Source organism: Lolium perenne, chromosome 2, assembly GCF_019359855.2.
Source record: "Lolium perenne isolate Kyuss_39 chromosome 2, Kyuss_2.0, whole genome shotgun sequence".
Classification (NCBI taxonomy): Eukaryota; Viridiplantae; Streptophyta; class Magnoliopsida; order Poales; family Poaceae; genus Lolium; species Lolium perenne.
The window spans coordinates 204931597-205002356 of NC_067245.2; the positions used below are offsets into that span (position 1 = coordinate 204931597).

A 70760-nucleotide genomic window follows, 5' to 3' on the forward strand; every position below is an offset into this window, starting at 1 on the left:
TTCATAGGAGGCGTGGCAGCTTTCTTGCCACCCTTCTTGAATTTTCCCTTAGACTTGCCCTGTTTCTTGAAACTGGTGGTCTTGTTGACCATCAACACTTGGTGCTCTTTCTTGATCTCAATCTCTGCAGCTTTTAGCATGCCAAAGAGTTCAGGTAACTCCTTGTTCATGTTCTGCATATTGTAGTTCATCACAAAGTTCTTGTAACTTGGTGGCAGTGATTGAAGGACACGATTAATCCCAGTCTATTAGGAATCACTATTCCCAAGTCACTGAGTTTCTTCGCATGCCCGGTCATGGCGAGCATGTGCTCACTAACGGAGCTGCCTTCTTCCATCATACAGCTGAAGAAATGTTTCGATGCTTCATAGCATTCCACGGCCGCATGAGTCTCGAATATAGCTTTCAGCTCATTCATCAACTCATGAGGATCATGGTGCTCAAAACGTTTTTGAAGATCGGATTCCAGGCTGCACAGGATGGCACACTGAACTTGAGAGTACCAAGTTTTCCGAGTCGCGTAAACAGCTTTTACTTCATCGGTTTCATCTTCTGCAGGAGGGTCACCTAGCGGTGCATCAAGCACAAATTGCAGATTTCCGCCAGAGAGGAAGATCCTCACATGACGGAACCAGTCGGTGAAGTTGCTACCGTTGCTCTTAAGTTTCTCTTTCTCTAGGAACTGATTAAAATTGATTGGGGACGCCATCTCTACAACATATATTTGCAATAGTTTAGACTAAGTTTATGACAAATTGAGTTCAAATTTTAATTCAACATAATTAAAAATCTAGGTGAACTCCCACTCAAAACAATATCCCTCGCATTGTCTTAGTGATCACACGAACCAAATCTACCGCACCGATGTCCGATCATCACGAGACAAGGTGTGATTTCAATGGCGAACACTCAAAGTGTTCATCATATCAACCATATGATTCATGCTCTACCTTTCGGTATCACGTGTTCCGAGACCATGTCTGTACATGCTAGGCTCGTCAAGGCCACCTTAGTATCCGCATGTGCAAAACTGTCTTGCACCCGTTGTATGCACTTGTTGATTCTATCACACCCGATCATCACGAGATGTTTCGAAACGACAAGTCTTGGCAACGGTGCTACTAAGGATGAACACTTTATTATCTTGAGATTTTAGTGAGGGATCATCTTATAATGCTACCGTCGCGATCTAAGCAAAATAAGATGCATAAAAAGGATTAATATCACATGCAGTTCATATGTGATATGATATGGCCCTTTTGTCTTTGCGCCTTTGATTTTCATCTCCAAAGCACGGACATGATCTCCATCATCTTCGGGCATGATCTCCATCATCGTTGGCATAGCGTCAAGGTCAATAACGCCGTCTTCATGATTGTCCTCCATGTAGCAACTATTACAACTACTTTGAAATACTACTCAACATGAAATTTAAAGACAACCATAAGGCTCCTACCGGTTGCCACAATACAATAATGATCATCTCATACATATTCATCATCACATTATGGCCATATCACATCACCAAACCCTGCAAAAACAAGTTAGACGTCTCTAATTTGGTTTGCATATTTTACGTGGTTTAGGGTTTTCGAGAGAGATCTAATCTACCTACGAACATGAACCACAACGTTGATACTAATGTTTTCAATAGAAGAGTAAATTGAATCTTTACTATAGTAGGAGAGACAGACACCCGCAAAGCCTCTTATGCAATACAAGTTGCATGTCGAACGAGGAACAAGTCTCATGAACGCGGTCATGTAAAGTTAGTCCGAGCCGCTTCATCCCACTATGCCATAAAGATGCAAAGTACTCAAACTAAAGATAACAAGAGCATCAACGCCCACAAACCATTGTGTTCTACTCGTGCAACCATCTATGCATAGACACGGCTCTGATACCACTGTAGGATAATGTTGCATAGAAAACAAAAAATTTCCTACGGCGAACACGCAATCCAAGCCAAGATGCAATCTAGAAGACGGTAGCAACGAGGGGGTATCGAGTCTCACCCTTGAAGAGATTCCAAAGCCTACAAGATGAGGCTCTTGTTGCTGTGGTAGACGATCACTTGCCGCTTGCAAAAGCGCGTAGAAGATCTTGATCACGATCGGTTCCGGCGCCACGAACGGGCAGCACCTCCGTACTCGGTCACACGTTCGGTTGTTGATGAAGACGACGTCCACCTCCCGTTCCAGCGGGCAGCGGAAGTAGTAGCTCCTCTTGAATCCGACAGCACGACGGCGTGGTGTCGGTGGTGGTGAAGAAGTCCGGCGGAGCTTCGCTAAGCTACGCGGGCTATATGGAGGAGAGGGGGGCGGCTAGGGTTTGGGAGGGGGTGGCCGGCCACTTCAAGGGGGGCGGCCAGCTTGTGGTCTTGGGGTGGCCGGCCCCCTCCCTTGGCCCCTCATTATATAGGTGGATCCCCAAGTGTTGGTGTCCAAGTCTTCGAATAAGACCCGAACCAAAAACCTTCCATAAGAGGGGAAACCTAGCCCAACTAGGACTCCCACCAAAAGGTGGGATTTCCACCTCCCATGTGGGGGGTGGCCGGCCCCCTAAGGGGGAGTCCACTTGGGACTCCTCCCCACCTAGGGCTGGCCGGCCATGGAGGTGGAGTCCCATGTGGACTCCACCTTCCTTGGTGGTTTCTTCCGGACTTTTCTAGAACCTTCTAGAACCTTCCATAGAACCTTCCGCGACATTTTATTTCACATAAAATGACATCCTATATATGAATCTTATTCTCCGGACCATTCCGGAACTCCTCGTGATGTCCGGGATCTCATCCGGGACTCCGAACAAATATTCGAACTCCATTCCATATTCAAGTACTACCATTTCAACATCCAACTTTAAGTGTGTCACCCTACGGTTCGTGAACTATGCGGACATGGTTGAGTACTCACTCCGACCAATAACCAATAGCGGGATCTGGAGATCCATAATGGCTCCCACATATTCAACGATGACTTTAGTGATCGAATGAACCATTTACATATAATACCAATTCCCTTTGTCTCGCGATATTTTACTTGTCCGAGGTTTGATCTTCGGTATCACTCTATACCTTGTTCAACCTCGTCTCCTGACAAGTACTCTTTACTCGTACCGTGGTATGTGGTCTCTTATGAACTCATTCATATGCTTGCAAGACATTAGACGACATTCCACCGAGAGGGCCCAGAGTATATCTATCCGTCATCGGGATGGACAAATCCCACTGTTGATCCATATGCCTCAACTCATACTTTCCGGATACTTAATCCCACCTTTATAGCCACCCATTTACGCAGTGGTGTTTGGTGTAATCAAAGTACCTTTCCGGTATAAGTGATTTATATGATCTCATGGTCATAAGGACTAGGTAACTATGTATCGAAAGCTTATAGAAAATAACTTAATGACGAGATCTTATGCTACGCTTAATTGGGTGTGTCCATTACATCATTCATATAATGATATAACCTTGTTATTAATAACATCCAATGTTCATGATTATGAAACTAATCATCCATTAATCAACAAGCTAGTTTAAGAGGCATACTAGGGACTTCTTGTTTGTCTACATATCACACATGTACTAATGTTTCGGTTAATACAATTCTAGCATGATATATAAACATTTATCATAAACATAAAGATATAAATAATAACCACTTTATTATTGCCTCTAGGGCATATCTCCTTCAAATATGACATAAAGTGTGCATAAAACATGTAGATAACATCAATAATGTGGCATGAAACATAAGAAATTATCGATACGTCGGAGACGTATCAAGGACAAACTCCACAATTCTATGTGCATATAGATATGAAATTGAATTTCATGCACATCTTAGTCAAATTAGGATTTGATGGAGTTTACCCTATATATTGGATCAAAGAAAGTGACACATGCCATAAGATATACATATATTAAATATGCATGCACAATACTTTCAAGAACCAAAGGAAGATACAATTTGGACAAAACACCAAATAAACCAAGAGACAATGGTTGTCCAAATTATATCAAAGAATCAAATCAACACAAGATTGACTCCAAAGACTTATCTCATTATAAGAAGCTAATTAAACCTAAGCACAAAGGAATGAGATAACCAACTCCCAAGAGAGCAAGGTTCCAACAAATAAACCAAACCCTCGACACTTTTTATGATGGCACAAAGTACCAAAAAGAAAATTTATGACTCCAAAACCAAATTTTTGATAAAGATCAAGAGATGTTAAGCATTCTAACAAATATAGGAGAGCTCCCCCAAGATTAGTGCATTATCTAGGATTTTGCATATGAATACTAAATGCACAAAACTAGGATCATCACGCTACCTAAATCTACTAAAATGCTAAGAAAGTTTGAATAGACAAATTAGATCCATAAGATGCAAGGAAGACACATGGGAGTCAAAGCACAACACATTCATGGCAATAAATAAGACAATTTAAACACAAGAGCCAATGTAAATATGATCAATAAATTTCTACCAAATAATAGATTGCCAATTGTCCTAGGACAAGAGGTATTAGGAAATATTTTCCGGTGGTAGTTTGTAAGTATATGTAAGATCATTTTTACACCAAATAAAGCATATGGTAAAAGATAAGAGTTAACCAACATGCAAAGAGAGTTTCTTGATAGCTTCAATTAGTCATACCAACATGCAAAGCAATTAATAGTATTCATACCAACATGCAAAGCAATTAATAGTATTCATACCAACATGCAAAGCAATTAATAGCATTCATACCAACATGCAAAGCAATTAATAGTATGACTTGAAGCACATGGTTTTCCAAAAGTGTATTGAGGGACACATTGTGAAAAACCATGCCAAGAAAAACTTTCACAAATAAGATCCACAAAGATATTACCAATGAAGCCATTTAAGCAAATTGGAACTTGTTTGAGAAAACATGTCACATATGAGAGACAATTTACAATATCAATTCTATGTGACACAACCTCAAATGTTCACATTTCCTAGGCTTGTAATATGCACAAAGCTTATTACTCCCCCATAATGTGATAAGGAATTTATTTTCACAAGAGGCAAATAAGATCCAACTAGAGATATTAATGGACATTAGAATTTGAATTTCTCATGAAGATGACATACCACATAGAGACTAGATAATCTTGCAATATCAATTCTAAGTGATATTCCTCATGTACACACATTGTTAGGATTGTGAAATTCCTAAAGGCATATCACTCCCCCAAAATGTTATAGTCCATTAATCTCTCATAAGAGCCATATAAGATACAACAAGATGCAAAGAGGCTCCAACACAAGCACAAATACATGGTGTGCAACCTAACATACATAGACTTGATTTCTCAAGAAAAACAAGTAGGATGCACAACATATACAAACACATGTTAGGAACAAAACTAACACATGCAAAGGGGCGAGTAACTTTCAATATAAATGAGTTGAGCACATGTTACCGCAAGGAGGAACATTGGGTGTATGATAGAAGTAAGATAACCAAAAGACTTGGCTTGAGATAATATAAATGATGAAGATCCCTTAATTCTTCATGATGTAGCCAAGTCTCCAATGCCCTCCAACAAGCACCTCTTGATCAAGTTTTGGATTGTTGGTCCCCAACTAAGTTGGGTCCTAAGAGGTTAGTCACAATAGGCTTGGCAACCCAAATGGTTCTTTTCTTGACACCACTTTGAGCACCAACAAATTTGGCAAACACATTGCCACCCTCATCCTTACGAAGAGAATAAACATCATCAACGGTGATAGAGTTGGATGAGGTACCAATAGTGCAAAAGGAGGAGATGTGGCCCTTCTCGCGGCATATGTAGCAAGTTCTTTTCTTCTCCTTCTTCTCACTAGATTTCTCCACAATGGGAGCATTGGCTTGATTCTTCTTGGGAAGTGACATTTCTTCAACTTGAGGTTGAATATGAGTTTGAGCTTGAGGCCGCTTCCCTTTTTGCTTCTTCTTCAAAGGGCAAGATCTAACATGGTGCCCTTCAATTTTGCACTTGAAGCAAACAATCTTGGCCGGGTCTTTGACTTGTACTTGGCCCTTGTTGTTGTTGTTGTTGTTGTTGTTGGACTTTTTCTTGTTGTTGGATTTGAATCCAAGTCCACTCTTGTCATTGGGGGATTGTTGCACACTTAACATCGTGTCAAGTTTGCATTTCCCTTCATGACTCTTTACCAAGTCGGTCTTCAAAGAAGTGACTTGGGCCTTGAGCTCTTTGATTTCCTCTACATGGTTAGTAACAACACAAGTACTAGAGGAGGTAGAACCTTCATTGTTAGAGCAACAAGGCAAGGAGGATAATTCATCACAAGATTTAGCAATATTATGAGTGGATGAATTACTAGGACTAGCACATGGCAATATAGCATTTTGGGTAGTAGTGCTAGTATCCACATGAGGCTCACAAGGTGTTGCCTTTGATATGATAGCCTCATGAGCTAACTTTAGCCTATCATGAGAAGCTAGAAGATCCTCATGGGAGCTAGAAAGCTTTCCATGATTTTCTTCCAATTTCCCATAATTTCTAGTTAGCAACTCAAGTTGAGTCTTTAGCTCAACATTCTCCTTCAAGATAAATGCTTCACAAGAAGTAGAGTTAGTAGCACAAGCATCATTATCAATAGCAATAGGAGAAGGCAAGTTGGCATGCTCTTTTAGATAAGAAGCTTTAAGTTGCTCATGCGACTCGGTGAGTTTGGTGAGCGCACTCTCAATGACCCTTGAGCCCTTTTTGAGTTGCTCAAAATCCTCAAGGAGTTTAGCATTAACAAACACAAGCTTATCATTTTTTAGCTTTAGTTCATTTGCCATCTCAAGAGCTCTATCATGGTTTTCCTTTTCTCTAGAAAATTCTAGAGCAAAGGTCTCCTCAAGAGCTTCCTTAATGGTTTGTTCTTCTTCAAGTTCATTCTTTAATGATGCTACATCATCGGCATACTCTCGTTCAAGAGCACCCTTTTTATCAATGATGTTCTCATGCATCCAAATAAGTTTTTGGCTCTCAATAGCGGTAGTCAAGATTTCAAAGAAGTCAGAGCTAGCAATTTTATCTTTGTAAAGAACCTTGAATACACTCTTACCCTTATCGCGTAGAGAGACAACCCAATCCTCTTCTTCATATTCATCCTCATCCTTATCACCACGAGAAATATTAGGTTCCATGGTAGGAGGTACCGTGGAACCCTTGGCCATAAGGCATATACGAGGGTCGTGAGATAAAGATGAGGAGTTACTTGAGGCTCCTTTCAAGATCTTGTCTTGACCAATAGAATTGTTGGTTTCCTCTACATTGTTAGTCACATAACAACTAGAGGAAATAGAAGCATTTTTATCATGGTCACAAGACAAAGAAAGCATATCATCTTGAGATTTATTCAACAAACTTACACATGATATGCAAGGACTATTAACACAAGCATGTAGATGATTTATAGTGCTATATGTGTTTATGTCCATAGATGAAGCATTGCAATGAGATAGAGATGAAGAATCATCAATATTAAGCTCAATATCAACATCGCAATTTTCATCACCACTCACCATATCATTACCTTGTGTCTTGCCACACATTGGTGAAGTGGAAGAAGATGAGACCTCATCACGGCCGGAAGTGGAAGCAATACAACCATCCTTAATAATATTGGACACATCATATTTATCTTGAATCTTTGTCCATAATTCATGAGCGCTCCAAAAAGGCAAGTATGGAAAAAGACCTACATCTCTCAAAGCATTCATAAGAACATAAGAAGCTTGAGAATTGAGATATAAATTTTTCTCATCCTCTAACGATAGATTTTGTGAATCCATAGGAGGAGAAAAACCTATATCTACAATTTTCTCCATATGAGGGTCAATGTCCCGAAAATGACTAAGCATGCAAATTTTCCAAACATCATAATTTGTGCCATCTAATATAAGAGTGTTATCGTGCACTAATCCTCTAGCCGACATCTTTACTCTCAAGGCGGTGAAGCCTAAGAATGAGAGACCTTGCTCTGATACCAATTGAAAGGACACGGATGTCGCCTAGAGGGGGTGAATAGGCGATTTAAAACTTTTACGAGATGGGCTTAACAAATGCGGAATAAAACTAGCGTTTACTTTGTCAAGCCCAAAGCCTATAAACTATGGTTCACCTATGTGCACCAACAACTTATTCTAAGCAATGGTTCACCTATGTGTACCAACAACTTATGCTAAGCAAGACAAGCAACTTATGTGATAGCACGATATATATATAACTTCAAGCACGATGGCTATCACAAAGTAAAGTGCATAAGTAAAGAGCTCGGGTATAGGAATAACCGAAGTGACGCGGAGACAACGATGTAGCCCGAAGTTCACACTCTTGCGAGTGCTACTCTCCGTTGGAGCGGTGTGGAGGACAAGTCACTCCAAATGCACGAGGGCCACCGTATTCTCCTCGAGAATTCCCACCAAAAGGGATGTCCTCGATCCACTATGGGACCTTAGGAAGGTCACCGAACCCGCACAAAGCTTGGGGATATCTCCACAACTTAATTGGAGGCTCCCAACAAATTGCCACAAAGGCCTTGCCCTTGAAGATTCTCCACAACTTAATTGGAGTCCCCAAGAACACCACAAAGATGCCACAAAGGCCTTTCCCTTGAAGATTCCCCACAACTTAATTGGAGTCCCCAAGAACACCACAAAGATGCCACAAAGGCCTTGCCCTTGAAGATTCTCCACAACTTAATTGGAGTCCCCAAGAACACCACTAAGATGCCACAAAGGCCTAGAATCCGTCTAGGGTTCCAAGAACCCAAGAGTAACAACCTTCTTGCTTTCACCTCCACGAATCACCGTGGAGAACTCAAACCGATGCACCAAATGCAATGGCAAGAACACCACAAAGATGCTCAAGTCCTTCTCTCTCAAATTCCAACAAAGCTACAAAAGCTATTGGGGGAATAAGAGAGGAAGAACAAATAAGAGGAGGAACACCAAATTTCTCCAAGATCTAGATCTAGTGGATTCCCCTCACAAAGAGAGGGATTTGATTGGTAGGAATGTAGATCTAGATCTCCTCTTCCTTTTCCCTCAAAAAGATTCAAGAAGCATAGGAGGAGTAGAGGGAAAGGGAAGCTCTCAAGGTCAACAATGGTGGAGAGCACAAAGGGGAAGAGGTAGCTGCCCAAGGAGGAAGAAGGGGGGCTTAAATACCCCCTCCCATCGAAATATGACCGTTTGGGTCAGCTCAGGCCGGATTTTCCGGGCCGGATATTTGCAAAATATCCGGGCCCCGAAAAACGGCTAAGGACATGAGAAAACTGCTCTCAGGATGGGGGCCGGACATTTGGCCGGATATTTGCCCGGATTTGTCCAAAAACCGGATTTTTCCGGGGGGCCGGATTATCCGCCCCAAACTTGGGCCGGAATATCCGCCCCCCACAAACCGGCGAAACATCAAACTGAAACGGGCATAACTTTAGCATCCGGACTCCGATTTTGATGATCTTGGGCTTGTTTTAAAGCTAGGAACAAGCTCTACAAGATCATGCAGGAAACCATCATAGTCCAACAAGGGAGGATAGAAACAAATGATGAAAGGTTTGCCCTATCTAAAAAAGACATACCGGTAAAACCTCCAATCTTGAAAATGCAACAAGTTGCCCGTGCAAAAACCATTCTTGATGAACTAGAGCTTGTCATGAGAATAAGCACAAGCTCTAAATCATCACATGGATAAGATCCAAATAATAACCAAGAAAGATGATGCAAGGATGCAAAGGTTTGAGCTCTCTCCGAACGATACGATCGAGTTACTCACTCGAGAGCCCTCTTGATAGTACGACAACTAAACTATAAACCGGTCTCCAACTACACTATGAGACCGATGAGAAAGAAACCCTATCAAGAGCAAACCTTATACTTGCGCATTCCACTTGAGCTTGATGACGACGATCTTGACCTCAACAAGATGGAACGCCTTTCTTGCTTGTGCTTGCTTGACGAAGTCTTGTAGATTGCTCCCCCATAAACCACCATGGGAGAGCTTCTTCTTCGGCGCATCTTCACATAAATATGACCACCATGTGGATTGCTCCCCCATAATCCACCATGGGAGAGCTTCTTCTTCGGTGCATCTTCACATATCCATGATCACCATATGGATGGCAAGACTCAAGCAAAGGATCTCTTCGAGATGGCTCATCTTGAACTTGCACATCATTTCTTCATTCTTCATCATGTTGATGTCTTGAAGTAACTTGAGGGCTCACTTCATCTTCATCTTCAAGACATACTTGACACTTGATATCCTTCATTAATTTCTTCTTATTGCAACCTTGAAGCCAACATATGGTTCAAGAATTGCCTATGGACAACTCCTACAAATATAACTCAATGCAAACATTAGTCCATAGGGATTGTCATTAATTACCAAAACCACACATGGGGGCTCCATGCACTTTCACAAACACATCATGTCCTAATTCAAGATAAAGTTCATAAAGATCTCTCATATTTTTGTTGTTTTCCATTATGCCTTACTAGTGTAAACAAGAAACAAAAAGATGCAATTGCAGGATCTAAAGGAAATAGCTTCGAGTACTTACAACGGCGCCGGAAAATAGCTTAGTAGCCGAGATCCGGAGTGTGAGTACCTTTTACCTTTCCTCCCCGGCAACGGCGCCAGAAAAGTGCTTGATGTCTACGGGTGCTTCTATTCTTGTAGACAGTGTTGGGCCTCCAAGAGCAGAGGTTTGTAGAACAGCAGCAAGTTTCCCTTAAGTGGATCACCCAAGGTTTATCGAACTCAGGGAGGAAGAGGTCGAAGATATCCCTCTCAAGCAACCCTGCAACCACAAAGCAAGAAGTCTCTTGTGTCCCCAACACACCTAATAGGTGCACTAGTTCGGCGAAGAGATAGTGAAATACAGGTGGTATGAATAAGTATGAGCAGTAGCAACGGCACCAGAAAAGTGCTTGCTGGTGTGCAGTTGATGGTGGTAATATTGCAGGCAGTAGAAGCACAGTAAAACAGTAAACAAGCAGCGATAGCAGTATTTAGGAAACAAGGCCTAGGGATTATACTTTCACTAGTGGACACTCTCAACATTGATCACATAACAGAATAAATAAATAGATGCTAGACTCTACACTCTCTTGTTGGATGATGAACACCACTAACTGTGTAGGATTACACGAACCCTCAATGCCGGAGTTAACAAGCTCCACAATATTCGATATTCATGTTTAAATAACCTTAGAGTGCATGACAGATCAACATAACCAAACCAAGTACTAACATAGCATGCACACTGTCACCTTCACGCTACGAAAGGAGGCATAGATCACATCAATACTATCATAGCAATAGTTAACTTCATAATCTACAAGAGATCACAATCATAACCTACGCCAAGTACTACACGATGCACACACTGTCACCATTACACCGTGCATGAGGAATAGACTACTTTAATAACATCACTAGAGTAGCACATAGAATAGTAGTGATACAAAAATCATATGAATCTCAATCATGTAAGGCAGCTCATGAGATCATTGTATTGAAGTACATAGGAGAGAGATTAACCACATAGCTACCGGTACAGCCCCTTAGCCTCGATGGAGAACTACTCCCTCCTCATGGGAGACAACAGCGGTGATGGAGATGGCGGTGGAGATGGCAGCGGTGTCGATGGAGAAGCCTTCCGGGGGCACTGCCGGAACAGAGACTCCTGTCCCCCAGATCTTGGCTTCGCGATGGCAGTGGCTCTGGAAGGTTTCTCGTACCGTGGCTTTTCCGTATCGAAGATTTAGGTCGAGGGGCTTCTTATAGGCGAAGAGGCGGCGTCGGAGGGTCGACGAGGCGGTGACACACTAGGGGGGCGCGGCCAAGGCCTGGGCCGCGCCACCCTGGCGTCTGGTGGCCCAGTGGCCCCCCTCTGGCCTCTCTCGGGTGTTCTGGAAGCTTCATGTGATTCTAAGATGTTGGGCGTTGATTTCGTCCGATTTCGAGAATATTTCCTTACTAGGATTTCTGAAACCAAAAACAGCAGAAAACAGCAACTGGCCCTTCGGCATCTCGTCAATAGGTTAGTTCCGGAAAATGCATAAATATGACATAAAGTATGCATAAAATATGTAGATATCATCAATAATGTGGCATGGAACATAAGAAATTATCGATACGTCGGAGACGTATCATGGAGCTGGGTACGGTTGCGTGTTATATAGTAGGGCAAAACCGTATAGTACATGAGAGGTATCCGTATACAAAGACATACGGTATACACACAACTTAACTTCTAACAATATTGTGATCCAAATTCATATACTAAAGGGGGGATAAATCTCGTGTCTCCGCTGTATTTTCCTTTATCATTCTTCGTTATTTGCTTGTCGCGTTTATAACACTATGAGTAGGCGACTTATTGGATGTCTTCCTTTGTCTTCTCACAACAAGTCACACTAACTACTCCACACGACAACATGTAGATAATGAAGTAAAAGAAAAAACACAACCATGAAGACGAGCCAATGCAAGATGAAGAAAATAAAAAGTTAAACAAAAGGAAAGGAGATAAAAACGAGAACGAACAAACCAACATCAACTCATCTTCACGACCCATTAAGTGAAAAAAAACCCTCCTAGCTCTCGCTACGCTACAGTACCTACCCCTGTGGAGACTTGCTCTTCTTGAGCCTTCCCTTCCTTGCTCCTCTCGCCGGCCTCTCTCCCCCTCTCCGACGGTGGGTGGGAGAGAGGTCTGGCTTCTCCTAGTTGTAGATCTTGTAGTTTTTAGCTTCCCCCGACGAATAAGGAGGCGGCTAGATCCGAATCTGGTGATGCTGCTTCTCTGGTTCTTCGATCTCTGATTCTTGGAACTAAGAAGGGCATCAGCGGATCTCATGCTAGCACCTTGGTGCCGCATCCATGGCGAGATCATGTCTCGGCTGATCTTGCTCCTTCTTTCCCCACCCCTTCTTGCTGCAATAATTTGCCTGTGTGGTGCTATTTGGAAGCTCTGGATGATCTCGGCATGCTGTCGCGCTGCCTTGCTGCCTGGCGAGTTCTTCGACGGGGGACCTTTGCTGGCTCCGCTGCCTCGCCCCTTTTTCGATGGCCGAAGGGCGGCCCTCGACCAGGAGCTCTACCTCCTCTGGAGGCCCTCTACTACCTAGCGCTGGAGCTCGCCGGTGCTGTGCCCCCAAGTGGTTCGTCCACGGTGGTGCTGGCACAGCCGGTGCTGGTAGATCTTCGTCGGAATGGAGAGCGCCCCGAGCTACTTCCTCTCTGACCTCGGCGTCCTACGCCTCGAGGTCACCGGCGGCCGATGGAGAAGGAGACCAAGCACCTGATTACTTCTTTCGATTTCTTGCTAGGGTCCTTTCTGTAAAGTACAATGCCTTTTCTTCAAATTTCAGGTTTTCTAAGGCTAGAGATGCAAAATGGCATTGCTGTAATTCCTGTAACCACCGTTATTAATAGATGCTTCCAGGCCTTTCGGGTTGTTCTTGTTCAAAAAAAAAGAACGAACAAACCTTGGACTTCCTGTGGCAACAACATATTAGAGGAATGACGACGTCTCCTGACAGCAGCCCAGCCGATCTCGCGAGAAGACTTGTTGTTGAACATTTGCATCATCATTCTCCTCAAATTCAACACCCTCTTGATCTGCTTGCCCATCTTATTGTTGCACTTGTATATTATATTCCTCGCCACCTTCTTCTCTTAAAATATCACCCTTGTATTTCATGCAATTCCTCCTTGTCTAGGTTGCATCCCTAAAGTAGCCATAGTGCATATACATTCACACCATGCTTGCTTAGTTTAGTGTCATATGCTAGTTTTGTACTTGTTTTCTTCTACATCTATTTGGTCTTCCAACTTTCTTCTCGTAAAAGGAGGTAAAATATATGAGTCCTTTAACTTTCTTCAGGTCTAACTTCACATATGTTGGAGCGTCTAGTGCCATTTCTTTCCATAATAGTCATTTCATCATCTCTCGGGCATGGCTGGCGGACAACTAGTCTTGGCAAGTGTGTCGTCCCTTATGTTGTCGGTGTTTCGGACTTGGCGCTAGGTGTGTTGGTGTTCGGGACTTTGGGTGGGCTTAGCCCTAGTTGTAGTTGGTTTTCACCTGATATTCCATTGATTGACCAAGCAACTCTCTTCTCCTTAATTAATAAAAAGCAAAACATTTGCATCCAGTTGAAAAATACTTCGTGAATTTGAGAGGCTTGACAAAGACAATGCATTTATGTCAAGAACAAACCCAAATTCATGCACATGCACGTTTTGGAAGAATGGAGGGCACCCTCTCGCGGCCACATCATCCCCTCCCCCTCTTCTTATTCGTCTCGTGACCACATGATCCCCTTCCTCCTTTTCTCATTTGGCTCGCGTCCACATGACCCACTTCCTCCTCCTTTTCATCCTTTTGACCTTCCACCATCCGCCGTCCGAGCTGAATCCAAAGCCGAAGTGACGGCATGACTAACTGCCGCCTCAACGACGTTCTATTTTTTTTCCAGGGTGCGCTCATCTCTACCAAGTGGCGCACACACACACACCAACTAGACTCATCTTAGAAGAATTCGTACAGGATATACCCCATCTATTTTAGTTACTTCGTGTTTTGGATTTAGTCAAAATTATGCAAAGTTTGACCAAAAAATATGAAAAGTATCAATATTCATAATACCAAATATATGCAATAGGAAAGTATATATTATGACGATTCTAATACAACATGTTCTATAAGGAGTATTATAAATGTCTAGTTAATAGTTTGACTTTGATCAATAGAACGTAAAGTAATTCTGGAGCGGAGTTTATAGCAGGTCAAAGAAAGTCAATTCATCATATATGCTCGTCCTCTATCCAGGCCTATCGCGTGTGGACCGTCTGGCGCCACACACACACTGGCCAGCGGGGCCCAGACGTCGGCGTGGCATCTCCAACCCATCTCATCTCCCCATCTCCCCATGCTCCTCCGCCTCCTCTCTTCCGCCACTCGCGCCACCATCATCGCAGCCAAACCTCACCCGCCCCAAACCCTAGCTGCCACCTCAACCACCCGCCGGCTCGCGGGCATGGCGGGGAGCCGGGAGGCGTTCCGCGTGGCGGTGGCCAACACGCTGGAGCGGCGCCTCTTCTACGTGCCGTCCTTCAAGATCTACGGCGGCGTCGCCGGCCTCTACGACTACGGCCCGCCAGGGTGCGCCGTCAAGGCCAACGTACTCGCCTTCTGGCGCCAGGTAGCCTCTCTCCTACTGCTTCTCCAGCTGGTAGAGTCAGTAGAGTCCTAGGTTGGGGGCTTGGTGCTACTCGTCGAGCCAAAGGTTGCCGCCTATTCGCTCGGTTCTGAATTCGGGTGGAGCTAATTGCTACTGTACTTAATTTTGTCCTTTACTTGCAAGGGGAGTAGTATTGACTATTGAGCCGAAGTGAGGGTTAGCGTACGTATAAGTGACGTGCCGTGCTGGTTTTGTATTCGTGGTACTTGCGCTGTGTGGTGTAGCTTCGTGGTGGTTTCCGAATTTGGCTATCTTTTGATAAAGTAGGTGCCTACTGGATACGCTAGAGCAAAAAATAATAATTCTGGAATGTAAATTGGAGAAATATTTTTGTATAGTTTCATCATTTTGTACATTAGAGGGAAATTGGTCTGGGTTTCCTTAACTTCTAAACTTAAATTTTATGAACGCAGGAGCTTAAGAAGAATGGATGAACTTACACTGAATTTGCTTCCTTAAATCTTATGAGTTATTACGAGTCATAATCTAGGTTGCTGTAGACACTGACATGGTCTCCAAGGTGAAACTTTGATCACTAATTTCTACGAAAATATTTTTTAAAACTAGAATTAAGTGTGGATTATCAAAATATATTCCGTGATAGGGCATGTACTAATTTAATGTTCTAATATATATTTGTATTTTTCTATGCTGATGATGAAACCTAAAGTTCTCAGACTACCACAGATTCGAAAATGACCTAGATTGTGACTCGGGGGATCTAGAAGATTAGGAGGCAGATCCTACTCCTTATTCTTTTCCTTATGAGTGTAGCATATTATTAGGTTGCAAATGTTCCATTGGGCTTAAAAAGCTTCAACATGCCCTTTTCTCATGTAAATTCTGAGGACATCATATTTGTAAATAGATAATCAACTTACCATCTACTCGTGTTTTCCTCCTCAGCATTTTGTTCTGGAGGAAGGGATGCTGGAGGTGGACTGTCCATGTGTGACGCCAGAAGTTGTCTTGAAGGCCTCTGGCCATGTGGACAAGTTTACAGACTTAATGGTTAAAGATGAAAAGACAGGGAGCTGCTATCGTGCTGATCACTTACTCAAGGACTTCTGTAAGGATAAGCTTGAGAGAGACACCACATTGTCACCAGAGAAAATAGAAGAATTAAACCATATTCTTGCTGTCTTGGATGATCTTTCGGCAGAACAATTAGGTGCTAAGATCAAGGAGTATGGAATTGTTGCTCCTGACACAAAGAATGTATTGTCAGATCCGTACCCCTTTAATCTCATGTTTCAGACATCCATTGGACCATCGGGTTTGAGCGCAGGGTGAGTTCAAGAACAGCTCACTATGTTCTGCTTTGTCCAATCTAGTCTAAGCTCATGTTCTACCTCTGTTTTGCAGGTATATGAGGCCAGAAACAGCACAAGGTATCTTTGTCAACTTCAAAGACTTGTATTACTACAATGGAAACAAGCTACCCTTCGCTGCAGCCCAAATTGGCCAGGCCTTCCGTAATGAGGCATGGATCTGTTAATCACTTAACCTTATGTTCGTCTATTTATTATCAATTTTGATGAGGTCTATCCTATATTCATCAACTTTCTTGCAACGGTTTGTATTGTTTTATTTACTAACTTGTTTTCTAGGGTTTACATCCTGTACTTTATTAACATATTTGCCATGCACCATGCCGTAATACATATGAAAGACTCCTGTTGATTGTATCGTTCATGTTCATTTTTGGTAGAGAAAATATGCTGAAATCTTCAGCTTATTTCTTAGGTATTCAGATTCGGCGTACAAAGAGTCCTTTTTTTTTTCCACTGATTGAATCTATCTTCTCTTTTCTACCATTAGCAAAATACACTTCTCTCTTTTGCCACAGTTCCTTCAATACCCTGTTCTCTTTTGTCATTCCTGTCTGGGACTATCTTTTTTTTTTGAGGAAATGTCTGGGACTATCTTTTGCCGTTATCAAAAGAGAGTTACATTTTAATGTTAACTGCATGAATAAGATAACTCAAACCAGTGGTATCTTTTTTGTATTGAAGAGTTTTTATCTGGTTACTGTCGACATGAACTGGATTAGTTGTACTGGAGACCAATTAACTACTAGTAACTGCTGGCTATTGCTTAACAACCTCTGTGGTCTGAGACAAACTTGTTTCACTAGATATCTCCTCGTCAAGGCCTTCTGAGAGTCCGCGAATTTACATTAGCAGAGATTGAGCACTTTGTGGACCCAGAGGACAAATCCCACCCAAAGTTTAGTGATGTTTCTGATCTAGAGTTCCTGATGTTTCCCAGAGAACAGCAACTGACAGGAAAATCAGCCACAAAACTTAAGCTTGCCGGAGCCGTATCTGAGGTACTATATTTTTATACTGCTAGCATTATCTGAATTCAACTCTTGCTTTTGCTACTCGTAGGACCAAACTCTTAACTAGTAGTTGTGACATCTGTTTCTAAGCAACACTTGCTGCAACTTGCAGGGAACTGTGAACAATGAGACCCTTGGCTATTTTATTGGAAGGGTTTATCTCTTCTTGACACATCTTGGGATTGACAAAGACCGTCTACGGTTCCGACAACATCTGCCAAATGAAATGGCTCACTATGCTGCGGATTGCTGGGATGCAGAGATTGAATGTTCATATGGGTGGATCGAGTGTGTTGGAATTGCTGATAGATCTGCATATGACTTGCGTGCCCACTCGGTATGTATCACATTTTGATGCTTGCCCTCACCTAGAACTGCGAGTTGATTTTCCTTAATATATAATGCAGAAACTTTCTGCCAATATCAAAATTGAGAGCAGAGCATTTCTATTGATAAAACAATTTTACCAAATGTCCACTGTTTGCCACATTTTTTAGTGAATGTGTTCCTTCATGTATAATTGAATTTATTTTGGCGAACATATTTGGTTAGCTCAACTGCTGAGTTTCTGTAAAATATTCATCAATTTCATCTATGATCCAACTTATCTATAATATTCATTTGTTCTAGAGTTCTAGACCATAAACATTAGTGGTACAATGCTTATGTTCCTGTGTGAAGTGTCTTCTGCACATCTCTATCACAATAGAACTAATCCTATGCTGCTGCCAATAATGGGCAGGATAAAAGTGGTGTTGCACTCGAAGCACATGAAAAATTTGCAGAACCAAGAGAAGTGGAGGTGAGGCTTACTTTTGGCACAATTTTCTTATTGTACACTGAATATTCGAATTATTACTGCTGAACTCTTGCAGCTGTGATGTTGTGATCAGTTTTTTAAGCTATCTGCTTTGCTAATATCAAGTTTCTTCTTGGCACATTCAGAAATTAGTTGTGACCCCATCAAAGAAGGAACTAGGTCTTGCATTCAAAGGGAACCAAAAGATGGTTCTCGAAGCATTGGAAGTAAGTTTCATCTCCATATTGACTTGTTAAATCTTGGTGCTGTTGTGCTTATCGACGCTTAATTTCTCTGCTGGCAGGCCATGGGTGAGACTGAAGCTTTGGATATGAAAGCAGCTTTAGAGTCTAAAGGGGAGGTTGAGTTTAAGGTTTGTACCCTTGGGAAAGATGTCACCATAAAGAAAAATATGGTTTCAATTAACCTCGAGAAGAAAAAGGAACATCAAAGGAAATTTACTCCGTCTGTCATAGAGCCATCATTTGGCATTGGGAGAATTATTTACTGTTTGTTCGAACATTGCTTCTATCAAAGGATTGGCAAGACAGATGATGAGCAATTGAATGTGTTTGGTTTCCCCCCTCTAGTTGCTCCAATTAAGTGTACCGTGTTTCCACTGGTCAAGATTGAGAAATTTGATGTTGTTGCCAAGAAAATTTCAAAAGCATTGACAACAGCAGGGATTTCTCACATTATTGACATCACAGGTACACTGAACTTATGGATCACCATCTACACTTTTTTTTTTTTTTTTTTTGCTTTTGATCTTTATTTGCATAGATGGTTTTTCTCATCCCTGGAAGATCGGAAATTGCAAAGTGAGAAATACCATCTATGCAAATTCCAGGGATGAGATATATGAGAAATAGTTCTTGATGTTTTGTTGATTGACTGTTAACTTCTTGCTACTTGTTTTGTACTCTCATACCTATATAAAAGGCATGGGGTAGGTTGTTCCAATAAAAAATGATCCAATGAATGAGAAATAAGTGGAACCTTGCACCGTACATATTCACTCACGCTCTAATTACCCTCTTACATGCACAGCCACTTTCTTAAGTTTCACCAAGTATTTTGTTTTGCATCATATTCTCCCGTTCCATTTATAGCCTACTATTGCACAGAGTACCCCCTTTGGCCCTTCTCTCGGTTGTATGTCACCATGGCAGTATACACCTCTCTTGCGTTGCAGATTTTAGTGTGTATTTTTTATGATAGAAATTGTTGAAGATATGTATTGCACATGCAGGGTCGCCAGTAGAGGTCCAAAGTTCCCCTAGCCATTCTTTGGTAAAATAGGTTAAGCTGCAGAACATATAGTTGATGTGTCAATATTTAATCTCTATACGATGTTATTCATATATACTTTTGAATCTTCTGTCTAGATTGCTGCCTTTGTGAACATCGATATTTGTTTTACTCTTTCAGTGGATTATATTGTTGAACCTTCTTTCAAAAAGTTTTCATTGAATGAATCATAGCATGGAATTATTTTCTTCAAAATATGCTGCTATATTAATTTCTAAAGTGCCCTTGAGGATCTAAAATTATAGACCACTTATCTATGATGCTATGATGGTCTACTAAGCAGAGGAATGCAAACTTGTTGGGCTCGGAAACACTATCTTGTAAATTTTGCGAATAATTTTTGCCTTGCGTACTATTGCAGGCAACTCAATTGGCAAGCGGTATGCAAGGACAGATGAAATTGGTGTCCCCCTGGCAATCACGGTCGACTCGACTACAAGCGTGACTGTCCGGGACCGGGACAGCAAGGATCAGGTCCGTGTGGAGGTTGATGAGGTGGCCTCAGTTGTGAAGGAAGTGACGGATGGGCAGAGCACCTGGGCAGACATCATGTGGAGATACCCAGCACATACTGCTTCGGCTGCTGATGAGGAAGAAGCTCCAGAAACCTGAAAAGTGCAGTAAAAAAAAGTATCCAATTTACTGATGGTTGTCCTCCTGAATTCCTGATGCCTGTTGAGTTAACACAAATGCTAATAGAGTATTGTCCTGTAGTCCTACTACTGGTTTCCTTCGCATATGATTCTCACCCGTTTTATGTTAATATTTACTCTTTCTGCATGTATATCTCGTTTGATTAATAGTAATAGGCAAAACATACTTTCTCTTTTGGTCAGATTTGTCATGTGAATTGTATTTATCTCATTGTAGATAATTTTATGGATTGTGTTTTGTTGTTAAGATTGGAATGATTAACCCAAAAATACTGTTTTAGCTTTACAAAGCATGAGCAAAGTTATCATTCAAGTTACTTCCGTTTTCACGGTTCCTAACATTAGCAAGTTTTGGATCCCAGTCTTTACGACCCTACACAATATGGTATATTTATTTTACTCTCTTGTGAATTATAAATCTGAAAGCAATCTTTTTTACAGTGTCATTTCGGCCTTTTCCCAAATAGAGAATACTGCATGAAATGTGTCTTCTACACTGTTTGTCAAAACCAGCTCAAATAATTGGTAGGCTCAAGGGTCGACGTGGCAAAAGAACAGGAAGATTCATTCTTGAAGGGAAGGAAGCTAACCTCGCTACCAAAACTTTCAACATCATTATCTACATCTTCTGGCCACATTTGAGAACTAAAATTGTTGAGTTAAGCCAAGGTCAATTATCCATTTAAGCACACAATCCCACTTTTCTTATCTAGCGATTGTACTTTATTCTAATGTTGTTGTGCGAAGGCATATTTTTGTGGTGTATGTGAGCAAAAAAAATGAAAATAATGGCACGCTAGTGAGCATTTTATCTACATTAAATCATATTTTTCAGTATTGTTTGAATGAAATGTTTTTAGGTGAATTTGAAAGGGGTGATAGGAGAATCTGAATCACATTCAAGATCGAAATTGGAATGGTTTCTTCCTGTAGAGAAAAGAAAAGAAAAGAAAAGAAAGGAACTGGAATGGTTCCAAACTTATAGGAGGCTATACTGGGCCTGTAGCTCCAGGCCCCTACAGGCCCAGTAAACCCTACTGAGCCGGAGAAGCCGGCCCCGAGCAGCCCACCGCCCCTCAATACTTGGTCCGCCGCTCGTTCTTCCTCCCTTCCTTCCTCTCTCTCTCTCTCTAGCTAGCCTCTTCCGTCCCTGTGGCGACCGAGCCAACCCTAACCCAAATCTCCGGAGCAACACCACGAGATGCTGAGGCTTGCGGGGAGGAGGCTCTCGTCGTCCCTCTCCTGGCGCCCCGCGGCGGCCGCCGGAGCCAGGGGCCCGCTCGCCGGCCCCGGGAGAGACGACGACGACAACTCGCCCCGCCAGCCGCGATCCGCCATCGACTCCCCCTTCTTCGCCGCCGTCAGAGGTATATCCGCGATCTCGCCCCCCACCCCACCTCCCTGATCTGCCCCGCATCCTTAGAGATTTCGCTTGGGTGCCCGTGAATTGGGCTCGCGTGGTTTCGAATACGCAGTTTCGTCCCTGATCCGCAAATCGATCTCCGCTTCGGCTCACCCCGTAGGGCGCTACGATTTCATTCGGCCGACTTTTCTACCTGTTGGCGGCGCTTGCCATGACGCCGTACCGATCATTCTAGCCTGGATCGGATTTGCGGATGGCCTACGCGTCTATGTGTTGACTGGCTTGATAATGAAATGAATTCACAATTGGCTATATCTGTCTGATGCATAATGGAATGGATTGCCAATAATTCAGTACTGTATGGAAATATAAAGTGCAGTAGGCGGCTAGAGTGATTGCCATGTCAATCTGCTCTTGAAACTGTAATTTAGCATATTCTTGTTGTTACTAGGAATGCTATTACGCCAAACAAAAAGATTGGTCAAATAGCGGTAGTCGGTACTTACTATGAGTTCCACAGGAGAAGATCCATCTACTACTCAGAGTTGTTTAGGCCATGCCATGGAATTCTTGATATGGTTATCTTATCTTATTCCCATCATTTTCAACTTCTGCAAGTTGTGTTACCCTCTGCTGGTGCTGGACAATGAACACAGATTTTGCATGGGTGCTACTTTAGTTTGCAATACTAAAACTACCATACTGTATCTATTTGTCGATGCCTAAATATGGTGCCTGCAATATCTCACTGTTTTCCATACTACTACTTGTAATTCTAATGCAGGCTTTTCGTCGAGTGAAACGCTCGTTCCACAGAGCCAAGATGCTGGGCTGGCTGGACTTCCAGCAACTGTGGCTGCACTGAAGAACCCCAACTCAAAAGTGCTTTATGACCAGTACAACCATGAAAGATATCCTCCTGGAGATCCCAGCAAGCGCGCCTTTGCCTACTTTGTCCTGAGCGGTGGGAGATTCGTGTACGCATCTCTGCTGCGTCTCCTCGTCCTGAAGTTTGTCTTGAGCATGTCAGCAAGTAAGGATGTGCTTGCGCTTGCGTCCCTTGAGGTTGATCTGTCCAGCATCGAACCCGGCAGCACAGTTACTGTCAAGTGGCGTGGCAAGCCAGTCTTCATCAGGCGGCGGACAGATGACGACATCAAGCTGGCCAACAGCGTGGATGTTGCATCCCTGCGCCACCCGCAGCAAGACGCTGAGCGTGTGAAGAACCCAGAGTGGCTGGTGGTTATTGGTGTCTGCACTCATCTTGGTTGCATTCCCCTCCCCAACTCTGGAGACTTTGGCGGCTGGTTCTGCCCGTGCCACGGTTCCCACTACGACATCTCTGGCAGAATCCGCAAGGGCCCTGCCCCGTTCAATCTGGAGGTCCCCACCTACAGTTTCTTGGAAGACAACAAGATGCTTATAGGCTGAGAGCCTAAGACTTGGCACCTATCAATATACATTCTTCACAGGGGTGAATCCCTGTCGTGCTGTTATTTTTTTTTATCAAACAATGTGGCTAGGACTTTTTGTTTCACGACTATCGTCGCAGCGCCGATCCACTGGTATCTACCTGAGTGCATTTTGCAGTGCAAAATAATTGTTTCTGCTATGTTGCTACTGAAATGTAAAAGTTATTTGGAGCTGATATTTCTGGGACACAATTGGAAGGATATTGGATACTTCTTCTGGCCCTTCCCCCCATTTTTTTGATGACAAATAATCAAACATGCTGTTCTTACATCTGTTGTGCCTGTACTCCTATTGAGTTAAATAATGGAAACGTTCCAAGATTAGTTGTGTGATGTAACTTCATGAACTTGTATGTTGATTCTAATGCTCCTTGACGGCGTGCTGCCGCTGCTGGTATGCCTGGCAGGGAGACAAGGTTTATGTTGAATTTTCTGCTCCTTGAACCTTGATAGTTGACAGTGTCAACTTGACACGGTGATGCTGCTCATGGTATGGCTGGCAGGGAGACCCGGTTGTACGCCCACCGGCTTCTGGCGGCATGGCACACGCTTACATGAGCGGAGGCTGTTTCTTGTCCGTGTGACCAAGGAGCAAAGGAGAAAACGACTACGTACAAAGTACAGCTGAGCTACAGCTAGACGGCCATTGCCATGGTCCATACGTTTGCTACCGGCCTCTCATGGCGCAATCAAATTAGTCTTCGAGTCTATTACAATTTGCTACGATGAAATACAGGGTTGCCCTTAGCTGTAGACCATGAACCCGACTTTTGGGTCCGTGCACATGTAAAGCATACACCATGGGAAACTTTTTTGATGAGGGAACAATCCCCGTTGAAAATTCAGCCGTTTTCTCCCACAAAATTTAAGTCCAATCATCACATACACGGTAGTAATCACTTTTGAGTATGGTTGGGCGCATGCCAATGTTTAGAGACCAACTTGGCAAAATCCCTCGCCATCTTGTGGGAGTCCTCATAAATCGTGAATGCACATCCTTTCCTATCCTCAAGATGCTATTCTTCTCACGCGCTTTTGCCAAGTTAGCAACAAAGGCTGGCATGAATACTATTTGAAAATCTCAAAAAATTGAAATAATTTTTTTCATGTACATATTATGTTGATACTTACTTGTGTAAGTTTTCACGAAAAAATACGATTGTACGTGATCTACACGAAAATAATAAAATACTCAAATAACACTATACTGATTGGTTGTGTAATGTTCACGCAAAAAGAAAATTCCATTTTCACATTTACGTGTAGGTCACACATGATCGGGTTCTTTTTTTTTTTTGCCAAAATCTACATAAGTAAGTGTCAACATAGGATATACATGCGTATATATTTTTTCATTTTTTTCCAAAACTTTAAAATAGCATTTTTTTTATAGAATATTTCATAATGGGGTGCACATGCACCTGGGTTCACATCGTCCGCCCCCAAGCTAAGTGTTGTTTCTGGAAGTTGGCTGAATGTTGTGACCATTTACAAATTATGGACAATCCCACCAAATGTACCAAGTTGCTATAGGCATCATTTCTTGTAGACGGCACAGGCACTCGGGAGAGAATCGTCTGTGAACAAAGTAAAATATAAGAGTGAGGCCATGTACAATGAAAAATGCTTAGAGCATCTCCAGCCGCGTCCCCCAAAGCGTCCCCCAAAGCGATTTGGGGCGCGCCGGACAGAAAATACGTTCCAGCCGCGTCCCCCAAAGCTCTTTTTTGTCCGGCGCGCCCCCATTCGGTGTCCGGCGCCCCGGGCCGTCCCCGTCCCACAGGGGACGCACCGGGGACGCCGGACACAACGAAAAGCGAGACGGGGAGTGGCGGGGCCGACTCGTCAGCGGCACAATAAATTTTTAACCTAACCGTCGCCTACCTCGCGACGAAAGTTATTGGCGGTGCAGTTCCCGCAGCGACGCAGCGACGGTGCAGTTCCCGCAGCGACGCGGACGGCAGTGCCTCCGCAGCCGACGCGGCGACGCGTCCGTCGCGCCCTAGCTCTGCGTGCCGGCGTTAATGCGCGCCACCGCTCCCCGCCTCCCTCCGGCCTATAAAAGGGCCGCCTCTCATCGTCCCTCTCACACACAAACCCTAGCGCCTCTCTCCCAAACCCTAGCCGCCACCATCTCAACAAGACTCGACGCTATGTCCGGTAGAGGCGGAGGCCGACCTCGCGGCCGTGGTCGTGGTCGTGGTCGTGGCTGCGGCAGAGCTGAACGCTCGCCGTCGCCTTCCACGCCGCCGGCTTCATCATCGTCGGAGATGGACGTGGAGCCGGACGTGCGGTTCGAGTTCGTCCTCGTCCTCAAGGGCGACCCGCGCGGCATCCAGAGGCTGCCGGACTCCTTCGCCGACTACGTCGCCGGCGACGATCGCCCGCACACGATGCATCTGCGGGAGGCTGCGTGCAGCTACTACCGGTGGATCGTCGACGTGATCTACGACGCGCGCGGCAAGATGTACCTCAACATCGGCTGGGAGAAGTTCGCGCGACACCACAGCCTCCAAGCCGGCTTCATCCTCCTGTTCTCCTACTTCGGCGACAGGGACATGAGCGTCAAGGTCTTCGACGAGACGCGGTGCCGCCGGGACTACCACGACGACAGCACCGACGAGGAGGACGACTGAGTGTTCTTTCTTCGCAGCAAACACGTGCACAGAGGTTTCTGCCTGTTCGCCTCATCGGTAGAACCAACAAGGGCACCATCATCCCGCTGGATTTTCCAGTTTAGGTGACTGGGTGTGCCCTCGAGTGTTCTTTCTTAGCAGCGAACACAGGAAACCTTCGATGCACGACCTAGTTAGGTTTAGTTTCTTTGCAAAATTTATATTTGTGTCCACGACGGTTCAAACTATGTATTAGTTTGTGGAAAACCACGTTCCAAACTGTGTTTTCGTGTAAACCACGTTCCAAATTATGTATTAGTTTGTGGAAATTGAAATAAAAAAGCCAAAAAAAAATATTTTAAATGTTTGGGGGCGGCGTTTGGGGGACGCGGCTGGGGAGCGACGTCCCCCAAAGGCGGCATGAACAAAACACGTCCCCCAAACGCTCAATCCGACGCGGTTTGGGGGACGCTTTGGGGGACGCGACTGGAGATGCTCTTAGAGATGTGCTTAGAAAAACAAACACATGCTCTAAAGATAGCTCACTTGGCCAGTCAAGTGGATGTACAATCCAATTACTCCATCCACATATTTTTTTGTTGTTGTTTTAGTTTAAGTATAAAATTGGTGAAGTGCCCAATTTCAAGTCCTCACTAACTTCATTCGCCAAAAAAAAGTCCTCACTAACTTGAATTTGAGTTCTTATTATACACTATATAAAAGACAATCAGTTTAGGGCATCTAATGTTAATTTGGGTACTGTAGATGCACAATTTTTCACCATTCAGGTGCATCCACGTACCCCTTTACCTAAATCAACATCAGGCACTTTATCTTTCTTCTCCCATTTTCTTCTACGTGGATTGATCCAGATTACCGGTTATCTTCCGGTCACTAGGTTATCCTTTCCGTGTATCGCCAACAGCGGCGACGTTGTGAGCTAGCCACGTCTAGAAAATTCTGCCGATACACGTGGCATTCCTAGCGAAAGGCGGACCAAAAGAACCGGCACTTCGGTATTGAAATTTTGTCTTTCCCTATCTCGGATTTGGCCTCTTCAGGTCTCTTTTTCTCTTTCCCTCTCCTAGCTCACTCCATCCTGCTGCATCTTGCGCCGCCGCCCGCCGGTCAGCGGCCCGACCTCCACCTCCACGTACGTCTCAGGTGAGAAGAAGATGGTGGCCGGCTTTGGTGGGCTGCTCCAGCACCCTTCTGGCCTCCTTTGCCCTAGGATTGTCTCTTCCTGGCCGTCGCGCTGCCTCTCGATGCGGCAATGGAGGCACTCCTTCACCGGAGCCGACCCTCTCCTCTCCATCCCTGGCCGTCCAAGGAGGCGGCACGCCCTCCTCTTCCTTTACTTTATTCTTTATTTCTTTGTGGTGGCAACGAACTCCATGTTGTTTTTCTCATTTTTTTCCATCTTCTGCTTTCCCCTGGTTTTTTTATTGATTTACTGCCTCCGCTCTGTGCAGATGGATGGCGCTGCTCTTGGTTCTGCTCCGCCTGGTCGCCGTGGTAGCCTGCCGAGGCGTCCCAGCGGACGTTGTACTGTTGGGCCCTCCTCTGCTTCCGGTCTGCAGATGGACGCCGCCGTTAGGCCGACGGGGCGGCCCGGTCGAGGTTGTCCGGATGCCTCTGTTTCTCCTGCAAGTCTAGAGGTCAACGATCTGCGGCCGTCACCGCACTCCTTATGGATGGTCCAGGGCGTTTGTGCGTTTATCTCCATCCTGCCAGTTCTTTAGTTTGTACGTTATGTTAAGATGATTTCTGGTGACCCATTCGGCTTTGCTCCTGCTCCACAGTCATCGGCAACTCTGCTGCCTCCGCCCTTCCTACTGATCTGCAGGTCGACAACGTCCCTGTTTTTCCGTGTGGCCGGCCTGGTGGGCGTCGTTTCATGCCCCTGGAGGTTGTGCTCCCGCGTCTGCCTCTCCTGGTCTACATATGGATGCATGGTGCCTCTGTTCCTTCGGGTGTCTGACATGGTAAGCTGCTAGGGCGTGCCGGTGCGTTAATCTTGCCTACTGGTTTGGCTTCTCCTTCCCGTCCCGGGGCGGCTAGCGGTGCGGTGTACGGCCTCGGCGCCCTCCTGTCCTTCCTGAGGTGTATGGCTATGTGAGGAGCTGAAGCATGCATCGTCGTGGTTGATCCTCTCTCAAGTGGAGGAGAGGCCTTGTGTGTGCTTGCCCGCAGAGTGTGCGGATTGGAGTTGTGACTGTGTCGCCGCCATGGTTCCCGGCTCCTCCACACGTAGGTGAGTATCTTCTGATGTTTGCATTCACTCAACGGTGAATGGTGTGCATATAATTGAGTACTGGGATTTGTCCCAAGGATATGTGTTCAGTCGATATAAAATTGAGGTGACCCTCATGCTTACCTATTAAAATTTTGAGAAAGTTTGTACGACGCTGGTGCTTTAGTATCCGTTGTTTTTACCAGATGTTGTAGTTTGTAGTATGTAGTTTCTGTTTCTCGAAAATGCATGACCAAGGAAGTCTGTACTTTAGCATGCTACATGTGTGTTCACTTACATATTGATGCACAGACCTAGGGTGTGGGCGAGTGTGTGTTCTTTAAAACCTGATGATAAATCAATCCAGTATCCTGGGGGCTCCTCTCTCAAAAAAATTCTGATGGTAAATCAAAGGCTTGCTGCCATTTTTTCCTCGGCTATTTATGACTACTTCTTGACGGCATTTTCCTAACTTTTCACCTGTTTCTTTTCTTGCAAATTTATGGACCCAATGTATGTGCAAACTAAACTGATGCTATGATATGTTTGTGAAATGTACATGTTGGTACCTGGGACATGTTTTCCTCAACTATTTTTGCTCGGGATTACTTCTTGACTGTCTTTTCCAAGATTTTCACATGTTTCTCTTATTTCCAATTTACAGACCAGTTTATTTGCAAATTAAATTGATACTGTGACCTATTTGTGAAATTTGGATGTTGGTACCTGGGACATGTTTCAGTGTTCACAATTCTGATGATTCAAACATGATTATTTTTAAACTTCTAGAGGGTAGCTAATTCCAGTGAGACTAATTCAAAGGTATTTGTTTGTCTTACAGTTGATGCCATTCACAGCACATCCATCTATGGATGATTTGGTTTCCTCACGTATCATGCTTGCAAAGTAACAAGGAGAACCCCAATGAAGCCAAGAGGAGAAAAACTAATATACTCATGTGAGACTTCTTTCTTATCTTACAGTACTAACTATGTTTATTTTATTTAAACCTTTTTGCATGCATGAGTTAATCTTCATATAAAGCTGATATGGGGTTGTTGGTATTTGAGTTACTTCACTCAGGAAGACGGTCATCGGTCCTTCTATGTTTAAATCTGAGTTCAAGATGCAGATTCAGTCATTGGCATGATTAACAACACACATGACTATGAAGAGCTTGATTATTTGGACCGATCTGTCTGAACATTGACATTTTTCTTTAAATGAACGAAATTGGCATTATCACAGCATGAATAGTACCACGTTATCACAAAATAAAATACCATCCCGATGATCCAGCGCTATTTGCAAATCGTAATTAAACATAGCAAATCAAGAAAGTCTAGAAGTCACCATCGTCACTCTTGAAAGTTCAGATCTTGCTGAAAGATTTAGTGTTCCGATTCTTGCTTCTTTGTACTTACATTATAATTGCTTTCTTACATATCTAAATTTTATTCACAGAGAATACATCATCATAGTAAAAGAATTGAGAATCATTACGGGGTTGATGCATTCATATAGAATGATATATTCTTCCATATAGCAATACCTAACTAGGTTAGATTTCATATGTAGAAGTTCGACATGGAAAACATTCTAAATGCCAATCAGCTATATTTTTTCTTAGGTGTGCTTCAAATCAAGATGCTGCCACTGCAACTAATGGATTTGACCAAGGTTTCTACTGATGTCGGTTGCAATTACCCAACTATGGATGTATCTGTACAAGCTGACAGAGCTTCAAGTGCTGAACATTTCGTTTACATGATGCAACACTTAGTTCCCATTTGTCATGTAGTATCTGTAGACTCTATGTTGTATGGTAGTGTTAGTGTAGTCTTTTTATTTTGTTGGAGATGCCTTTCTATTGGTAGTATTGTAAGTTGCTACATGTGTGTTCACTTACAGTGTACCACTTTTTACTGCCTCCAAATAATGTTGTTGTCTGTACTTTTGGGCCCATCCTGGAGAAACAATTTCTCTATCGTTTGCATTTCACTCTTATGTATCTGGCCTTTTCCTGTCTTCATGTCTTTTAATTCATTTGTTCACCTGCAACAACTGTGAGATAGAATACTATGTCATTCTTACATAGCTCGATCTCAGTCCAATCTGTAGGTAGCCCAATTGGGTGATTTCGGTCTTTACCACAAATGGTAACCGACCCATCAAGGACCTCAGACGCAATGCCAATTTCGTGGCGTCTACCAACAACATCACAATGATGGACCAGTTCTCACCCTCTCTTTGGATTAAGACGATAGTGATGCAAGCCTCTGACAAGCCAGAAGGAAGAAACTGGCCCCAGGAACTACTTCACCTTGCTGCCTGATATCTATGTTAGCAGTAGTGTAGGTTAGTGCCACCGATCAGCTTATTTCCTCCATGCTGAAGATCCATGCTTCAACATAAAAGCAGCAAACTATCAACGATTCAATATCAAAATCCATCGCAACAACAAAAAAACCCACCAACGATTCAATCCACGTTAGACTAACTTGATCTATAAAATCATAGAGAATGTCACCCTTCTGACACCCCATCTTTCAAACCATCAAGCACACCCTACTCAAACCATCAAGCGCACGTTCGAAACTAACAAAAAACCAGCATCCATACCAAAGAGATAACTCCACGGGCGCGGCGTGCCGTCGCGCCAAGGCCTACTAGTTCTTAGAAAGCATCGTGGTAGCTGTTTTATAACAAAGTGAGTATGACAACATTGTCTGATTCGTCATTTAACCCGCCTCAAGGATTAACTTGGCAAGTGATAGCGGAGAAACTAACAACAAGGAAGTTGATTGAACAATTTTTTTACTTACTCTCGTAGCAGACTCGTAGCAATAAACTAAAAAATAGTGTTTTTTTTTTTTTTTTGCATCTGAAGCAGAAAAAAACTTAAGCCAGCATGATACTAGCAATTATTGATACTTCTAATTAAGCCTCACCTTTTACTTCATAAGTGGTCAAGAAAAGTGGGTTTCAGGTTATAACAAAAAAAGTGGGTTTCCATGCTTACTGTGGACTTTTAGTTGGAAACAGGAACCATTCTCTCTCCTCTCTCCAATCTCCATTTGTCCTAACAAAATCTAATTGGCCTCATCCTCCCCCTTGCTTCGTTCTGCTCCCCAAAAATCTCACCTTTTTCGAACTTCCAAATCCTATCTCCTCCTTAATTAAGCTCGGCTCTGTGAGACGGAGACCCTGGATTGTGGCGCCGTCCGCGATGGGATCGAAGGCGGGATGGCTCCCCGTAGCGCTCCTCCTGGCGGCAATGGTTCTCTCGTCCGTCCTCCCGCCGCCGTCCGTCGCCGCCGCGGCGGACTCCGGCGAGGCAGACCACGCGGTCCAGCAGCATAGCGAGCGCATCTCAGGTCCCAATTTATCGCCAAATTCGTTCCTCCATATTGTTTTCTTCTCAAAAGTTCATGCTTTCGGTTGTTAAGGACCTAGGATTTCGCCGCTCCTGTTGCTCCCGTCAAGGCGCTTAAACTTTCAGAATTATGATACTAGCTAATTTGGTTCTGATATACGAAAATTATTTGTTCTATCTTGGCTGTTTCCTTGAATTGTTGACTAGGTCATATTTCAGGGCTACTGAATCCAGATTAGTCCTCTTTTCTGCATTTCGTGTTGGATTTTGTTGTGATATACCACTTAGCAGTTTCAATTTGATTCCACTAGTGCCTCAAAATAATTTTTTCAGGTGGGGCTTCGCCCCTCGTAGACCTTTCCAAAAATAAAATTTTGATTCCACTCCTGTAAAAGTTGCTTGTGTTATGGTCCACACATCTGGCCATCTACTGCAAGTTTACAACCGAGGTTGTAGGGTTTATGTTGGGATGTTACTCTCTGTTTCGCTTTCCACAGTTTCTTCTATTTGATAGTTCATTCACTGTTGCCAAGATTATGTTTATGCGGTAGTATACAATTGCTTTTGGTTCCATTGGTTGATATAGCATGGATCAATTGTAATCGCAAGGTTCAGTTTTCCATGCTCAAGTGGTTTATGCTTCATATAATTTCACAATTTTAGTTGAGGATGGCTGTATGCTTTTGTTGCTGTACTATATGTTCTGTTCAGGTAACTCTTGACATCTTCTTGATCTAAATCCACGATTACTGAACTTCAGGGAGTGCTGGCGATGTGCTAGAAGACAATCCTGTTGGAAAGTTGAAGGTTTACATCTATGACTTGCCAAGAAAGTACAACAAGAAGATGGTCACCAAGGATCCCCGATGCCTCAATCACATGTTTGCTGCAGAAATATTTATGCATCGTTTCTTGCTCTCAAGCGCCGTGCGGACACTCAAACCCAAGGAGGCTGATTGGTTCTACACACCAGTTTATACTACATGCGACCTAACTCCTGCTGGACTTCCCTTGCCATTCAAGTCACCAAGGGTGATGAGAAGTGCAATTCAGTATGTTTCAAATAAATGGCCTTTTTGGAACCGAACTGATGGCGCAGATCACTTCTTTGTTGTCCCACATGATTTTGGATCTTGCTTTCACTATCAGGTGAGTTCAGTAGTCCCGGAACCTCACATATTCTCTAAGGGTTTTTATATGCAGGATTTTGTCATTTCATCTAGTACACCTTGTAAGAGAAGGAGGTCTTAATTGTGAAAATATCTGGCCTTATTTTACACTTTTCCTAGTAGGTTTCTGTGTAACTGATATTTTGTTATTTGCAGGAAGAAAAAGCTATTGAACGTGGTATTCTCCCATTGCTGCGACGTGCGACATTGGTGCAAACATTTGGACAGGAGAATCATGTTTGCCTGAAGGAGGGGTCTATCATCATTCCACCCTTTGCTCCTCCTCAGAAGATGCAGACTCACCTGATTCCCCCTGAAACTCCACGTTCAATCTTTGTTTACTTTAGGGGTCTTTTCTATGACACTGGGAATGACCCTGAGGGTGGTTACTATGCAAGGTAGGTTCTTCTAAGCTTTTGACCAATTTGAATTCTTCCTAATGGTTTGGTCCCGTTCACTAACTAAAGTTATTTTGTTTTACAGAGGTGCGAGAGCTTCTCTGTGGGAGAACTTCAAGAACAATCCTCTGTTTGACATTTCCACCGATCACCCTGCCACTTACTACGAAGACATGCAAAGGGCAGTCTTCTGCCTGTGCCCATTGGGCTGGGCACCATGGAGCCCTAGATTGGTTGAGGCTGTGGTATTTGGCTGCATTCCAGTCATCATAGCTGATGATATTGTGCTACCGTTTGCTGATGCTATCCCATGGGAGGAAATTGGTGTTTTTGTGGAGGAGAAAGATGTCCCAAAGTTGGACACAATTCTCACATCGATGCCTATCGAGGATATATTAAGGAAGCAAAGATTGCTCGCAAATCCATCAATGAAGCAGGCCATGTTGTTCCCACAGCCAGCCCAACCACGAGACGCATTCCACCAGATCTTGAATGGTCTTGCTCGCAAACTCCCACACCCAGAGGGTGTATACTTACAACCTGGAGAGAAGCATCTCAACTGGACTGCCGGACCTGTTGGAGATCTGAAACCATGGTAGCGAAGAGCTTCCATCACCCAGGGGATGTATTCTTACTACCTGGAGAGAAGCATCTCAACTGTACTGCCGGACCTGTTGAAGATCTGAATCCGTGGTAGCGAGAGCTTCCTCCTCTTGGACAATCTTTGCAAGATAAGCCACATAGAAATAGTTCATACTTCCTCATATGTGATGTAATAGAGATGCAGTGCCGCTGGTGTAAGCACACCTCAGCCTTATCTAACGTAATGAGCAATTTGTAAGTTGGTGATCTAGAAAGAAATGAAATGGTGTTTGTTTCTATCAGGTTAGATGCATGGTGATTTTGGTATGCCAGATTTGTTATAGCATGCTTCTAGGTTGCAGAAGAAGAATTGATGGCAAGAATGCAACTGCAAATCTGGTAGATCACAAGGCTGTAAGTAGCATTAGATCGATGGCAAAGTTACAATTTCCATGTTTTGAGACAGCTATGCATGGATGCTGTACTTGGCTGATACAACCATGCTATTTGCAGGTCAGGTAACTTATATACGATATGTGGAGACTCTCAGGTGGTGCCATGGCGACCATCCCCTCACTGGTCATCGTCATCATCACCAGCAGTCAAGTTGAACATCTTGAGCAGGTCAGGGCAGACGGGCAGTGGCACATCCTTGAGGTAACCGAGTGGATTGGCTAAGCGCAGGTTGTCGCTGATGCCAACGTTCCTGGTGAGCAGAACAGGGGCACGGTCCCTGAGGTTCTGGATCTCATGGCAGTTTGCGAGGGGGCTTTGGATGAGGACGACCTCGCAAATGTCCTCCACATGGCTGTCCTTGAGGTCGATTTTGTAAGTGCCAGTCTCGTCGGTGACACCGTCGATCGAGCGCTCAAGGACGTTATTGCCATAGCGTCTGCACTCCAGCCTGACCTTGGCACCTGCAAGCCAATCAAGAAGCGAGGTGAGGCCCAAACTTGTTTGTAGTTTCGGCTGTTTACCGATTCATGTATCTGCATATGTGGAGTTTCAGTTTGAGAGGCCAGAAATGAGTTGCGTACCCTTGATGTACTCGGTGACATTTGTCTCGAACCCCGCACGGCACGTGTCGCAGTAGACGCGGCCCTGGACGACGTAGTCAGCAGTCTTGGTGGCGACGGTGGTGTCGGCGAGGGTGAGGGCAAACAGGATGGCGGTGGCGGCGATCACCGAAAGGACACGGAGCGGGGCCATAGTTGCTTGTGTGTTTTCTTCCCCTACCTCCAGTCACTTGGGTGAATGTTTTTGCCTCGGCGAAGGATGAATGGCCTGGGAGGTAGAGTTTTATTCGGTGGATGGCCTGAGGACGGTGACGAAATGCCCTGGGAGTTTTGCATTACGATCTCCTGTGGCTTAAATAGCCTCTGGGGGCTAGGAAGGTTTTTGTGGCTGCGCATGGATGTCGGAAGGATGGCTGGATGGGAGCAAAGCAACAGGTTTTTTGACCGGGTTTTGTGCCGTTGGAGGTAAACAGAGGTGGGGATTTGGCCTGAATTCCGTTGAGGTTTGTGTGATCCACAAAATAATGACAGTTTTCGCCCTATCTCTGAAAAGTGTTTGAGAGGCTAATGTTAGGCTTGGTTTCTGGAACAAAGAAACATCCAAAAAATAGGAGTATAGAGCGCGCGGATAGGAATTTCTAAAGGAGGTGTAGACTGCAGCGAGAGCCCTCTTTGCTGCTGTAAACTTTACACGATTACAGCATTGTACCGCACTAGTCTGGCGTTACAATACGGCTCGCAACGAAGCTTGAGCTGACGTGGTGCGGTACAGATAGAGGGCAATGACCGCGTTGACGGATTCATGTACTACTCCATAGGCGCCTTTGGTTGTCTGGGCCTAATTCGTGCACCATTGCGTCAGTAAGAGAGATGGGCTTATCTTTCTCGATAAAGAGTATATTAATATCACGAAGATGTGCTCACATGCGCGTCGCGAATGAGCCATGGACCATGAAACGTGTGTCCTTTGGTAGCCTGAGCGGTCTTTTCTGCAGCGGAGAGGGAAGCTAGGCCCCATTGTTTGGGTGCCAGACTACTTTCTTCCCTACTCGTGCAGCTCACATCCTATTTGGTTGTAAATATAAGCGTGATGTAGTAACCCCTTCTCTTAGAGTGGTGAGGTTACGCAGTACTACTAACTGAATAACAACATATTCAACAGTTTCAGGTCATCAAAAAGTGCTGGTAATACACAAGAAGTACTTATTGGGTGATGCATCACGAGCGAAGCAACTATATTTCGTGATGCATCACAGGTTTATCACACGAGGGGTTAGCATATACCACCTCGAATAAGTTCATTATTACAGAGCGAGGATCAGGTTCAAGCAAGTCCTAGCTAATGGAGGGATACGAGATCACCTTCCAAAATCAGCAGATCACGACGAAAGAAGCAGAAGCACCAAGCAGGAAGTTGCTTGTGAAACCAGATCCTAAGTTAGCTCCTCCTCTCCGTTGGCTGCAGCTTACGGTACTCGGCATACTCTTCTTCGCTGTCTACAATGAAGTCGATAGCACATACCAGCAAGTTTGGTTGGAACAGCTGCGCCATGCAGACAAACCGGGGCATGAAGATCGTCTTCATCTCAGCATAGTTCGTGATCGGGGTCCCGACGTACTGGCGATGCCTCGGGTAGCGCTGCAATCCACAAGGAACAACTATTAGTGCAGACGACAATCACATACTTTCAGATCTATGAAGGAACTCAATGAGGCTTACTACCTGAATGTACTCGTCTGCCGTCTCTTCATCATCAACATAGAAGCAGCAAACATCTTCGCTCTAGTCCAGAATGCGGTCAGTTTTCATCTTCAGTATGATGCTCCACTTGGTCCTCTAGTTTGATGTGGTGTAGAGCCGAAGAGTGGTCACATGTATGCCAGCGAATGCAAGAACATCAACAGCTACCTTCTTCATCTGCTCCTCTTTGAATTCCATGTTAAAACAGACACCGCTACGGACGAGCTGAACCAACCAGTTGAACACAAACTCTGAAAGATTAGGTTTTCAAACCATGACAGGTTTGCTTTAAATCATACATTAGTGAGCATTGACACAGTAGGAGCAGAAAGATCAGGGGAGCCCAATGGTATGATCGCATACATGAAAAACACTAACATCAATGAACTACCACTACCACATCACATCCTTAAGCAGTAGCACATCAATGAACTACCACTATCACATCCACATCCTTAAGCATTATCACATCAATGAACAACGATAAAAAAAAAGAGCAGCCTTACAGTCAGAGGAGCCAAATGCAGCACCGATGTCGGGGAAGCAGGGGACCCTGGCGAAGATGCACGCAACACCACCGTCCTAGTGGAAAAGTCAGATGCAACGGCGATAGCCGTCCCTGTGGTAGAGTCAGATGCAACCTGGACAACCTCAACCGACGACGGAGGAATGTCCTACAATGGATTCATTCAGACCTCCCTATGTACCCAAAAGATCTAGATCTAAGGCTAGGGTTTGCAGAAGTTTACCACAACCGAAGTCATCAACGCAGAGGAAGAAGACAACCATCCGCGACCAGTGGCCGCCGCAAGCCTCGTTGACCGTGCGGGTGAGAAACAACCGGCCATGTCGCTAAATCGGAAAGGGTCGATGAGCTCGAAATGGGGGAAATGGGAGACTTGGATTTGGCGGTGAGAGCCCTATATGCGGTGGCAAAATTTGAAACGCGGTGACCGAATTCATCCCGTCGAGATTTCGTCGTCCCGCGCCAGCTCGCGCCATCTCCCGCGGTGGCTCTGCGGGAACGCAGCGTTCTCTAGTTTTGCGGAGACGAGAGTGACTCGCTAAAAACGCCCGATCCGGATGTTCTTTCCAGGGCCTATCTCGAGGGTGCTTTGAGAACCGGTTCCTGCAACAACAGGAACAAGACCAAGTAACCAAACGGACCGATGGTCCGATGCGAGCCAAGGCGAGGCCAACCTACCAAATGCGCCCCATATAAGCGAAACTTCGTTCATTCTAATCCGATAGAGTAGAAAAGGTTGTTTGGTACCCACGCAGATATGTCTAGATGGACAGCAAACGTGGTAACGCATGAGGGCGTTAACGCATTCCACTCACTGTCACAGCAAGACCCGTCCATCTGTGCTTTTGAAAAGGAGTAATAGTGACTCAGAAGTCAGAACACGATGATTTGTGTGTTGAAATATTGGGCCTACTTTTAGTGGCCCAAATTAGATTTCAGTTTTCCCTATAAATCTCAAAGCCCACATAGTGGTAGCCTTATGAGTTTGAGCCCAAGTTGGTGGCAGCTCACTAGGGAGTGGCAAGAGGTGGGAAGTTTAGTCCCACATGGAAAGTTGGGAGGAAGTTAGACCACCTTATAAGGTGGGTTGTTCCACCACTAGTAAGTGAGTGAGAATAGGAGTGCTACACGCGCGCGCTCCTCCTCCTCGCTCGCTCGACTCGACTCGACACGACACGACACGACACGACACGTCCCGACGCGCGCGCCGCGCTCGTGGTGAGTGGATTGAGCCTCGAGCCGAGACTTTACATACGAGTTAGGGTTTCCACCTCTCTCTGCTTGCGCCGCCATCGTAGCTTACTCCATCCCGCGCGCCGACGTGCATCGGCGAACGGGAGAGCAGGTCTCCGGAACCGCTCGTCCTTGCGATCCTGTACGGGAGAGGGCGAATTAGGTTTTTGGGAAGCGCTTTGCGCGACTGCTCAAGCTCTTCATCACGGGTCGCCTTTCGTCCAAGTCGGGCGGTGCTGCCTACCGTCGTCTTCAACGCCATCTACTTCGACCCGTCGTCCCTGTCGTCAACAACGTTGTCATCAACAACGTTACTGCTGCGACATCATCTGCTACACCTCCACCGCCACCTCCACCAGATCGGTACGTGCGACATATCTCGATCTGCTTAGCGATGGATGATGTATTGTTTGCTCTGCTACTGTTCATGTTGATCACTGCATCTAGTATGTTCGAGTTTCACATGTTAGTAGTAACTGTCGTCATGCTTAATATTCTTGAATTAATCATGGAAATTGTGCCTAATTATCCAACAATCCAAAAACCTAATTGTAGGCAATTTCCTGAGTTAACAATGGCTGGTTTTGCTGATGCACTGAGGCCGGATAAGTTTACCGGTGTGCACTTTAAGAGGTGGCAGTATAAGGCCATGCTCTGGCTTACTCATCTGAAAGTGTTCGAAGTTACTGATGGTTTACCTGAAGGAACTATATCTGACCAAGATCAGAACAAGTTCAAGGAAAACAATAATCTCTTCGTCGGATGCGTTCTAAGTATTCTTGCTGATTGTCTGTGTGATGTGTACATGCACATAACAGATGGTAAAGAGCTCTGGGATGCACTGAATGCTAAGTTCGGTGCAACCGATGCAGTGCAAAGGAATCGTACATCATGGAGAGCTTCCATGACATCAGGATGGTTAACAACCGTTCTGTAGTCGAACAAGCTCATGAGATACAGTGCATTGCGAAAGAGCTTGAACTCCTTAAGTGTGCCTTATCTGATAAGTTTGTGGCTGGATGCATCATCGCTAAGTTGCCCCCTTCATGGAGGAACTTTGCCACAACTCTCAAACACAAGAGACAGGAGATATCAGTTGAAAATCTGATAGCATCTCTTGATGTTGAGGAGAAAGCTCGGGCTAAGGATAATACTGAGAAAGGAGAGGGTCAGTCTAGCGCCAACATGGTGCAGAAGAAACCCTACAACAAGAACAAAGTGAATAACAAGCCCTCCTTCAATAAGCCTATGAAGACTACAACCTTCAAGAAGAAGAAGATGATAAACAAAGCAGATCTGAGCTGCTTTACATGTGGAGAGACTGGCCACTTTTCTAAGGACTGTCCTGAGAGGGCAGACCGCAAGAAAAAGGCGAGGCAAGTCAACACGGTGACCGCTAGCAATGCCGATGGGTACGGTAATCTCTTTATCGTTTCTTTTCGGTACTTCAATCTCCATGTTGGTGGATTGATACAGGTGCTAATGTTCATGTGTGTGCCGACATATCCATGTTCACTTCTTACCGTGTCGCCCGGGATTCTTCCGTCTTGATGGGGAATGGGTCACATGCTTCGTTCGTGGTGTTGGCACGGTAGATCTGAAGTTCACTTCGGGAAGATCGTGCGGCCGAGGAACGTGCGGATGTCCCTACTATGAACAAGAATCTCGTTAGCGGCTCCCTTCTATGCAAGAGATGGGTTTAAGGTTGTTTTAGAGTCGAATAAAGTAGTTGTTTCCAAGTTTGGACAATTTATTGGTAAAGGCTATGAGTGCGGAGGCTTGTTCCGCTTTTCGCTTCTCGATTTCAGTAATAAGTCTGTGAACCATATATGTGGCAATGTTAGTGATGATACCAGTGTTTGGCATTCTCGTTTATGTCACATTAATTTTGGTTTAATGTCTCGGCTATCCAGTTTAAGTTTAATTCCGAATTTCACCATTGCGAAAGGTTCTAAGTGCCATAGTTGTGTGCAATCAAAGCAACCTCGGAAGCCTCACAAGGCGGCCGAGGAGAGAAACTTGGCACCTCTAGAACTCATACATTCTGATCTATGCGAGATGAATGGTGTGTTGACAAAAGGTGGAAAGAGATATTTCATGACATTGATTGATGATGCGACTAGATTTTGCTATGTTTATTTGTTGCGAACTAAAGATGAAGCTTTAGACTACTTTAAAATTTATAAGGCCGAAGTTGAAAATCAACTAGAGAGAAAGATCAAGCGTCTTAGGTCGGATCGTGGTGGCGAATATTTTCCTAAAATCTTTGATGAATTCTGTGAGGAACATGGCATTATTCATGAGAGGACGCCTCCCTATTCACCCCAATCAAACGGGGTTGCCGAGAGGAAAAACCGCACGCCGACCGACTTGGTGAATTCCATGTTAGCCATCATTGGTTTATCAAAGGCATGGTGGGGGAGGCTTTGTTGACTTCATGTCATGTCCCGAATAGAGTTCCTAACAAGAATAAAGATAAAACCCCTTACGAGGAGTGGCTGGGAGAAAACCATCACTTTCGTATTTGCGCACATGGGGATGTTTGGCGAAAGTCAATATTCCAATTACTAAGAAGCGCAAACTTGGACCAAAGACAGTGGATTGTATCTTTCTAGGTTATGCTCCTCGGAGTATAGGATATAGATTTTTAGTAGTTCAATCCGAGGTACCTGATATGCATGTTGATACTATTATGGAATCTCGTGATGCAACATTTTTTGAGAATATGTTTCCTATGAAAGATATGCATAGCATTGCTAGAATTTCTACCGAGATAATTACTGAGTCCAGTACATCTAATGAGTATTTTGAACAATCACATGAGAATGTTACTGAGAAGGATGACAATGAAGCTCCTAAACGGAGCAAGAGACGAAGGATTGAAAAATCCTTTGGTGATGATTTCATTGTGTACCTTGTGGATGATACTCCCACGTCCATTGCAGAGGCATATGCATCTCCGGATGCGTATGACTGGAAAGAAGTCGTCCATAACGAGATGGACTCGATCCTTTCTAATGGAACTTGGGAGCTATCGTAACGACCCCATGGATGCAAGCCTGTGGGCTGCAAATGGGTGTTCAAGAAGAAGCTAAGACCGATGGTACTATTGAAAAGTACAAGGCGCTGCTTGTAGCGAAAGGCTACACTCAGAGAGAAGGCGAAGATTACTTCGACACCTATTCACCTGTCGCTAGACTTACCACCATTCGAGTACTACTATCCATGGCTGCCTCCTATGGTCTTATCGTTCATCAAATGGACGTAAAGACAGCTTTCCTTAATGGAGAGTTGGAAGAGGAAATCTATATGGATCAGCTTTGATGGGTTTGTAGTAAAAGGTGAAGAAAGAAAGGTGTGCAAGTTGCTGAAATCTTTATATGGCCCGAAACAAGCACCTAAGCAATGGCATGAGAAGTTTGACGTAACTTTAACTTCTGTAGGCTTTGTTGTCAATGAGGCTGACAAGTGTGTTTACTATCGCCATGGTGGGGGCGAAGGTGTTATACTATGTTTGTATGTGGATGATATTCTGATCTTTGGTACAAACATGAAAGTAATACACGAGGTCAAGTCTTTCTTGTCAAAGAGCTTTGATATGAAAGATCTGGGAGAAGCTGATGTGATTCTGAACATCAAGCTGATTAAGAACGAGAGTGGGATTACTCTAACGCAATCCCATTATGTTGAGAAGATCTTGAGCCGGTTCGGCTATATTGATAGCAAGCCTTCTTCAACACCTTATGATCCCAGTGTGATACTACGCAAGAACCGGAGGATTGCCATAGATCAATTGAGATATTCTCAGATCGTTGGCTCACTCATGTACTTAGCGAGCGCGACTAGACCCGACATCTCTTTTGCTGTTAGCAAGTTGAGTAGGTTCATGTCAAACCCGGTATCGATCATTGGCATGCACTTGATAGGGTCATGCGCTACCTATGTGGTACAATGAGTTATGAGATTCACTATTCAGACACCCACCGTGCTTGAAGGATATAGTGATTCGAATTGGATCTCAGATGTAGCTGATCTGTACGCCACAAGTGGGTATGTATTTACCTTTGGAGGTGGCGCAGTATCATGGAGATCTTGCAAGCAAACCATATTGACGAGGTCAACTATGGAAGCAGAACTTACTGCTTTAGACACAACCACTGTTGAATCAGAATAGTTGCGTGAGCTCTTGATGGACTTGCCTGTGGTTGAAAAACCTGTTCCGGCAATCCTTTTGAATTGTGACAATCAAACTGTCATTGTCAAAGTGAACAATTCTAAGGATAACGCGAAGTCATCAAGACATGTCAAGAGACGTTTGAAATCTGTCAGGAAATTGCGAAACTCCGGAGTAATAACTGTTACATATATTCAAACAGACAAAAACCTGGCAGATCCCTTTACAAAGGGACTATCACGTAATGTGATAGAAAGTGCATCGAGGGAGATGGGTTTGAGACCCGTTGATGTTACACCATAGTGGTAACCCAACCTTTGTGATCGGAGATCCCGTGAATTAGGACCTGGGAAGAACAAACTAGTGGTTTAATTGAGGAGAGTATTATGTAACCCTCTCTATGTGAAGATGCACAACTCTCAATTGCTGTAAGGCAGGTTGGCAACAAGCCTTAATGTGTTTATGTTGGCTATTATAGCAAAGATGCTGTCCTACAGAGCATTCTTGAAATAACACACCTATATGAGTCCGATTGTTTAACGTCGCAATATATGAGATTTGGGTGATCTCTAGTAAACTCATGAAGAGACCACGAAGTATGACGCATATGCTTCACCCGCGGGGTAGGCTACTAGCAGCCATGTACTGGTCATGACTTTGAGTGAAACCCTGTTCACGCAAAACTTGCAATTCAAGGCTTAGTCCATTGTTCAAGTGTGAATGGATGTAGCTTAAGGTTCTAGGCGGAAGTTCAACTTAACAGTCTCCGCTGAAACACTGGTATATAAACAAGCAGTGAGTATTGGTAAATCTCTAAATGGGGATTTGAGATCTGGTGGGGGATTGTTGAAATATTGGGCCCACTTTTAGTGGCCCAAATTAGATTTCAGTTTTCCCTATAAATCTCAAAGCTCACATAGTGGTAGCCTTGTGAGTTTGAGCCCAAGTTGGTGGCAGCTCACTAGGGAGTGGCAAGAGGTGGGAAGTTTAGTCCCACATGGAAAGTTGGGAGGAAGTTAGACCACCTTATAAGGTGGGTTGTTCCACCACTAGTAAGTGAGTGAGAATAGGAGTGCTACACGCGCGCACTCCTCCTCCTCCTCGCTCGCTCGTCTCGACACGACACGACGCGCGCGCCGCGCTCGTGGTGAGTGGATTGAGCCTCGAGCCGAGACTTTCCTTACTTTTTGCAGCTCAGGAAAACGAACAGAGTCCTAGACGGACGCGTCGCAGTTAGTCGGTTCGGGTCGCTCCCGGATCGTGGGCTATCTGTAACCGACTCGAAACGTTCTTGCGACGTGGGTGTGGCCCACGTTGCCTAGGGTTTCCCGAGCCTATATAATCTCTTGCCCGGCTACCGCAGAAACACATCTAACATACGAGTTAGGGTTTCCACCTCTCTCTGCTTGCGCCGCCATCGTAGCTTACTCCATCCCGCGCGCCGACGTGCATCGGCGAACGGGAGAGCAGGTCTCCGGAACCGCTAGTCCTTGCGATCCTGTACGGGAGAGGGCGAATTAGGTTTTTGGGAAGCGCTTTGCGCGACTGCTCAAGCTCTTCATCACGGGTCGCCTTCCGTCCAAGTCGGGCGGTGCTGCCTACCGTCGTCTTCAACGCCATCTACTTCGACCCGTCGTCCCTGTCGTCAACAACGTTGTCATCAACAACGTTACTGCTGCGACATTATCTGCTACACCTCCACCGCCACCTCCACCAGATCGGTACGTGCGACATATCTCGATCTGCTTAGCGATGGATGCTGTACTGTTTGCTCTGCTACTGTTCATGTTGATCACTGCATCTAGTATGTTCGAGTTTCACATGTTAGTAGTAACTGTCGTCATGCTTAATATTCTGGAATTAATCATGGAAATTGTGCCTAATTATCCAACATTGTGTAAGTATAATTTCTAGCCAGCAGTAAAACCGATGCATCCAACAGGTCTTGTCAAGTGTGATCGCTACTGAGCAGGTTCTCTGCCTGTTTTCACTTGTGTAGAGAAGGATTCAACTTTTAGATAGAATGATAGATTGCTCGAAAATGAGCCATAGGAGATACCACAACATTATGCAACTGGTGGGCCATGATCGCCACTTCGCCAAGCCGCTAAACAGACGCACATATAATAAGCTGCCGAAAAGAAAGAACAACGCACATAATATAAGTGATGATGATACTTATTTGATCGTGTCTTCCGAACACGCTAACAGTACACATATGCGTTGTATGCTCGTCGAAATCAGCGAGCTAGTTACAGTTTATTTGCGCCCGGCGGAGGATAACTTCTAAGACTTCATTGTATCCATGGATGCCAGTGGATGGAACTGGCAGCGTACGTCTATATGCGAGAGGGATGATGGAGCTGGCAGCGTTCGCGTTCGGCGGTCACGCGGCGGCCGGCGAGGGCGCGAGGTCCGGGCCGCAGTTGGCGAGACAGGTGATGTGTTGCTGGATGCAGGCCATGGCGCAGGTGGGCGTCCCGACGCCCGGGTCGGTCGCGCACGTCGTGGCGCAGCCGGTCACCTCCGTGGTGCAGCCCATGATGCAGCCCACGATGTTGGTGGTGCTTGACGCGACCTCGGGGTCCGGGTCGGGCTCGCCGGCCGCGGCCACCACCATGGCCGCGACGAGGACGAAGAACGCGACCGCTGCCGCCGCGCGGCGCACGACGAGGGTGCTAGTAGTAGCGGTGGCCATGTGGAGCTGTAGTCGTTTCTAGCTGTGTGTGTGGACGGATTGTGATGGGCATTGGAGGCATTGCCTTCTATAGGGGTCGATCTGACTGAACTTGGCACTGGACGCATGGCTACCTTGTTGAACTTGCTCCATCAAGCGCGCGCGCATCCAAGATGGATGCTTGGGGCGACGACGACGAGGTGAGGAACTTGTGATCACTGATCAGAAGCGGTTGCGCCTGCCAGGAACAGGAAGCTTCTCACCCAAACCCGCTCGACGCCTCGACCTGGGGAGGTGTTGTGTGTATTCATATTCGGGGAAACAGAAACTGGAAGTGAAAATATCCGAATCCGGATGAAATGTTTTTTACAAATACAAACACAAATACAAATATGGCAGTACTTAATTTAAATATATATATAGATATGGAAATGGATATATTCGTATCCAAACTCGTTTTGAAGCCCACTATGGCAATTACACAACCTTAAAAAACTAGCAAAGTAGTTAAATATTTTTTTTCTACCATTGATTTGAAACTGTTGTACTTATGTATGGTTTCAAGATTCTCTCTAAATATAGTTGATCTATTATAAGACATGAGTCCATGAATTTCATGTATTCGTATCCGTTCCAAATTGAGCAAACATCCGACCGATCGGCATCATATTCGAGTAACATCTGCTTCACATCTGTATTCGACAACATTCATATTCAAATACATACTCGTTTTGAAAATATGAAAATGGATGCTGGAAGGGCACCATCTGATCCGTTTTCACCCCTACCTATATATGTGTCTTAACCCGGCCAGGTGAGACATGAGCAAACCGTTTCAGGCTCCGAGGAAAACAAGAGGAAAACCGGTTCAAGGTTGTATTCATAATGGTTTTTACAGTTTAGGGTGAAACTTGAACAAAATCGGAGTTCAGGGTTGTAAAGTGAACCTTAAAACGAGTTTAGGGGGTTAAATTGTACTTGTCTCATCAGGCCCCACTTGATAGATTGCATCCAAACTTAATAGGGATGAAATTTGGAACGATATTTGGTAATTGGAGTAAAAAAGCTAGGCTAGTGGGCTAAACACTTGGATTTACTCTACTTTCTTTGAGACGGCGACCACATTGTGCATGTCAAATCTTGTAGGAAAGTCACGTCATACAACATCGGCGCGGCTAGGAAGGTAGCCCGCCCCGTGGGGCTCACTTTGGCCCTCGTGGCTTTCCTCTCATCCCTCCAGCGCCCCAGTTCTTGTTTCCGATGAAAAACTTTCACAATATTTTTCCTTGATTTATTTAAACTCCATAAGATCCATGAAACAGAAAAATAATAAAAATATGGTTTTTTTGCCTCCTAGAATTATATACGGAAACATTAAAACTTTGGAAGAAAGTCTCATAAATCATCTAAAACTTGATAAATAAACTTTATAATCATGCATATATAATGGTAAACATAAATCATATGACACATAAACAATGATACAAAATGCATGTATCAACGACCCATCACTTGAAATGGACCACGATGGGTTCTGATTGCATCTCGGTGCACTACCATTACCGGAGCATTTCTAGCTCGATCCTATTAGCGACGCAACAAAAATTCGTTTGTGTGTGTGTCTGTACTTCCGGATTTTGTACCCGGCTGTCTTCCTTTTCAATGAAATGAAGCATAAATTTTTTTGCGTTTCCTCGAAAAAATACCGCGCACATCTTCAAGCACCAACCAACGGTGGATCAAAGCACGGTAGATGTGAGAATCAACCTATGCTTGGGTGGTTAGAAGGGTGGTGACCAGAGTTTAAATTCCAGATTTGATATATGTGTGTCTCATAAAGACGGAATACATTCAGTAGGAGGCGACGTTCCCGTCGACAGCGAGGCGTCTCTGGTGACTTCGTCAATTTCAAGACCCAATCCATTAGCTCAGTCTTCCGGAGGTGCTCATAGGGGTAGGATGTACGTGTGCACGTTAATATGGGAGAGTGTATGAGCGTGTATGTGAACGTATGTGAGCATCTATGTTTGTACGTGTTTCTCTCAACAAAAAAAAGGCACGGTAGATGCCAGCCAAGATTTAACAACCGCGGGTGTGTGCTGTGTTTGCGACAGCAGATTATTCTCGCCCGGACCTTAACTTGACAGTTGCCAACTGCTATTTTTCACGATCCGCCGTCCGCGCCTGCCCCACTACCTATGGACGTGGCTACACAGTGCTATAGCACTGTTTAGTCTAAGACAGTGCCCCACCCAAAAATGGAAAGAAACCAGTCGGACAACTCTCGCATTCCAAAAGTAGAAAAATCTTAATCCCCACATTTCCTCCTTCACCGCGGGAGCGCCACTTCGCCTAAACGTGAAGAGAGAAGTCCAATTTACCCCCCTAAATTTGTTCTAAAGTTCAGTTTACAACCCTCAACTCTTACTTGGTTCAAGTTTCACCCCTAAATTTTAAGAACCGTTTGAAATACACCCCTTTCACCGTTTAATTGGTTTAAGCCAAGTTTATAGACACATCAGCCAGGTTTCTCCGGTATTTTAACTAGACATACTCGTACATGTATTGAGATCTGACATGTGCGGTACCAGAAAAAATTATGCTTTTGTTGACTGAGAACATACAAATGTGCATTCGTTGATTTTGGTATACCAGCCCTAGCATGCATGTACGAGGAGGTACATACATATACGGTTATATTTTGGAAAAAAAAAACCGCGGAGGTTGCAAAAACAGATAAAGGGGTGCATTCTGACCGGTTTCTAAAGTTTAAGGTTGAAACTTGAACCAAAGTAAACTTCAGGGTTGCAAACTGAACCTTGAGACAAGTTTAAGGGGGTAAAGTGGACTTCTCTCAAACGTGAAATACCACACGAGCGGATACTGCTTTCTCCTTCCCCTCTCTTTCGCAAATTCAACGAAAAATAAAAAGTAGATCAAATAAGCACTAAATAAATACATCAGCCACATCCTTCTTTTTCTATAAAATACATCACTTGCCTGCTCCGTAGCTCAAATCTGGCCCCAGGAATGTAATACAAAAAGTGGAATGTAATAAATATAGTTTTTTTTAGAAAAGTGACAAAAAAATACATCGAGATGCATAAGTCTCATCTAGAAATTGGGGAAAACATACATCCAGATGCATAAGTATCATCTAGAAATCGGGGAAAAAATACATCCAGATGCATAAGTCTCATCTAGAAATTGGGGAAGAAATACATCCAGATGCATAGTCTCATCTAGAAATTGGGGCAAAAATACATCGAGGCTTTCATCATTTCTAGAAATTGGGGAAAAATACATCGAGGCTTTCATCATTTCTAGAAAGTAGAAAAATTACATCCTAATGCACCAGATGGAACTAAAAACCACCGCCTTGATCCAGTTGTTGCAAAAAAAAAATACATTCATATCTTACAACTCTTGTCTATGATTCTTATCTTTTTTAGAGAATGTAAAAATAACAACTGTGGATGTATAAAAAAGAAAAAAAATACATCTAAATTACCAGACTATGGCCGTGAAGAAGGGGACGGAGCCGCAAAGGAAGTCGGCGTCGAGCGCCGCCTCCATCACGCGCGTGCCCAGCGGAGCTCGTGCGCACTGGGAAAGGGTGAGTCGACGACGGGGGTAGAGAGGGCAGGGACGAGGCGGGCGAGTGGCCGGAGGAGGTCGGACGCGCTGAGGCCGGGCGGGCGAGTCGCCGGCGGAGGTCGGACGCGCCGGGGCCGGCGGACGAGTCGCCGGCAGAGGTCGAACACGCCGGGGCCGGGCGAACGAGTCGCCGGCGCAGGTCTGGCGCGCCGGGGCCGGGCGGACGAATCGCCGGCGGTTTCCGTTGGAAGCGTAGCACAGCCGTCTGCCCACCTCACGGTCCTGACTCCTGATGCTGGGAGGAGATGAGATTTCCAGATGAAGTCACTGCCTCACGGGAGAGACGAAGACTAGTGCCTTACAGCCTGGCCACGTGCGGGAGTCTCACCCACCGCCTCAGGAAGACCGTTAGATGAGGATCGGACGGGCGCGAGTAGGGAGCACCGTCTAAGACTACACAGTGCTCTGGCATTAATTAGAATTTGGGACTACCTATTGCAGTTTCCCGACTCCGTTTCCCTCTCCCACTCGCCCACACCACACCCCACAGATCAAACGCCATGCATGGCGCTTCCTCCAGCGCCGCCGCTGCACCACGAAGGCCGCGCCATGACACAACACTCACGCTCGGCCTCCCGTACTCGCTGGTCTCACCGCGGCAGCATGCCCGGAAGCCGAGGCTGGTCGTTCGCTCTTCTCCCGCCGGCGACGCGACTCCGTGCACCGACTGCGGCAAGCGCTTCCCGTCCTGGAAGGCGCTCTACGGCCACATGCGCTGCCACCCGGACCGCCAATGGCGCGGCATCACGCCCCCGGCAGGAGGTGCAGGCCGGTTCACCGTGCAGGAGCGCGAGGTCGCCGCCAGCCTGCTCACGCTGTCCGCAGCGAGTCCAGGCACCGGAAAGGGCAAGAAGAGCATTGCCGCCGCCTCTCCTAGCGCGATGGAGAGCTGCGGCACGTCGGCGTCGGCTGCACCGGATCGGCAGGCAAACTCCGACCACGGCCACAGGTGTAGCGTGTGCAACCGCGGGTTCACCAGCGGACAGGCGCTCGGCGGACACAGGCGGTGCCACTTGGAGAGGGATGTCGTGGTGATTGCCACTGCTGGCAGCAGCGGGTTCGCAATGTCCGAGACTGTGGTGACGACCGTCCTGGACCTCAACTTGCCACCGCCGGCTACACCTCTGGTGCTGGATTTGAAGCTTGGATATGTCTAGGCTTTGGTTTGGCGTAAAAGTTTCAGTTGCTAAGTCTGTATATGTACATAGGTAGTGTGCATATGCGCATTCTCGTTTGCACGTTGATATTCAGACAGAAGGTTTTCTCATCTTTCTGAATTTGTTCGTGTGTTGTACTCTATGCTGCGTGTAATGATCCTAGCATGCATGTTCGGTCCTTGTCACTTGTCACTGTATATATTATGTGTGTAGCAACCGTTGAAGGAATATATATGCACAAATAGTTAACCTTTACTTTATGGTTCTTTTTTGTGCCATCTTATTTTTTGTGTGTAGTTGGTCTTTACTTTTGTATGAAGTGCATCTATCGACCATTGAACTTGCTGAATAGGCGGAAATGCATCTCTACATATACGTGGGTGTCCCTGGCTTATCTCTGGACGTCCACTTTGACTTTGAGATTCGTGCAACCAGTTTTGTAAATAGAAGAAAACACCTTGGAAAGTTCTTCCTTCTAATAGGCAAGTCCTTCGTTTTCTACAGAACAGCACTGGTGTTTCCCGTGTTTCTACTGTACATCTCGTCCTACACCCCGCATCTCTAATAGTCATTACATTAGGAAATTAAGAAATTAAGGATAAACATCGAAATCAATGGGACTAGGAAATTATGGATATCCACCTAAATCAATGGGATTATGTTACGAAATTATGGGATGAACACCTAAATCAATGGGATTTAGATGCATAAAAATTTCATGGATTATTTTTGCAATTCCATGTGGAATTACGTTCAGTAGTACATAAATTGGATCTGGGCCTTTTTTTTGCTGCATGCAGGATCTGGACCAGATTATGTTAGGAATATAGAGGCTAAATAGGAAAAAAATGGAAGAGCAAATCACCAGATTGTGTTAGGGGAAAAAAAGAGGCTAAATAGGAAAGAATGGAAGAGCAGAATAATTTCAAGAATCACCAGAATACATATCGAAGAAGGAAAATTGATTCCCATAGTAAACCACCAGGAACAAATCACAAAAACTAACAAGAATTGGAAAGGATTGAAAATAAATGGAAGAGCAAATCGGCTTTCTTCCAGCTCGGGGACGGGGGCGCCAGAGTCGATGACGACGGGTACGGGGGCCGGGGGTGGCGCCGGCCTGGACGACGACGGGGATGAGGGCGGCGCCGGCGTGGAGCTCGGGAGAGGACGGCAAAATGGTGCTGCACCGCCGCAGGAGAGGATAAGGAGGAGAGGGTGGTGGCCGGGTGTGAAAATAAGATGTCCAAGGTACATTTTGGTTCCTATACTAGCGCGAACATGCACAATGTACAGGTTAAAAGTGCAAAATTTCCTTGCACGCATCTTAGAACAATGTAAACCATTGGATAAGACAGGGACGCCCACCACTATGTAGAATCTCTGCGTCGATGAATAGGTGCTTTGTGATCAGAACTGAAGAGCTAGGCGTACGTGCTCAATCTAATATGGTGTGTTAGGAAGGAAACCCTCCTTTTTTTTTGCGTTCCACACGACAAGATGCACGACGCTTCAACTTTGTGTGAGCCCGCGAATGCTGATATTGGCGTCGTCGATGGATACACTCATACTCCCTCCATACCACAAAATATGTCTCAACGTTATCCATATTAGATGTATCCATATACTAAATCGAGTCTAGAGATATCCAATTTTTAACAAATTTAAGACACATTTTATGGGCGGAGGCCTCTGTCCCATGTTTCATGGAAATAGAGGGAGCAGTTTGCTATCTCCGCTGAGTGTGGTGCGTGGAGGGCTCATCATGGGGAATTAACAACTTCGTGGTAATGCGACGCTACAAGGAAACCACACGCCAAGTTAGCTCCACAAGAACCGAAAGTGTGGAAATGACCATGTGCATATCCTTTTAGCTAGTATGAGGACCAAAGTTGAACCCTTCGTGGGCTCAAAGATATTCTAACACTTTCTAAGAAGTAAATAGGAGTACAAGATAATCAAATGGCCATCACTATTGTTATAGATGTATGCTATCTTGTTATATATATTTTTTTACCTTCATATTTTTTTTAAACGACCAACTTTATTTATTAAATTGCATCAGATTGATGAAATTAAAGCACACATCAAATAAAAAAAAAATCTTTGATGAAGATAAAAGTTACATATAATTTCTTTGTGGTCGGGGATGGTGCTAACCGTACAAAAGCACACAAGGGTCAGGTCCTAGATTCCAGTCCTCACTTCTTCCTTAATTAATATAAGCCAGGGTGGAGTCTCTCTCTTGTTAATTTTTTCCCATGCTTTTGCAATGAGGTGTCGTGTCATAACTCAATACTACTCTAAGGTTGTACTAAATCCGAGTCAATTAAAAAAGATCGGAAGGAGTACTTTGTAAATGAAGAATAGTTGTGTCTAGTATCACATTTGCCAATTGCCATTACCAGTAAGTCAGCCCTCATAATGGCCCATGAGCTATATCCGGCCAACCCTCAAATAGAATTGATCAGCACCTTACGGCCCACGAGAAAAAGGCCTACCCTAGATCTGGTGATAACCCATCCGACGGCGCAGATTCCTTCACTCCTCCTCTATAAACACTACCCCAACCCTAGACACGCCCAGTTTCTCAAACTCTCCCGCAGCCGCCGCCTCCTCTTCGGATCGTCCCTACCGGAGACCAGAGAGCGCGGTGCCCGAGCAAGCCCTAGCCTTTCACCATGGTGCGTCCTCCGATCTCTCGACCTCCATGTCTTCCCTTGTTTGATTTACGGTTCTGAGCACTGTGATTCTGGTGCGTGGTGCAGGTGCTCCAGAACGACATCGACCTCCTGAACCCGCCGGCGGAGCTTGAGAAGCTCAAGCACAAGAAGAAGCGCCTCGTCCAGTCCCCCAACTCATTCTTCATGGTAACCCCCCTTGAACATTTCTCCTCTCCCTGCACGTTACCCTTTTTGCCCCACCCCGTGTAGCGCGTTGCCGACACATGTAGGCGTAGCCGAAGATAGTTCTTGATACCATTGGTTCGTGCTGGATTACGCGTCTGATTGTAATTATTTCCCAACGGTGTCTTTGGTTAGTGCCTGTTATCATAGGCTAGTTTTGTCGAATGTCAGTACCCAAGTATGTATGGCACCCGCATTACCAGATGCGTTGAGGGTTTAGACAATCTCTATGCTAGTTCACGATTGCTGATTCTAATTATTTCCCAACGGTGATGTAGATTAGTGACTGATATCATAGGTTAGTTTTGTTGACTGTCGGTAGCCAAGCATGCATGACACCCGCATCACCAGGTGCGTTGAGTATTAGGCAATCTCTTTGCCAGTTCACAAATGTGTGGGCAAACAGTGAAATGCTAGTCTGAATGAAGGTTGTTTCTGAGGATCCATCGAATCATATCTCCGATTGGCTACTCATTACCTTATTAAGTATTGTCACTTGTGTCTGGTGATTAAATTATGACTGTATTAGTTCAAATGCTACATTTCTTATGCATAAGTTTGTCATGATTATTTTTCTGTGAGGATTATAGTGGGTTCTAATTGCCCCGTGTTAACTTTTGCAGGACGTGAAGTGCCAGGGGTGCTTCAGCATGTAATATTTCTTATCTGTTTATGTTCTTTGCAAGAAAACTTCTTATCTGTTGTGTTTATTTGGTGCTGATTGTCTTTGATGTTCCTGTGATGTTGAGCATGGCATCATTTAATTAAACGTTGTTGCTATTTGTAAGTAAACTGGAAATGTCTATACGTGTAGCCAGTTGTTATATGTCATGCACATGATTTTTCCTAATGCTATGCGTTCAGCGATGCTTTTCTATGACTGCATATGTCTGACATGTTATTTGTTTACTAAATGTGTATTGTTAACTGTCCCTTTGTGTGTTTTGGTTCTGCATTGTAGTTCACTTATATTAACATGCTAGCTGTAAAAATTATCCTGTTGACACCCCAGTTTGATACATCATCCTTGTAAACGAACATGTTCCTGCAATTTTCATTGTTTCATAATTGGCACTTGAATCAAAAGTCTCTCGTGTATTCTACAAGTTTGATTTTCTTCATTCTTGTATGCATCTTATATTTATTATTTATGATCTCTTTTGGACCATGAATTGCTAGGTCTACTTGCCATGGCTGATCCATTTCAATGTTTGTTGATCAGAATTTACTGTAATGTGTTTTTATTACACTTATTGTCTTATGGTTGTTTACTTAGCTGGACTCTTTCTGTACTTGCAGCACTACGGTGTTCAGTCACTCCCAGACTGTCGTGGTTTGCCCAGGCTGTCAAACCGTGCTCTGCCAGCCAACAGGTGGGAAGGCCAGGCTAACTGAGGGATGCTCCTTCCGCCGCAAGGGCGACTAAGGCTATCGAAAAGCAAGCCACCGTTGATCAAGGTTTTAGTGTTTCCAGGATGTAGTCTGAAATTTTTGCAATGTCAGCAAAGTGAACCCATCTTTGGTAATTTGATATCTCGCTGGAGTAATATTATGACACTGGTACTATGCTCTGTTTGGGTTGTGAGATCAGACTAGAAGTGCTGGACCATATGGTTGTCATTGATGAATTTCTGTTATGTGTGATGTTGAGTGCCCTCTGTTTTGTTGCTGTTGTTTCATTGGTTCCTTCTTCACTGATATGCTAGCTGCCCAAGTTAAGCCTTGTTGCTGTTGGTGCGTGTCCCTTGTTGCAGCGGAAGGGATGCAGTTGATGCTTTATACATCTTGCAACATTTAGATATCTGCAAAATTTGGCATAAGGGGTACTTTATTACTCTATACCCCTGTTATCTGCGTTTGGTGTACTTCTCCAGAACGAGGAAGCTCTTTGCAGGGAATACAAGCTTAGCTATATACTTTATTTCTTACTATCCGAGTGTGAGATTTGAACTAGACGTAATCCATGACTTGGGGGCAGCTAGTATGAAATCTGGAGTTTAGGTTGAAATTTTTGTAGTCGTCCTGAAATGTTAATTATCAATCATCGTGTACAAATTGCAAGCCTCACTAGGTAGGTAGGTGTGAATACAATATATATCAGTCAAATTTGCTAATGAATGTATCATTTGTGTCTCTGCTAAATTTGTGCCATGGACCAATGGGAATCAGTACAGGTTTGCAGTACTTCATGTTTTAATTTAGGGCCTAGAATTATTCTAGGGCACAGAAATAGGAAAACGTAGGATTAGAATGTCAAATCAAGTTGAATCATACATGATTTAAAACCTGCATGATTTTTTAAAAATAACGTTTAATTTAGAGGAAAGGTTTGAGTGGATGTTATTTTTCCTCCAAAAGATAGTGCAACGCAATTCAACAAGAAAAATTCCTATGCATCCTAAGGATCAACCCTACGAATCAAATGGTGCACATAAAAAAATCCCAATAATGAATCTTACAAAATTTATATAAAATTCATTTAAATCAAACATGCACTTAACTTAAGGGCGAGCATGAAAATTTTGACGCTGCGGCGCGACACCATCTAGACCACTGGATTTCGAAATCGGTGGGCAGATGGCTTTTTTTTTCTTTCAAAAAGGCAAAATTGTTGGGCCCACAGCTGAGTTCTCGCCTGGCAACTTTTGCATCACATCGCGCTGAGGGGCTCCGTGGGAGGATTAGCTTAGTGGGATCTCCCCGCGGCTGCACAATCTCAATTCTAGGAACTGAGTAGTCCCATGTTAAAACTTTTCTTCATCAGATATTTGATGTTATACAAGTCTATCGTGTACTTATGTTGACTAGTGACTTCTGTATGATTGGGCATTCACATGTACGCCCACTTTACATGGTCTTGGCTGCTCCTCTTGTTCATAGCGTTCAGCAATACACAATGCCTAAACCCTAAGGACTTAACAGACAGATTCAACTTTGCATTCCAAGCTCGTTGGGCTTGTGGCATCCCCTATAATGTCTCGTGTAGTCCCAATACTTTTCCTTCCCTCCCTTCCTTTTAAAACCCTAGAGATTGAGCTACATACTCCAACCCAATATGATCACCATTGAGGAGCACGCACCATCTATCTTCTCTTTTAACTTGCAGTTGAAGAATCGACTCAGCACTTTGCGTTCGTCACCTTTATGCATGATCGCTTTATGAAGTGGAGTAGATAATGTACTTCCTCACAACGAAATTTCCTGGAAATTTCGTACGAAACTACTGACGAGGGTGAACGCTAGCTCCTACAAAGAAAGCAAAGGTTGAAAGAGTTTTGTGGATGTATACAATATGCTCCTTTTGTTTTGTGACAGACTTAAAAGGAGACGAATCCTGCTACAAGTAATGCACATTTTGGGCGTTGTCTGGAAAGATGCAAAGATAAGAAACGGTGTAAGATTTCCCGACGATTGGGAGAAGCCTGATCAAGAGATAAGAAGAGGCTAGCTGTGATGGAGCACGGCAATTTTGGTTAGCACATGCCTTGGAGGTTAGCTGTTGAACACTCAAGATCACACTGAAGGCAATATAGAAAAGATGGCGAGAGACATGGTCATTTAGCGTGGTTCATCAGTGAGGCCTATATCTATGAAGCAGTGGCGGAGCCAGGACATCAACCATGTGTTGTCAGCATAATATTGTGTAGTCAAATACATGTATTTATATGGTTTTTTAGTATTTTTTACACACTTTTAACTTGTTTTGTCAAAAAACTGTGTAGTCATTTGACTACACAGCCTAGACGTGGCTCCGCCACTGCTATGAAGCATGACTATGCGCACTCTCTGTCATAACTTGTAGGGCTTTCGGACCACGGTTGAGGTCCAATAATGCTGGGTCTACGAACAACGATGAGTCTACCCAATTGTCTGATGACACGGAATGCGTCCGTAAGTGGATTCCACAAATCCGTTCTCTAAGTGTAGCATTACTGATTAAAGTTACCACATAATACTCTACTTTGTTACATAAAGATGCACACTTAAATGACGATACAGTATAAGAACCCGACTCCGACACATACTCTACCTTAACCCTACCGCAACTTCAAGTCCTAATAAGTTTGTAACCTACCCTTAAGATAGCTGGTAATACTCCCTCTATTCCATTCTATAGTGCCTATAGTTTTTTGGCACGGAAATTAGCGCCAGAGTATTTTTTACACAAAACCCCTAGCTGAACGATTTGAGATCAACGTAAAATTTTAGAAATCCATATCTTACTAACTTACCATAAGAAATTTGGGACCTGAACGATTTGGGAGCTGAACGGGGAGGGGGTAATTGAAAAAAAGGCTAAGCTACAACCTTATATTCTGAAACAAATATAGGCACTATAGAAAGAAACGGAGGGAGTATATCAATATCTAGAAGATTTGGCAAGTGCATGAGACCTCCTGTGACAACTCAATGTCAAGAGCGATTTGAGACACATCAAGATGCATAAAGCCAAATTATGTATAATAAAGGAAACTAAGATCCCAAGGTATGCATCAACTAACAGCGACATCAACCAGTGCGCTACCAACACATGGGCCAAGTGAAGTGATACCTTCGATCCGGATTACAAATGCATTATCGTAGCTTTTGTAGTAGAAGATCAAGGTTTAATCGAACCTTGGGAATTTTTTTCTTGATGTTAGATTACGTTATTTTTCAAGATCTTGGGAGCTTGGTTGTCTTCCTTCACTGGATCTTTCCACCTTAACATATTTTTTTGTTGTGTATCGATAGATGGAGATAGGCTAGGGCCTAGGATTTACCTGCAGCTGTGCGTATATATGTGATACATATAATATCAAGTGCAACATGAGTCATGTTCAAATAAGGATAAATATTGTGGACGACACATCCTAATTCTCTACAGTTTTTGCGAGCTACTACGACTATAGACTTTTGATCTACTACCACATCTATACACCCTAGGGTATTAAGAAGTCATTAATTAATTAATTAAACAGACCAAAGCATTACACACAGTGATGTTACCGTGACCCCAAATGGATATCAGGTCCTCTATTCTTCTAACGCTTCTGTCACTGGGTTTCGATTTAGAGGTTGAAGTACCACTCATACCCCCTCATTATCTTGATCGATCCTTGAAACTTGGGCACCTGATAAGACTTTAGATCGAGACAAGAGATGATAAACAAGAACAAAAACCTATTCAAACTCAACACAATATTCCCATGTTAGAAGATGGACATATACGCTGCGAGGCTTCACCCAAGACCGCAACCCGTGAGGACTATTCACTCATAACGAGATCAAATGTCATTAACATTGCAAAGATGGATTCAGTATCAACATCAAATATTCTTACAATATCTCCAATCACGGAGATTGAGATTACAAGTAGATGGACTATGACTATGGAGGTGGAGAAATGGATGTGGATATGGTGATGGCTGCGGCTCGGCGATGGATCTCCTCCTTAAATGTGATGTGGTGTTGGCGACTGCGACTCTCTCTTGCGGCGTCCGGGGGAAAATTATATAGGGGTCCCTTCACGGAAGTTGCTAGGGTTGACTTGGCCAAGGCGGCGACAACCGATACGGGTGGCCATACGGGCGGACTCTGCCCGTATCGCGGCTCGTTAAACCTTCTGGAGGCCTCTGGCCTTTGACTCGGGAGTATTAGCAACTCATGATTCTTCATTAATTGGCCTAGATAAGTGCATATTTTTGAAAGGAAAAATTGAAGATAAAATTTCCACATCGCGGTGGTAATTAGTCATTAATGGAAAAGATAGAGAGAGATTTTATCAATTCTTGACAAATATGAGATTTAAACATGGAGTATAGATGCTAGATTATGCAATTATCAACATCCCAAGATTAAACCTTGATCGTCCTCGAGCAAGAAACCAAAGATAATAAATAACTCGGTATTCAAACCGAAATAATGAGAAAACAAGATCACTTACAATTGGTAGTCTCATGCATCATCACTTCATCAATCTGAAAGCTAGCATAAATAGAGTAATGACAAGAATACTATGCAGGTTTCGATAAGTCAAGACAATCATAATAAAGATGTTATAAACAGGAACAACTAGATTAACAAGTTTCTACTCCAATTCTTCTAAATAACTCTCACCCTTGCCATGGAATGAGATAACAGTTTCATACTTAAGTCAATTAAGAGTGAGAGATCATGCCAAGAAATGCTTAGCCAAAGAAAAATTCATCAACATCCACATCAATAAATAATGGGTATCTAACACTTCTTTTATATTCTTTGCTCTTTTAGAACTTTTCAAACTTTTATTAACGAGAACGTGCCCAAATCTAGCGAGTTTAATCAGACTGTGTAGACTTGGAAAGGCACTTGTGAACGCCACCTTTTTTTTACTTTTGGTTTGGTAAGATCATCTATAACAGAGCCCGTATAAACGCGAACTGAAAATCCAGAGTTCAGTTCACCGAGCTTGTGTTTACGGGTCGAAAAATCGCTGACGCAGAATAGAGCCCGTAAACCAAAACCGTAAAACAGAGTGGCTTCCAAACCCGTGAAGGCAGGGTTTATCACAGAACTGGTAAATGATCAACTATTAAATGCAAACAACTCATGCATAGTTCATAGTTTTACGTCAAATGACACAATCATAGCAAATAGTTCATAATTCATGGCAGAAAGTTGCTCATTCTCCTCACCACCTCCTCTCAATGCCAGCATCAAACGGAGGTAGGACCGCCGTTATCATCATCGCCACCACCTCCATGCGTCACCGATCCACCACCACTTTCCTCTTCATGAGCTAGTTTTCGTCTCTCCATGATCTCCGCCGAGGCCTCCTTCCACCACTGCATTTGTTGGTTATTCATATCCTTTGTGTTCATCATCATGACCTCCCTCTCTTCGGTCAATAGTTGCTTCATTGCTTTGGCCTTCTTCACGTTGATCTTCAAGTCCTCCAACTTGGCCTTGTTCCTTGCTTCCTCTTAGCTGGCTTCAACCTTGGCAAGATTCACCTCTTTCTTCTTCTCGATGATCACAAGTTTGGTCTCCAAAGTCTTGGCCACTATCACCTCCTTGGACTTCATCATTTGATAAAACTTGTCCCTCAACAATGCTGCCTCCCCCTCGAGCTTGAGCCTCTCTTTGGCCTTCTTGTTTCCCTCTGGCTTGTCATTGTTCCGGCCCTCCTTCTCATCCTCGGTATCATCCAGCGCAACCATAGCAGCTTTCTTGGGTGCTATTTCTTCGTCCCTCAATTGCCACTTGGGGAGGTGTTGAAGCACATCAAAGCAATGTCGCATCGTGAAGCTCTTGCCCTTGCTGCCGGCCATGTCTCTATACCTCGCATCAGCAATGCGGTCCTACATTTGCAAAACAAATATGAAATCGTCAAGGTGTGGTCACCAAACCAAACACAGATTGTGCAAACATAAAAAGCAAGCAAATTCACTCACATATTCGTCAGCAGTTGTGCCGCTAGGAGGATTTGACACCACTTGATCCATTGCTGCCGCCCATTGGCTGCATGCCGGTTCGATCGGGTCCCAACATCCTTGGAGGGATCGGTATGTGCGATCGACAGGATGGCGAACACACGGTATCAGTTTATGGAATTTGTCCTCGATGCTTTGCTTGTAGCGCTTCCCGGTTTGATCGGTGCCGGAGACTGCATCCATCCCCACGGCGGCCCAAGCTCGGCACAAGTCGCGTCTTCTATTTCCGTGTAGTTGTTCGCCCTTCTTTTCTTCTTCTTTCCATCGGCCTCGACCTCGACCATACCTTCGTCGCCTTCATCTTCTTCCCCATCATCCCCTTCTTCCCCTTCATCCGTGTCGTCCTCCCCATCTCCGCCCATCCCAATGTCAAAAGGAATGAGCGTGGTAATGTTAACCTCGTCCAACATCTCCATGTACGAGGCGTTGTTGTTCCTAATAGTACGCGACTTCAATTTCTGCCCGCAATTAAAAAACGAGATGGAGTTGTAATTTTTACCTTGTTGGCCCATCGTCGAGCACGTCTTGCATCGTTCGCGTTGGTTTCTGGTGGCGGCGACGGTGTTGACGTGGATGGGAACAAAGGCGGGGCGCTACGGCTCGTCATCGTCTTCGATTTTGTCCTCTTCGGCGCCGAGTTCTTCGGTTTGACGCGGGATGCCTTCGGTGCCGTCGGCTTCGCTGTGTTCGCTCCTTTGGCGACAACCGGGACATCACCGTTGGCTGCCATGGCACCGGTTTGCGGGACCACATGCGTTCCCGCACGCCGCCGCTTGAGGACGCTCGTCGACGAGACCATGGTCACGACGTCGACGGGGGTGGCGGGGGTGGTTGGTGTAGCAGGAGCTCTGGCGACCGCGTGAGAGGGTGGCGGGGCCTGTGAGCTAGCTCCGGCGGCCGGCGGGGTCGATTCGAGACTCATACCGACGAGATCGGGCGACGGCGGCGCAGAGGTCGGTGAGGGCGCGCAGATCGTCAGCGGCGGCAGTTTGGAGGAGGTGAAACTTCCGTCCCGCGCAATGTAGAGCCATGAGAGTGCTAAACTTTTTGTTCCTCTTCCGTATGATGTGCCCCTACAAATACAGGCCGAGTACGGGTTTCGGTCTCGTCCCGAAAACTTTTCTTTAGTTCTGACTACTGATTCTGCACCGATTTGTGAACCGAACCCTTAAACTTGCGGTTATTTTTCGGTTTTGCCCAGTTTACGGGCTCTGCTAGAGATACTCTAACGATTTCTCATAGCGAGGAGTACACTTACTTTTGCTTGCAACGCAGAGCCATGAGAGTGCTAATTTTTTTTCCATTATAGCATTGCTGCTACATATGCTAACTCAATATCTGAAATCCAGAGGTTTCCGCCGTGCATCTGCATCTTTGTTAGCCAGCGGACTTGTTAGCATATCATGGAGTGTGACACTGTTGCAGACACGCGTAAAGCTATATCACACTTTAATCAACATGTAAAGCTATATCACACTTTAATCAACATGCCATATTTGTGCGTGCTCTCAACTACCTCTGGACATCAAATTCTTTCCAAACAAATCATTTCTAAGAGTGCTATCAAGTCAATCAAAACATCTATGGTGTTCAACATTTCAAAGGTTAAGCTTTTGAGACAATTCAACTCCCTCGAGTCTTCATTTGCAGACTTTTTATTATTTGGCAATACCTATTTTCAAGGTAAGACTCGGTTAACTAAATAAACTAGAGTAAATACCCATTAATCAAATTATTCATGCTTATAAAATCTTTACTCTAATTATCAAGAATTACTCAAACTAGCATAATAGTCTTAACATTACTACTAGCTATAATAGACATTCAAATATTAAAAGTGGGAGACATCGAACATACCTCTCGTAGGGATTCACGTTCCTCTTCCGTATGATGTGCTTCTTGGAAACTCAGGTAGATTCCCTCTTCAATTAAATTTTTAGGAGGCAATGGAAACACTTTGGAGCTGAAGGACAAAAGGAAAAACAAATCTCTTTGGTATTTTGGAGAATTGGGACATAGAGAAAATAAATAGGCGATTAAGCTAAGCTATTAAAGACTTCGAATAAAACAAAACAAAGTGCAAAGTGTTTTCCCCAAAAGAAACAATTAAAGAGAAGATTTCAATATAGTGGTGGTAATTAGTCATTAATGATAAAGATAGAGAGATATTTTATCAATTTCTTGACAAATATGAGATTTAAACATGGAGTATATATACTAGGTTATGCAGCTATCATGAAGGTTTTCCAAAAACAAGTCTTCAAGGTGTTGAAGTGTAAATGTATTGTCTAGTCTCTTCCATTATATCGGTCTTTTGGTTGCATTGGTTAGAGCATGCAGTTTTACATGGTATTAGAGCCAAGAGGTCTTGAGTACAAGACCCAACTTGCGGAATAAAAATGAAAATAACCAATTCTCGATCTATGTTTAGGCCTGAGGAGCCACATGTGAGGAGAGTGTTGAGTATAAATGTATTTCCTAGTCTCTTCCATCAGACCGCTCTTTTGATTGCATTGGCTAGAGCATGCAGTTCTTCAGCAACAGAACACAAGTGTTGCCGTTGCTGGATTCAGTAAAGACCACATCATGAGTTTTCATCTTGGACAGTAGGACTGCGATGGGAAACCATGATAGAAGCCATTGGGGTTGGAATACACTGAGGAGTGAGGCATGACAAGGGAATGAATTCCAAGGGAGAGATATCACACGGTTTACCCAAGTACGGGTCCTCGACGGTGGAGGAAAACCGTACTTTTACTTGTCTTTATTACCGATCTCTCTGTGAGATTGGGGTGTTGTCTTCATGTTACAATGGTAGCTATTGTACCGTATTGGGTCATACCCCTAGGGAGGGGGAGGAGGAGGGGTGCTGCCGGCTTCATATAGCCAACTCTCTAGGGTTTAAGGACACAACTACCGACATTGTTTTCTTTTCACATGTTTCGGGAGCATTTGAAGGATCCTCACCCGGCTGCAAGCATCAGTTTGACCTCAACTACACATTAAAGTTGGCCAAAAGACCTTAAAGCACTTCAAGCGCTAATGGCGTAGAGATACCAATGAGGTGGTTTCAAGACATGGAGAAGTACCGGAAGGCCTAAGATGTGGCCACACCCACAAACGAATGACTCCTATGCCACCACTAGGTGGCCTAAGCCTGCTGGAAAAGAAGGTAGCCGACCCAATCGGACAAGGACAGTTGGTTCAAGGCGAACTAGACATGGAGACGTCCAAATCTACATCACTAGAAGACTTGGAGTACAAGACACTCTCTCCACTAGTAGGAATATGCCTAGAGGGGCCGTATAATTATTGGTGCATTTCAATGATGCAACACCATTCTTAGTAATATTGACGTTGCAAAATATCGTTCGCCACCATTGTGTGCCCGTTGGTAGCGTGCGCCAATGGCTACAATGCCACTGCTAAGAGGGATCGGCGCGCGTGCTGGCGTGGTGTATTTTAGAACGCCACATGTGAGCTGGTGGCGTTGGGCGATGCCACACCACTCTGCCCACTCACTATGGTGACTTGCACACGGCAGCCTACGCCATCATTTACGTGTCGCGTTACGCCATGTCATGTTAGAGCACGATGCACATGGGGAAAGCAGCTCGGCGAGCCACAGTATGTTCCCATTTAACAAATAACTTGCGAGACAAGCGAGCTTCTGGGCCCGCCTTATCAGTGCCTCAGGCTCGGCGAACAGGGGTGCCATTTTATTAAACAAACTGGCCGGCGAACTTGCGGGCCCATCTTGCCAGGGCCTCACCATGCCCGGTCAACGTGTTCAATGACGAAGGAGAGGAAAGTTTGCCATTATTTGATCTAGTACTCTGTTGCTACTGCCACCTTGGCATCGACAGGACACAACGATGCGGCTCAATACGGTGATGGTACCTTCCTGTGCGGGCGTTAATGACGTGCGTCGTGTATAAGGTCTAGCCGCGAGGACCCGCCGCACATCCCCATTGTCGCGTTTTCCCCACAAGAGAACCCACATGGGAGATGGTGCACAACGATGAGGCGAACGTCAGCGGCAACACATCCATGTGGGACGCAGGAGCTCACCAAGTACGGTCTATTCGTACCGCCGGACTGCCGGCTGATGACGCACTGGTCCATCAGCACCACTGGGTATGTCTTCCCCTATCCCCACCAGCCGCGAGCTCTCCTTCCCCATCCACCAGCAGCGGGACACACTCCTGGAGGAGGATAGTTGCTACCCGGCCTACGCCGCCACATCGGATATCTGTGGCCTGATATTCGATGATGAGTCTACTCGAGGCCTTCGATGGCTGGTCTGCCCTACCCAACACAACAAAGCCGTGCGGCACGCCTGGTGGGCGGGCCGTGACTTCGATGAAATTATGGCGCACTACCGTGCGGGGCTCCCACCCCCGCCACGCACCACCTAGGCCGTGCCCGCTACGCCCCCGATGGCGCATCCACGTCTTCTGCGTGTCCGGTTACTTCATGCAGCCCTACCGTGGCTACCGGTGCAAAAGTTGGCTCCGTTCATGGTTGTTTCTATAACATGTGAAGAACCAAAACCTATTTACGAATGTGTCTGGACGGTTGAAGTACACGGTGGATATATATTTAATCAATACGTATGGCAGCGTGATCTATGGATTGATTCTCCATCTCTGTTATAATTGAGATGCACAATAAAAGAAGAACGAAAAGTAAAACACTGCAGGGGACACGAGATTTTAACGTGGAAAACCCTTGCAACACACAAGGGAAAAACCACGGGCGCCAGCCAGCAAAACTTCACTATTTCGGTGGTGTTTACAAACGCCGTGGGTGTACAATGATGCGATAAAACCCTAGCGGCGGCTTACATGGAATATATATAGACGGTGGCAACGATCCGTACCGCGGGGGGCTACCGCCCCCCCGCACCCCCCGCAGGCGTCCCTGTAGGGCACGATGCTTCGGCCCAAGCCTCCGCCGACGGGCCTCGCTCCGCTCGTCAGAAGTTAGCCTCCCTTTAGTATATGAATTTGGATCACAATATAACAAACTCCACCTTGAGACAAATTCCTTGTAGCATGAACTTCAACAATCACCTGAATCAACAAAGAAAACACTTGCTACCGCCAATAGCCACTTGGGCTAAACAGTTATACCAACCAAGCTTGAGCAAAGCTCAAACTTGGACACAGGGACATGCTTAGTCATCATATCAGCAGGATTATCATGAGTACTAATCTTGCATACCTTCACTTTACCTTTTGCAACCACATCTCTGATTGCGTGGTACTTAATATCAATGTGCTTTGTCCTCTCATGGAACATCTGATATTTAGTAAGATAAATAGCACTTTGACTATCACTGAACAACTTAATGCAAGAATTATCTCCACAAAGCTCAGCATATAAACCTTTCAGCCAAACAGCCTCTTTACCTGCCTCAGCAATAGCCATGTACTCAGCCTCAGTGGTAGATTGTGCAACAGCATCCTGCAAAGTAGCCTTCCAGCTAACAGCACATCCACCAACAGTAAACACATAACATGTGAGGGACCTTCTCTTATCCAAATCGCCAGCATAATCTGAATCCACATATCCGGCGAGCCCCTCACCAATCCTGCCAAACCTCAAGCAAGCTTTTGATGTGCCGCGAAGGTACCTGAAAATCCACTGAACAGCTTTCCAATGTTCTTTACCAGGATTAGCCATGTATCGACTGACCAAACTCATAGCATATGACAGATCAGGACATGAACAAACCATGGCATACATCAAGGAACCAACAGCACTAGAATAGGGAACTCGAGACATGTACTCAATATCATCTTCAGAGCTAGGACATTGCAAAGCTGACAACTTGAAATGAGAAGCAATAGGAGTAGTAACTGACTTTGCATCATGCATATTAAAACGATGAAGAACTTTCTCAATGTACTTTTCCTGACTAAGAAACAACAAACTAGACTTTCTATCCCTTTTAATTGCCATGCCTAGTATTTTCTTAGCAGGACCAAGATCCTTCATCTCAAACTCACTACTTAATTGATTCTTTAAAGTAGTGATCTCTTTCATGCTCTTGGTAGCAATCAACATATCATCAACATATAGCAGCAAATAAATAGGTGATCCATTAACAAACTTGATATACACACAGCTATCATACTGAGATCTCTCGAAACCATGTGTAAGCATAAATGAATCAAACCTTTTATACCACCTGTGGCGATCAAGCTTTCAGACCATAAAGGCCTCTTTAATTTGCAAACAAGATCCTCCTTACCAGGCACTACATAACCTTCAGGTTGGTCCATATATATCTCCTCCTCCAACTCACCATGCAGAAAAGCAGTCTTTACATCTAGCTGCTCAAGCTCAAGATCATGCATAGCAACAATACCAAAGAAAGCACGAATAGAACTACGCTTCACAACCGGGGAGAATACATCATTATAATCAACACCTGGAATTTGACTGAAACCTTTTGCTACTAACCTTGCCTTAAACCGTGGAGGCTCATTAGGAGACAAACCTTCCTTTCTTTTAAATATCCACTTGCAGCGGACAGCCTTCTTTTGTTTAGGCAAGTGCACAACATCCCATGTGCCATTCTTCTCAAGCGATTGCATCTCTTCTTGCATCGCACCTACCCACTTCTCTTTATCAACCGAAGCAATGGCTTCAGTATATGTAGCTGGTTCAATATCATGCTCCACCTGTTCAGCACAACTCAAAGCATAATCAACAATATCACATTCTTGAATTAATCGGGTAGGAGGTGTAATATTTCTCTTAGGGCGGTCAGCAGCAATAGACCGTCCTTGTCGTTGAAGAATAGGTGGTGAAGGTGGAACATCATTATCATCATTGTTGGTTTCAGGAACCATATTTTCATTCTCCTTTGCGTGCTCCACCTTCACGCCAATTCTGTGCTGCTCATCATCGGAAACATCAGGAGAATCAATAGCATCAGAAATATCAGTCGACGGACTATCATTAAACATAACCGCCTCATTAAAAACGACATTCCTGCTCAACACAATTTTCTTAGTTTCAGGATTCCATAATCTATATGCCTTAACTCCTGAACCATAACCAAAGAAGATGCACTTAACAGCCCTTGGCTCCAACTTTCCATTATTAACATGAGCGTAAGCAATGCAACCGAAAACTCTCAAATCTGAATAATCAGCAGGCGAACCAGACCATACCTCAACTGGAGTTTTCTTATCAAGTGGAACAGAAGGTGACCTGTTGATGAGATAACATGCGGTGGAGGCTGCTTCAGCCCAAAAACCTCTATGCATCTTTGCATTAGACAACATGCAGCGAGCCCTCGAAATAATGGTCATGTTCATGCGTTCAGCCACGCCATTCTGTTGAGGGGTGTACGAAATGGTATGATGTCTTACCATCCCATCATTGCTGCAGAACTCATCAAATTCATTTGAACAAAATTCCATACCGTTGTCAGTACGGAGTATCTTAACCTTCTTTTCAGTTTGGGTTTCTACCATAACTTTCCACTTCTTAAAAGCATTAAAAACATCAGATTTATGTTTCAGGAAATATGGCCACACTTTCCTTGAGTAATCATCAATAATAGTAAGCATGTAATTAGCACCACCATTAGAAGTTCTACGGGACGGACCCCAAACATCAGCGTGTACATAATCTAAAATGCCTTTGGTGGTATGAACGGAAGCATTAAATTTTACTCTTTTATGCTTACCAAAGATGCAGTGCTCACAGAACTCAAGATTACCTAAATCGCAGCCATCAATTAGCTCTCTCTTTGCCAATTCTGCCATGCCAAGCTCACTCATATGTCCAAGACGCTTATGCCAAAGGTTAGTCTTACTAGTTTCATCAGAACTAACAGCAGCAATACCAGGCAAAGTGCTACCTCTAAGGACATATAATTTCGCAGAATTCATATTACCAATCATAATAATGAGAGAACCTGATGATACCTTCAAAAGTTTGTTCCCACCTTTGTACTTGTACCCGTCACAATCAAGGGTACTCAAAGAGATCAAATTCCTCGCCATGGAGGGTATGTGTTTCACTCCTGTCAACGTGCGTGTCATCCCATCATGGGTCTTGATCTGAACAGAACCAATGCCAACAATGCTGCACTGGTTGTCATTCCCCACACGCACAAAATATCCACTCTGCATAGACTCATAAGAACTAAACCAATCTTTGTTACAGCAAATATGAAACGAACATGCAGTATCAAGAATCCATTCATCATCACGTGAAACACATGCAGCCAAGACAGCTAAGCAATCTCCATCAGAACTATCACTACCAGCAACAACAGCAGCCTCACCCTTACCGGTGACAACGGCAGCCTTACCATTACCATCATTATTTTTCGGTTGGTAAGTTTCGTTCCTTTTCTCCTTGTTCTGCAACTTCCAACAATCATCAATATTGTGGTTAGATTTCTTACAATACCTGCAGAACTTGTCACGTCCTTTGGACTTTGAGCGACCTCTGTCGCCCTTGCACTTATCTCTGTTGTTGTGGTAGTAGTTATCTCGCTGCTCAGGCCTGCCACGGACCTCTAATGCCTCCGCCTTGGAGGATGAACTTTCAGCCTGCACCATAGATTTCATTTTCTCCTTTTTTTGGAGAGCTTCATAAACCTCCGCGAGAGTTAGTTTGTCGCGGCTCAATAATATGGTGTCACGAAAATTACTGAAAGAATTAGGCAGCGAGCATAAAAGAAGAAGACCTAAATCCTCATCCTCATACTTAACTTCTATAGACTGCAAATCAGAAACAATCTCTTTCCAGGAAGATAGGTGATTCATCACCGAACCTCCCTCTTGCAACTTATGCGAGAACAACTTCATCTTCACGTGCAATCTGCCCGTGAGATCCTTGGACAAACAGATCTCCTCTAGTTTGACCCATAACTCGGCGGTGGTTTTCTCCTGCAGCACTTCCTGCAGAATATTATTGGACAGATGGAGTTGAATCAACGATAAAGCCTTACGGTCTTTCCGCTTCTCCGCATCGGTCCAGGTATCCTTCGCTTTCTCGCCGAAAGCATCGATCGCTTCATCCAGATCTGAAGATTGGGCGAGAATCGCCCTCATCTTCACTTGCCACAAAGCAAATCTCATGGTGTAGTCCAGCTGCGGTAGATCGAACTTCAGTGACGACATCTCGTAAACCCTAGATCCAAAGAACACGGGCTCTGATACCACTCGTTATAATTGAGATGCACAATAAAAGAAGAACGAAAAGTAAAACACTGCAGGGGACACGAGATTTTAACGTGGAAAACCCTTGCAACACACAAGGGAAAAACCACGGGCGCCAGCCAGCAAAACTTCACTATTTCGGTGGTGTTTACAAACGCCGTGGGTGTATAATGATGCGATAAAACCCTAGCGGCGGCTTACAGGGAATATATATAGACGGTGGCAACGATCCGTACCGCGGGGGGCTGCCGCCCCCCGCACCCCCTGCAGGCGTCCCTATAGGGCACGACGCTTCGGCCCAAGCCTCCGGCGACGGGCCTCGCTCCACTCATCAGAAGTTAGCCTCCCTTTAGTATATGAATTTGGATCACAATATAACAATCTCCATACACGCTATACCGTTTAAACATTAAGTAATAAATCCTTTTATATAAAAAAAGCATATCGCCTTTTAAAGTGGAGCAGATAAAACGAAATTTCCAGAAAGTTTCGTACGTAACGTCTATCGAGGATGATCGCTAGCTCCTGCAAAGAAAGCAAGGTTGAAAGTTTCTGTTGATTATGCTGTGAGAGACCTAACGGATACTATTCCTGCTACAACTATTGCATATTTTTCAGCGATGTCCAGAAAGTTGCAAAGATAAGAAACGGTGTCAGATTTCCTGACGATTGGAAACCTTGATCTAGAAGATGTAGCACGCCAATTTTGGTTAACATCAGGCAATTTCTCGCTCTGTAAGACGCTGGAAAGCGTAGATCATAATGAAGACAATATAGAAACGGTGGCCAGAGACGTGGTTCATCGGTAATTCATATTAAAGGAGGCTGATTTCCGACGAGAAGAGGGAAGGCCGTTGCCGGGTAGGCTTGGGCCGAAGCGTACCGGGTCGCCGTGGTACGGATCGATGCCACCAACTATATATACCTCTTGTAAGCCGTCGGCTAAGGTTTATTAGATTATAAGATAATCCACGATGTTTGTAAACACTTCCCGATATAGTGCAATTTTGTTGGCATGACGCTCGTGATTTTTTCCCCTCTGTGTTGGAGGAGTGTAGACACATGCCACCATGTCAGATATGGGCAGGCGGGCCAGCCTTGGCAGTAACACAACCGTTGGCTAGATTTTTTAAAATGGGCGAAAGGATGATCAACTTAACTTAATACGACAACGGTTTCCTAGACACACTCATCATCTATGCGTATTCCTACACGACGACTGCGAGCCTTCCCCACGCGTTGGCGATGCAATTTCCCACGCCGCCGTTAATTCCCACCAGCCCTCTCGCGTACCTTGGTGCCCTTATATAGCCTCCTCCATCCCCGCGTCCTTCACTAACACCACTTCCCCCTCTCTCCCCTTCGTTCGAGCCACACAACTCATGCGCATAAAACTAGCAATGGCTTACAACCATGACG

At 44.5% G+C, this 70760-nt stretch overlaps 6 protein-coding genes and 1 long non-coding RNA gene across 8 annotated transcripts; 6 read left to right on the forward strand and 1 right to left on the reverse strand.

Moving 5' to 3' along the window:
• The first annotated feature begins 14923 nt into the window (after positions 1 to 14923).
• On the forward strand, positions 14924 to 20575 carry LOC127334372 (glycine--tRNA ligase, mitochondrial 1). Its single transcript, XM_051360816.2, has 9 exons — positions 14924 to 15252; positions 16198 to 16580; positions 16657 to 16774; positions 17429 to 17623; positions 17748 to 17972; positions 18378 to 18437; positions 18581 to 18661; positions 18739 to 19144; positions 20107 to 20575. Exons 1-9 carry the CDS (start codon positions 14980 to 14982, stop codon positions 20355 to 20357), a joined length of 1992 nt encoding a protein of 663 aa, XP_051216776.1. The 5' UTR covers positions 14924 to 14979; the 3' UTR covers positions 20358 to 20575.
• Positions 20576 to 21500: 925 nt separating this feature from the next.
• LOC127334374 (cytochrome b-c1 complex subunit Rieske, mitochondrial) lies at positions 21501 to 23441 on the forward strand. Its single transcript, XM_051360817.2, has 2 exons — positions 21501 to 21765; positions 22546 to 23441. The coding sequence occupies exons 1-2, from the start codon at positions 21600 to 21602 to the stop codon at positions 23190 to 23192; spliced, it is 813 nt and encodes a 270-aa protein (XP_051216777.1). The 5' UTR covers positions 21501 to 21599; the 3' UTR covers positions 23193 to 23441.
• A 3394-nt stretch (positions 23442 to 26835) lies between these two features.
• LOC127334375 (uncharacterized) lies at positions 26836 to 30088 on the forward strand. 2 transcript variants are annotated; one of them, XR_011752288.1, is made up of 4 exons: positions 26836 to 27558; positions 27651 to 28102; positions 28923 to 29039; positions 29712 to 30088. It is a non-coding gene; the product is annotated as an uncharacterized lncRNA (long non-coding RNA). The 2 variants fall into 2 exon arrangements; XR_007872146.2 differs by having other exon boundaries at positions 26854 to 28102.
• A 1021-nt stretch (positions 30089 to 31109) lies between these two features.
• LOC127334376 (probable glucuronosyltransferase Os04g0398600) lies at positions 31110 to 33908 on the forward strand. The gene is made up of 4 exons (XM_051360818.2): positions 31110 to 31458; positions 32218 to 32606; positions 32783 to 33024; positions 33110 to 33908. The coding sequence occupies exons 1-4, from the start codon at positions 31311 to 31313 to the stop codon at positions 33621 to 33623; spliced, it is 1293 nt and encodes a 430-aa protein (XP_051216778.1). The 5' UTR covers positions 31110 to 31310; the 3' UTR covers positions 33624 to 33908.
• A 98-nt stretch (positions 33909 to 34006) lies between these two features.
• Positions 34007 to 34961, reverse strand: LOC127334377 (pollen-specific protein C13). The gene is made up of 2 exons (XM_051360819.2): positions 34644 to 34961; positions 34007 to 34523 (listed from the first exon to the last, which is right to left on the reverse strand). Exons 1-2 carry the CDS (start codon positions 34813 to 34815, stop codon positions 34180 to 34182), a joined length of 516 nt encoding a protein of 171 aa, XP_051216779.1. The 5' UTR covers positions 34816 to 34961; the 3' UTR covers positions 34007 to 34179.
• A 14129-nt stretch (positions 34962 to 49090) lies between these two features.
• LOC127330354 (zinc finger protein ZAT3-like) lies at positions 49091 to 49899 on the forward strand. Its single transcript, XM_051356599.1, has one exon. It carries the CDS (start codon positions 49131 to 49133, stop codon positions 49785 to 49787), a length of 657 nt encoding a protein of 218 aa, XP_051212559.1. The 5' UTR covers positions 49091 to 49130; the 3' UTR covers positions 49788 to 49899.
• Positions 49900 to 52323: 2424 nt separating this feature from the next.
• LOC127334378 (small ribosomal subunit protein eS27) lies at positions 52324 to 54337 on the forward strand. The gene is made up of 4 exons (XM_051360821.2): positions 52324 to 52471; positions 52556 to 52657; positions 53317 to 53345; positions 53993 to 54337. The coding sequence occupies exons 1-4, from the start codon at positions 52469 to 52471 to the stop codon at positions 54117 to 54119; spliced, it is 261 nt and encodes an 86-aa protein (XP_051216781.1). The 5' UTR covers positions 52324 to 52468; the 3' UTR covers positions 54120 to 54337.
• Positions 54338 to 70760: the final 16423 nt, after the last annotated feature.

What these genes read in the sequence shown, in the direction of transcription:
- LOC127334372 (XM_051360816.2), top strand. Translation starts at nt 14,980, where the DNA reads ATGCTCCTCCGCCTCCTCTCTTCCGCCACTCGCGCCACCATCATCGCA. An exon ending in CAGAACCAAGAGAAGTGGAG is followed by an intron (nt 18,438 to 18,580) that starts GTGAGGCTTACT and finishes TGGCACATTCAG; the next exon opens with AAATTAGTTGTGACCCCATC. An exon ending in TGGTTCTCGAAGCATTGGAA is followed by an intron (nt 18,662 to 18,738) that starts GTAAGTTTCATC and finishes CTCTGCTGGCAG; the next exon opens with GCCATGGGTGAGACTGAAGC.
- LOC127334374 (XM_051360817.2), top strand. Translation starts at nt 21,600, where the DNA reads ATGCTGAGGCTTGCGGGGAGGAGGCTCTCGTCGTCCCTCTCCTGGCGC. An exon ending in CTTCTTCGCCGCCGTCAGAG is followed by an intron (nt 21,766 to 22,545) that starts GTATATCCGCGA and finishes ATTCTAATGCAG; the next exon opens with GCTTTTCGTCGAGTGAAACG.
- LOC127334376 (XM_051360818.2), top strand. Translation starts at nt 31,311, where the DNA reads ATGGGATCGAAGGCGGGATGGCTCCCCGTAGCGCTCCTCCTGGCGGCA. An exon ending in GCATAGCGAGCGCATCTCAG is followed by an intron (nt 31,459 to 32,217) that starts GTCCCAATTTAT and finishes ACTGAACTTCAG; the next exon opens with GGAGTGCTGGCGATGTGCTA. An exon ending in GAGGGTGGTTACTATGCAAG is followed by an intron (nt 33,025 to 33,109) that starts GTAGGTTCTTCT and finishes TTTGTTTTACAG; the next exon opens with AGGTGCGAGAGCTTCTCTGT.
- LOC127334377 (XM_051360819.2), bottom strand. Translation starts at nt 34,815, where the DNA reads ATGGCCCCGCTCCGTGTCCTTTCGGTGATCGCCGCCACCGCCATCCTG. An exon ending in TGTCACCGAGTACATCAAGG is followed by an intron (nt 34,524 to 34,643) that starts GTACGCAACTCA and finishes ATTGGCTTGCAG; the next exon opens with GTGCCAAGGTCAGGCTGGAG.
- LOC127330354 (XM_051356599.1), top strand. Translation starts at nt 49,131, where the DNA reads ATGCATGGCGCTTCCTCCAGCGCCGCCGCTGCACCACGAAGGCCGCGC.
- LOC127334378 (XM_051360821.2), top strand. An exon ending in CCCCCAACTCATTCTTCATG is followed by an intron (nt 52,658 to 53,316) that starts GTAACCCCCCTT and finishes TAACTTTTGCAG; the next exon opens with GACGTGAAGTGCCAGGGGTG. An exon ending in TGCCAGGGGTGCTTCAGCAT is followed by an intron (nt 53,346 to 53,992) that starts GTAATATTTCTT and finishes CTGTACTTGCAG; the next exon opens with CACTACGGTGTTCAGTCACT.